We start from the raw sequence: 72,089 nt of genomic DNA, 5'->3' as shown, positions 1-72,089 counted from the left end.
TAAATGTGACCATCGATTTTTGTCCCCATTCAACTACAGACTAGAGATCTTCCTCTTGGGTTTCCGCCATTGCCTTGGATACATGTTCATTTGTTTTCCCCTCAAGCCTGTTATAGAGCATGATGTCATCAGCAAATATACCCATCACAGAGACCATTTTATCCTTGGATTTGATGATACTTGGACCTTTTTGATTCCTGATATTCATAAGTCACCTCCATTTATGAATATCAAGAATAATAAAAGTTCAAGAATCGACCCCTGAGGTACACCTACATTTATATCATTATATATTTTATATTGTTTGGACAACCATCGAGGACAACCTGAATTCTTCTCTTATTTAAGAAGGATTTAATTATGTTAAAGTATTTGTCCAGTAATACCATAGGATCTGATTTTCATGTGACATACCCTGTCAAAAAAAAGAAAAGAAAAAAAGGGCACATGAAATTTTCATCATTCGAATGCTAATTTTATTTTATTTCCATCTGCTTAAAAGTCGTTTTAAAAATTGGCCCACAAATAAGATGTTGCTTGTTTAATCACATAAGTGTGAAATTTTAATGCTAGTCTAACCTTCTGCAGAGGGGGGTAAATAAAAACTAACCTATTTCTGGACAGGTCTTTATTTATCCTTCTTTCTCTCAAGTCTATTCCTTCCAGGTTTTCATGACCTTCCCCATGTGAACTGACTCCGATATCTGTTCTACATCTGCTAACCCAAGAATTAGCATCCATTCTTTCAACATGGCCATAATATTGAAGTCTTCTGTTCTGCTACACACGTCTCCTTACACTGTCCAAATTTAATCATCCTCTGTGCTTATTTAAAAAAAAATACAAATTATTGTGAAGTTTTATCACTATGTTCTCATGCAAGACTCTAAAACTTCTTGGCCCTTTTTTTCTCATCCAATCTCTCTTGCAGTTCATAAATTACATCCATTGCTCTTTCTGCTTCTCGTAAACTCTGTTTTTTATCTCTTTAAACACTTGCTCACACTTTTGGCCATTCTTCTGTCTCTACAAATCTATTATTAGAAATGGTGTATTATTGTTAGAGAAACTCATAAAACAGTATTAACATAGACATGAAACCTGGCCGGGATTGAGAATGTGTTGCATGGAGAGAAGCAACACGATGGGTCTGTGATTGTAGTAGAATTTACTGTAATGTGAGTCTTAAAAACAAGCTTAGATCTGGTAATTTCGGGGAGCGAATAAATCTGGACAGTACAAGGAAATATGTGCAGAATAGGAAACTGCATTAGTTTAGTTACATTGAAAATGCTTGGGTTTAGATGTTGAGGTAGTAGGGTTAGTAGGCAAGGGATGGCCAAACAAAACAAGCTACATTCTCTTTCCATAATTTTTTAAAAAAGTAACAACCATTTTTCTGACTTTTTGAGATGAGGATTGATGATTGATATTATTTGGATTATCCGGACTACTGCTCTCACCTTGAATTTTATTTTCAAAACATTTCAGCTGATGTAACTTTCAATCTTCTGCAGGTGTATCTTGTCAAACCAAGAATATTTCTGTTGGACTCTGAAATCTATACGGAATTTTCAACGGAACCCTTAATTTGATCCACGGGGATAGCATGCTCTTGTTCTTTCAGCCATGACTAGATAATTCACAATTGTATTCTGAGTATTGTTCACACTGAGGATTGAACCTTCAACCTCCAGAATAGTGTCACTTACAACTAAATTTTACCAAGTACTTTATCCATTACACCATGAGTCCTTGTGGACTTCTAGGTTTTCTACTCAGTCATGGCTGACAGAACAAAAGCATGCTACCCTTGTTGATTAAATAAAAGGTTTAGTTAAAAATTCTGTGCAGATTACCTAGTTCAACAAAAATATTTCCACATTTGACAAGCTACACCTGAAGAAGGTTGGATGTTACATTGATTGAAACGTGAAAATTACATTAAACATAAGAACAGTAGTCCGAAGAATCTGTACGTGATGTTGCCAAGCTAATCAAGAACCTTGATTCCAGTAAAACAACCGGCCCTGGCGGTATTCCAATTATAGTACTCAAAAGACTTCAACCAGAACTAGCATCCATCCTTACAAAACTGTTTAAATGTTATCTTAAGGAGAATTGCTTCCCATCACCCTGGAAAATCTCATCAGTATGCCCTGTATTTAAGAATTCAGGTGTTTGCTCATCTCCCTCTCAGTACAGGCCAATAAGTCTCCTGTGCATCATGAGTAAGTTGCTGGAATCTATGTTAAATAGAGAAGTAATCAACCATCTCGGCAAAAATAACCTTCTTAGTGACACGTAATATGGTTTCTGTTCTGCTAGATCTACAGCTGATGTACTTACAGTTATATCTCATAGGATTAGCAAATCTCGACGGAGGCTACCTTTCTAGGGCAATTGCTCTTGACATATCAAAGGCCTTTGATAGAGTATGGCATAAAGGTTTACTTCACAAAATCTCCAGCTACGGTATAGCTGGAAATGTCTTCTCAATTATTAAATCATTTCTCTCTGATAGGTTCATAAGAGTAGTGGTTAATGGGCAGAAATTAGAAGCTCTCAGTATTAATGCTGGAGTCCCCCAGGGGTCCATCCTGGACCCAACTTTCTTCCTGATCTACATTAATGATCTTCCAAATCACATCCTTACATCATTCGTAGACATTTATGCTGATGACACAACTATCTATGGTAGCACATCTAAGACAGTAAACGACCAAGTTCTCTCTGATTCTCTCTCCTCTGATCTTGAGCAAGTGGTACAATGGGGAAACAGGTGGCTTGTTACTTTTAATGCATCTAAAACCAAGCTCTGATCCCCATCTTGCATCAATTGAAATGAATGGCTCTCGTCTTGGGGAAGCCTCATGTTTTAACAAGCTTCTGGGCTTGGCCTTTACTCCTGATCTTAAATAGAACACATACATTAAATCCCTTGCCAAGGCCGCTGGAAAAATGGTTGGATCTTTCTATCGATCCAGTAGATATCTCACTGCTGATATATAAGAGCTAGGTACGTCCTAGGATGGAGTACTGTTGCCAGATTTGGGTAAGAGCTGCTAGAAAGGACTTATCCTGCCTTGGTAGAGTTCAAAATAGACTTTGTAGCCTCGTAGGGGATGTTCTTTTCTCTTCCCTGCAACCTCTTTCTCAAAGAAGAGCTGTTGCAAGTTTATCTCTGCTTTATCGTTATTTTCATGACAAGTGCTCGGCTGAACTCCAATCTATGGTCCCCCCCTCGCCAAACTTTCACAAGAAACACCCGTCTAGCATAAAACACTATAACTAGTTTCCCCTCACTCTTTACCTGTGCCTAAACCTAAACGTAGATTCAATGAGCAAAGCTTCTTTCTTAGAACTGCATGCCTGTGGAATTGTCTTCCGTTCTCCTGCTTTCCAGCTGACTACAATATGGTTGTCTTCAAATCTAACGTAAACAAGTTTTTGATGAGCCATTCCATATAAGTTAACAAATTTACCGAATCTCCATTACTAACGATTACTATATTGTCCAATTTCTACTGTACACTCTTTAACCCTTATCCTTGAGTGGCCTCTTGGCCTTGATAAGTGGTGATGCCTATGTAAAAAAAAAAAAAAAAATTTTTTAATCCAAAAAATAAAAACTAATAATCATTCAAACCCTTTTTTTAAAAACTGGATTTTGTTTTCTAATTTCATTTCAGATTAATGATGATTTATCGAGCCTCGTAGTTGCACAATTGCTTTTCCTTCAGTCTGAAAGCAGCAAGAAAGCGATTCATATGTACATCAACAGTCCTGGTGAGTTGCTGTGTTTTTCTCTTAGAATCAATCTCTCCTTTATATAAGTGAAAGAAAATTAAAACTGTAAGTTCAACTTTACAATCAAAATTTATTGTTCGACTGTATACTCCAAAAAACAATTTACAAAGTCCTTATTCTGTGGAGTTTCAAAGAATGCTATTCTTGTTATTCTTCTCTGATTTCTTTATGTCCTCTGATGAGAAGAATAACAAGAATAGCATTCTTTGAAACTCCACAGAATAAGGACTTTGTAAATTGTTTTTTGGAGTATTCAGTCGAACAATAAATTTTGATTTTTAAAATTCAACTTAGAGTTTTAATTTTCTTTCTCTTATAATAAGCTCTACTTTCTATTGTGTGTTGAGCTTTTTTATTTGGTTGGGATTAAATATCTATATATGAATACTGGTATTTATATTAGTTTGAAGTTTACCAATGCATATATCAGGTAAACACTATAACCCTTTGATTTCTTTACTATATATATATATATATATATATATATATATAAATTTCATACCTTACATTAAAATCCACTTAAAATTATTAGGGGGGTAAATTTGATTGGATATTCTTGGGATTTCACAGGCAATTTAAACCCAAATAACCAATTCTAGTGTCATGTGATTTGTGTTTCTAGAACTGAAAATATATCTGATTAAATTTACAAAGAATATTTCAAAATTGATAAGGTATATCTATGTACATCATTAAGTTTCAGAATTGATTTTATGTAAATTATTGATAATTCTTAATTATACATTAATTTCTTTAAAACCTTAAGTTTTGTTGAATTTAGCAACTTAATTTTGCCACATAGCAAGTCGGCATTCCCTTCACAAAAATAGAAACACTTTCATATTAATGTTTTGTGAGATATTCTGAGTTTGACACTTTAAAAAATAATTTTTCTTTAAGTTTTTAAAATTGTTTGTAAAAAAAAACAAAAAACAATAATTCATTTTTTTAATTTTTTTTAAATATTTAAATTCTCATATGATTACATACAACACAAAAAGTATTATCTACAAAGGCTTTAAAAAATGTATCTACTATATTTATTTGTTCACTTAAAGGTCAACTCTTACCTAACCATGACCTTATCAAAGGAATGTATACAGATTTTGCATAACTTCTCTACTGACCTCCTTCACATGTTTCCATTTCCATCATGAAAATATGTGTCCACGGATAACTATTTTAAATAAATGAATAAATAAACTGCACATGTATTTATTCATTTATTTGTTGATTGGTGCTGTACATGTATATGTGCAGTTTATTTATTTATTTGTTGATTCATGCTGCACATGTATATGTGCAGCACCTATCAACCTTAAGCATCTAAACCAAAATTATTCAAACCAGTAAACTGCAAAGTGTCGCTGCTGCTGTTTCTACAAGATACTATGAAAGGTAAGGCTAGAAGAACAACCATAAAGCCGGGGGGGGGGGGTAGAAAAGTCGGGACTAGCTGGTCACATAGGAAAAGAAAAAGGAACACGCTTCCCTTTGTAGAACGAGGTCAATTGAGTCAGACGACTCAAAGAAGCGGCACATATAGTTAAAAATCAAAAATTACTAAGCAAACCAAGATTAGAAATTCATAGCATTTGAGGGTCTCTAAATGTAGGAAAAATAAAAATTGTACAACTTTAAAATTTTGGGGGTAGAAGGGAGATAATCCCTTCTCGATCTTTATTAGAGTTGCCTCCCCCTTTGTCAACCAATTTTTTTTTTACATATACGAACCCGTTGTCATAAAATAGAGACTAACTCAAAGAATACAAAAATATCTAGAGCCAGTAACTTTTCTCCTTTCTTTTCCTAGACAACAATCAATATGTCTGACGATGGTCGAAGTCCAAACCGACCGAAACATTTCACAAATAAAACTCAAGGTGAGAACAATAGTCTGATCAAAACAAGTAATATAAATAATCAACCCTCATCTCAAAAAAGTTCAGGATTCATTTGTTCATTTTTATAATTTACAATAATTTGATGGTGTTGTTCTGAGTATTCACTGCTTTTGAAACTAGCCTCCCAGAAAGCTTCCAGGGACTTTTCTTTTTAATTGGGAGTCGCCACCTAGCAAGGTCCGAATGCCACTCGAGGATGAAGGTTAACAACAGTAAGGTAGTAGTGTAGTAATCGTTAATGGTGTAAATTAGATAGAATTTGATTATTCGTGGGGACAGCTCAACAAGAACTTGTTTACATTGGATCTGAAGGTTACCATGCTGTATTCAACCAGGAAACAGACCAGCAGAACAGTGTTCCATAGGCGGGCAGTTTTGGGAAAGAAGCATTGTTCATAGTCTGCATTTAGATTAAGGCACAGATAAAGAGTGGGGGAAATCATATAGTGGTTGTAGCTAATTGAGTTTTTTTTTTTTTTTTTTTTTTTTTTTTGTGAAAGTTTAGCCAGGGCTGACTATAGATTGGAACTCGTCAAGCACTTACCATGAAAATAATGATAGACCAGAGTCAGGCTTGCAACTCCTCTTCTGACGTTGCAGGGAAGAGAAAAGGGCATCACCTACTAGGTTTTAAAGCCGGTTTTGAACTCTATCAAGGTTGGATTGGGCACACCAAGCAGCGCCTGACCAGATTGGTAACAATTGTCTATTTTAGGGTGTACCTGGCTATAATACAGATATAGAGGATTGCATCTATAGTGAGATACCTACTGGAGCAGTAGAGTGATCCAACCATTTTTCCAGTTAGATTACATCAGATAAATACTTTTGTTTTGTTTTTTATTCATTCTTTTATTCATATTTTTCGTTCATTTCTTACATTCATTTTTTTTTCATTCATTTTGTCCTTCAATTTTTTCATTCAGTTTTTTATTCATTTTCCTTCATTTTACATCCATATTTCTTTCATCCATATTTCTTTCATTAATTATTTTCATTTGTTTTCCTTTATTTTGAATTGACTCTAGTAAAAAAATAAAATAAAAAATTTAATATATGATTTTGTGGTATTTTTACTTTTTATTTCTTTTTAAAGGTGGTTCTGTGACAGCTGGCCTTGGTATCTATGACACAATGCAATATGTCCAGCCTCCTGTGGCCACTTGGTGTGTCGGTCAAGCATGTAGCATGGCCTCTCTCTTGTTGTGTGCTGGAAGCCCAGGCATGAGACACTCGCTTCCAAATTCTAGAATCATGATTCATCAACCATCAGGACAAGTTGGTGTAAGCAGCCAAGATTTTCTTTTCATCATCGTTTTTATTTTTAAGAAATTTTGTTGCCTTATAAAAAAATAATAATCAAAACACGTTTTAAGATTTCTTATAATTGAAAGAAATTCTGTAAATAATTAATTAATGGCAAGAAATAGTTTTCTAAAAATGTTTGAGATTTGGAGTATTTAGTATGCAACTAAGTTCTTACAATTTTTTTTTTAAGGTTTAATTGTAATATCTTTGTCAACGTATAAAATTTGTTCATCTCAGTTGCATAATTTTGGGGTTATTTTTTTTTTTTTTTTTTTTTTCGCTTTTCATAATTTAATACAACAATTTTCAGAATTTTTTTTTTTTTTTTTTTTTTTTTGTAGGGTCAAGCAACTGATATTATGATTCATGCAGAAGAAATTGTTAAATTAAAAAAACAGATCAACTCTTTGTATCAAAAGCATACAAATCAACCATTGGAAAGCATTGGTGAGTTTCTAAATATTTTTTTCTTTAGATTTCATCCATAGATGTTTTCAAAAACTTGCATTTTTATTAAACGCAGAATATTATTTTTCTGAACTTTTGAGATGAGGATTAATAATTTGTATTCTTCAGACTACTATTCTCATCCAAACAAGCAAGCTTTAAGGTTTAAGACTTCCAAAAATTTATACTAGAATTTTTCACAAATGTGCTATTCTCCTCAACTGTTAGGAAATAGGAGAGAAAAGTAAAAAAGATATATAACAAAAGAAAAGTAAGTTTATTGAGTTACAAAAGAAATAGAAAATAGAGTTTAAAATTAGACTGTGGATAGTAATTTGTTCCTTAACGCAGACAAAAGAGAGCTAATGTGGGGTTCTAATTAAAGTGTAGCAATGACTAACAAAAGAATCAAACAATGGATGCAGATATATTTAGATTTGGTTTGCAGGCACTTTAAGGTTGACAATGGGTTTTATAATGCGGTGGAGCGGTTTGCAGAGGTTTGTGTTTTGCAACATTTTTATGACAATGCCCGGTTGACAATAATTGGGAACGTTTTAGCAATTTGATGACAGTTGAATCGTGAGTTGGACACAGTCGAGGGCAGTTTATTGCTCAGAGGTTCCCAAGAAAGATTGGATTCTAAGTTAAGTGAAAGTAGATCGGGCCAAAAAGAAAATCACTCAAGACTAACACAACCAGACAACTATTAACGGGCAACGTTAAGGTTCTACGTTACACGACAGTATCACGCACACACATATATACATTAATTTACATCAAATACTTGTCTTATATTGTTTATCATGGCGTAATCACAAAGGTGATTTGGCTACTCAAGGACCCATAGCGTAATAAAGTACTAGGTAAAATTCACTTCTAAGTGATGCTCTTCTGGAAGGTGACGGTTCAATCTTCAATGTGGACAATACTAAAACTAGAACTGCAGATTACTTTAAACTTCTACCCAGTCATGGTTGATGGAATGAGAGCATGCTGTCCCAATAAAGGGTTCCATACAAAATTTCTTGCAGATTCAGAAGTTTAACAGAAAATTTCTCAAGTTTGATAAGATACACCTAAATAAGATCAGAGGTTACATCAGTCGAAACATTGTGAGAATAACTCTAAAAATGAGAACAGTAGTTGGAATAACCAAAATAATGTTGAATAGTCGTTCAAATTCTGTAATTGTAATCGTGGTAATTCTTTAAAAAAAAATTACCCAAACATTTTTTTTAACCTTTCTAACATTATTAGAAAAATTAATCAAGTATGTCCCCAATCAATCCAATTCTTTCGGAATTATTTTTGATTTTTTTTTTTTTTTTTTTTTTTTTTTTTTTCGGTACTTATGCAAAATACGGACCCTGCTGAAATAAAAACCTTATTATTTAAAAACTAGTCTTAACATAAGAGGGAGTACTTTTTAACTGGTCTGTACTTTCATTTGAAAAACCTATCTAAAAATAATAGCATGATTCGTATTCTACACAAGTACCTATTCCTTTTTTATGAACAAGGGAAATAACTCTTGAATAAACAATTCTAGAGTTACTTCCCTTGACAAATGTTTTCCAACAAAATGTATTTGGCTTGAATCTTTAAAAAAAAAAAAAATGCACACATGGTTGAGGTGTGTTTTTTATAATTTATATTTTTATTCACTGTTTATATTTGCAGAAGAAAGGATGGAACGTGATTTGTTCATGAGTCCTACCGATGCTCGTAATTTTGGCTTAATAGATACGATATTAGAACATCCACCGAGCCTGGAAGAAGAAAAAAATCAGAAAACTTCTTAACAAAGAGTAAAAAAAAAAAAACTAGCGAAAAACTGTTATTCAAGTGAAATTGCAGAATAATTAAAACTGAGAATAAGTTTCATAATAAAATTATATCCAAAAGAATAAATTGCTTTTTTGTTTGTTTCTTTCTTTTTTCTTTTTTTTTTTTTGTTTTGTTTTGTCTATTTTTGTTAGGAAATAAATGTTTCATAATAAAATTACATCAAAAAGAATAAAGTGTTTGTATTTTGTTACTTTTTTTTATTTTGTAATAAACTATAACTTTTACATATAATATATTTGAGCCATAACAAAAAACGAATTTAAAATTTTACCATGAAAATTATTTTTTTCTGTTCAAATGTTCAACTTTTATAATGTTATAGTTTACACAGAAAAAAAATGTTTTGGTTCGTTTATTTATTTATTTTTTTTTTTAAGGGGGATGCTACTGTAGATTACTACCCTCAGCTAAAGAATCCTTGGAAAATGAGATTCTACTTTTCTTTCTTTTTGTTCATTTTCGATTACATGTGAACTGAAAAACTTGACAGTTTTATGCTGAAGTTTCATGATAATATCTAAATTCACAAGCGATCCCTAGTCACTTGTATTTCTCTGTCATGGAAATGTCAATGTCCTCTGACATACAGCACTTGGTATTTCTAAATGGTCACTCAGGTTCAACGTTGCTTAACTTCCACAATCTAACAAGAACTAGTGAGTCACATTGATTAAGGTTGTGAGTGAATTATTTCTACAATCAAACAACTGATAGCTCTCTGTAGATATCTCTTTGCCGATACAATACTCTATCTGTATAAGAGCCAAGTATGTCCGAGGATAGGGCAGGAGCTTCTCGGAGAACTCTATCCTGCTCTGACAGAGTTCAAAGTCAGCTTCAAAATCTAATAATGATTCTCTTTTCTCTTCTCTGCGACTTCTTTACCACAGAAGAGACACTGCACACCTATATTTGTTCTATCTTTATTTTCATGGTAAGTGCTCGTCTGAGCTTCAGCCTATGATTTCCCCCCCCCCCGCTTGCCAAACTGTCACCAAACAAGCACTCATCTAGCTACAACCACTATCAACAATTTCACCCACTTTCTATCTGTGCCTAACTCTAAATGCAGATCCGATGAACAAAACTTTTCCTAAAGCTACTTGCCTGTGTAACTCTGTTACACTGGCCTGCTTTCCAGCTGACTACAATAGTCATCTGCAAGTCCAATGTAAACAAGTTCTTGTTGAGCCGTCCCCTTAAATAATCAAATTATAATAAACGTCCACCACTTACAATTACTATGTTGTTGTTCCGATGATCACCATACACTTATTTACCCTTATCCTCGAGTTGCCTTCGGGTCTTGATAAATGGTGACTCCCTTGTAAAAAAAATTAAAAAAAAAAAAAAAAAAAACTAAGTAATAAGATTTTAAAAATGGCTGAATATCTAGAATACACTTATTATAAATTCTTTTCCATAATCCACATGTTCTGTTTAGCGGAAAAAAAAACTTTGTATATCTGAGTCTTGATCCTTCAGTATGTTGCAAAATAGGTCAAAAAATTCAAAATGGCTTGCAAAATTAAATAAAACTTTTTAAAAAAAAAAAAAAAAGTCTACCTTTAATTTTGATTATTATAATGTTCACTCCAAAGTCGAAGCGATAGCAAGTTGAGCGTTTCCTAATCATTTAATACCATTTGTTTTCCAAATCTGCTCAGCTATGAATACTGTTTTTTTATTTTGCTTAAAATTGATATTACAAGTTAATTTATACATTTTTATCTATTTTTAATGTCATTACATATTTTTTAATTTATTTCTTAAAGAAGCTGGAATAAATTTAGGACAAAATTAACTTAAATTGTAAGTTCAAATTTTTGCCAAACATTATTTGGATTATTTGAACACATCTTAAGTGTTAACATTTTGGCTGATATAATTTACAACCTTCTTCAGCTGTATTTTGTCGAACTCTGGAATCCTTAATTTATTGCAGACTATTATCCTCATCTTAGTTGTTGTTTCACAAAGTTTCGGCCAACTATTACTCTGACCTTTGTCAGGTGGTAACCACAATGGGATAGGAACTCTGAATCTCCTAACTGCATTCTCAGCAATTACTGCCATCCATAGTTGTTGTCGTCTCACCACATTTTCTGGCCGGCTTTGGGTAGGATTGAAACCGCTATCTTCAGACAATTCTCACCTGGAACCATAGAGAGTCAACGTCCCAATCCACTGTGCCATGGGTCCCGAAGGGCGATCAAAGTTGGATTTTTGAGTGTTATAAATCCACTTTTATTCATTATCTGATCTTCCATGGTCGGGTCCGTACCGAATGGTATATATATTATTTAATTAGAATTCATTATTGAGATGAGTATTTATTTATTTATTTATTGCGGACTTTTATCCTAATCTTTTTTAGTTGTTTCACAACGTTTCGGACCAACTATTCCTCTGGCCTTCGTTAGGTGGTAACCGCCGAAACATTGTGAAATCTTTACGGCTGACGGAATGAGAATATACTGTCTCTGTGGATTAAACAAAGAGTTCCATTCAAAATTCTCTACAGTTTGGTAGAAATATTCTCGAGTTCGACAAGATACATCTGAAGAAGGTTGGAGGTTACATCGGCCGAAACGTTGTGAAAATCATACTTAAGATGTGAACAGTAATCCAAAAAATACAAATCAATCTTCATCTCAAAAATTCAGAAACACATTAGAGACTTAATTTCATATTTCCATTCTAATCCTCAAGCTTATCCAAACCCTAAGATTAAACTAAACCTGAGTATGCGAACAAAATTTTTTTTACTTGATGATTCACCATTTATCAAGGCCTAAAGGCCTCTCGAGGGTAAGTGTTAATGAGGTTTGTTAGATGGATAGTGAGACATCAAAGGGAATTTGTAATGATGGTTGAAACTGGTCAAAATTTGATTATTTAAGAGAGCAGCTAACAAAGTGGTTAAAAGTCTGCCTACTTAAATACATCTCTCCCTCCAATTAATTCCAACTGAATTTTTCTCTCTCTCTTTCGTACACATGTAAAAGAATGCAGGCATACATATGGCAGCAACATCAGCAGCAGTTGTATGACAGCCACCAACATATGCAAATGACCGAGCCGTGTGTGAGGTGATGTTACAGGAGGAAGAAGGAAAGAAAAAGATTATGAAAAAAGAAAAATGTGGCCTAAAAAAGATAGAAATAAACGTGTTATACATGTGGCATGAGAGCGACAGGGAAAGATGTGACCTAGACAGTATACCACACATTTGATACGGCAGAATCTTGTTAAGCACATTGGAATATAGGAAGACTTTTGAACAAGGCATTATTCTGGAAGTACATGTAAATAAATGTCTGTTGTTTCAACTAAAAACACTGAGTCAAATTCTTTCCTTATCTTTGTTTTCTTGAGACTTTCACATACAACACGTGGGTCCCGAGTGTTGACATCTAACAGCTATGTTACACACATGCATTTGTTTCCCGTCTTTGTTCTGTCATAAATATAACTCTTTAAAACCAAACTAGCATCCAATATCCGAATTCAACAACATTGACGAAACCTGTGTTACAACCAAAGATGCACCAGTGTGTAATGTTTATGCACTCACGATTGTAAGCAGGTATGCAACCGTTCAAACTATCCATTGTTTTTCGTCAGCAAGATTTATTTTTTATGTAGGATGCATTTGTTCGTTTTTTGTTGTTTTTTTTTAAACGTTTTAATAAAATTATTAAAATTTGTTTATTTTATACAACTCATTTTTTACTTCTGTTATTATTTTTTTATTTTACTTTTTTTTCGTCTTATCTATTTTTGTTCTAAGTTTTATCTTGACTAGTTTTCCAGGTGTCCATCTTAGAAATGCGTCAACATGTCGGCTAATTTATTAGTTTTAAAAGTGTTTTTGTTTCTTTCTTCCTATTTCATACATAATACCAAATTGATTTTAACGTCAATTTGTCCAGCATGTCATAGTCTTTGTTTTTGAATACAAATTTTGAAGTACACATATCGTCTCTCTAATAAAATTACATGGATCGGGAAACGATATAATGCTCGTACAATCGATTTTTATTTAATATGTCCTTTTAAACAAAATCAATATTACTTATTTATCATGTCGAAAATAGTTACATATCCAAAAATTACGAAAATTTATCGAGTAGAACAACTACTGTTGTGTTTTTAGTAAAATAAAAATAGCCTAAACATGTTGGCCGCCATTATGATGTAATCTAAAATATGTTTCTGAGTTATGTCCCCTGTTTCTGCAATCTTCACAGGCTACTTCAAAATATCTATGAAAGATTGTGCTGTCACTCATGCACACACACGCTCGTGCGCAAATAAACAAACGTTTATTAATTTCAATTTTCCCAAGTATTTGCACAAAAATAAGTTCTTCCAGTCACGGCATAATTTCAAATACGCCCACACGCTTTTCTCACAACAACAAAAGTAAAATGGACATATTTTTAGCGGACATAGTTGAAGACAGTACCACATGACACAAGTGACCAATGAAAAAATTTAGAAGATTGTTTTTTTAACGCTTTTCCAAAAACCAAATATCAGGAGCAGCAATCTTATGCTGGAGCCAGTTCAAAAAGTATTTAAACGCATCAAACATTCTTTCTTCCCTTTCCCCCCCCCTTCTTTCTTCTTCTCTTCTCGCTCCGACATGACACGAGAACATGCCTCGTTTTCCTCTCATCGTCACTTTCAAATCAGTCAAACCGATAATTACACATGCCACGCAGGCACTCAAAAATCACACTTATGCACACATGCACCCATTCCATACATTTTCTATAAGAATTAATAACAACGGACTACTTTCCTCATAGGACTTTTGAATAAGGTGAACTTTGCCAGTTAAAACACAAACCTTGAAATAAGGGCATTATTTTCACACAAGACTTTCACCTTCTAATCTTATTAATTCAACGAAGGACTTTCATCTAACATGATCTTTTAATTTTAATAATTCCACAAAGGATTTTTCACCTACTTTGAACATTCTAATCATAATGATTTCTCAAGAACTCTTGCCGTTCATCTTGTTATTCTTGTTGAAAAATAAATGCGGTGCATTTTAAACGAGAAGAAGGTGTCATTTTGTTTTATTCCTTTTTTTTATTATTTTGTTTGGGACAGAGAAAATTAATTTCACTTAAACTTCTTTCCCCCTCCCCCCCTACAAAATGCAATTTTCCCAGTTTCCTGTAAAAAAAATTTTTTATAACTATAAATGCCTTTCTACTCGATTAATTTTGGTAATTTTTGAATATATTACTATTTTCGACATGACAATTAAGTAATATTGTTTTTGCTTAAAAGGACATACTTTAAAACATTGATCTGTCGTTTGTCTTTATACAAGCACCTACGATACGTTTACTCATAATGTGAAATTTTAGTTTCTTTTATTTATTTATTTATTTTTAAATTGAAATTAACTAGTTTCCTTCGTTGGAAGGTTAAAATCACCATAAAATTCTTAACTCGAGCAAATGTGGTCCAAATAAACGTGGGGGCTTAGTTTAGTTCGCACCGTGTTTTAATTTGAATTATCTCCCCTTCGCAAAGCCGGTGTTTATTATAGTTCTTTTCACGTGTTATTATTTTCTTGTGTTTATTTACAACAAAAATTAATCAAATGCTCCAAGAAACATGAAATATTCAGCCGAATATGCAGTTTTTCATGCTGCCTTTCAGCTTTTTGAAAAAGAAGTGAGTTATGTTTTTTTTTTCTTCGGTACTTGTACAGTTTAATCAAGACATTAAAAAATGAAAAAAATCGAAAAAAATGTAAATTGTATGTATCCGTTATGGAAATGTCCTGTGTTGGAGCGGACATGTCTCCTGGTGTACTGTCATCTGTTGTCATCAGTTCGATATCTTCATTGTTAGTGTTGCTGTTGTTATTGGCATTTACTGAACTTGACTGGTTAGTCTTTCTACTGAGACTGTTTGTATATCTCCCGATGGCAGTTCGATTTGAAAGTGCTTGTTTTGCCTTTGGATGACCCTATGTGGTCCAGAGTATGGAGCTTCCAGTGGTTTTCGAATCCTATCCCTTCGAAGCCACACATGGGTCGCTGATTTTAGCTCTTCCGGTATGAATGCTTTTTGTGTTGTATGTAGCTGTCCTTCTGAGAGGAGCTTTTACATCTCTTTGGCCATTTTTCTTATGTCTTCCCCATGTAGATCTGGATTTTCTTGGTTCATTATTAGTTTTGGCAATAATAGTTGGGTCCCTGTAACTGCGGCAGCTGGGGAAAATCCTTGCTCGTTAGGCATGTTTCTAATGCCAAGCAGTACGATGGGTAGTGCATAGCCAGTGCCAGCTCTGCTGTCGTGTCATGATTGCAGTCTTTAGGGTCCGGTGTAGCCTTTCATCATTCCGTTCCCTCAAATACCCTCGTTTTTATAGTCGCAAACTGGCTCCCAGTGACTGTGATATTTGAGGTGTTTTTTAGGCGCGAAGCTGAGCTTCGCCGAAGCTCTGCCTCTGCCATTGGTCGATAATTATTTTGTGGTTATCTTATTTTTTTTCTTCCCAAGAGGAAGCTATGTGTGGAGCCATGTGCAAAAGACGATTTTTCATTTTGTCTCTCCGGTTGGCTGCCAATTCTCATCATGTTCCCAGTTCTCCGAAAAAAAAAATTCACTTAATTTCATCAAGTAGTTTTTTTTTGTTTGTTTTTTGTTTTATTTTTTTACAGCGAAAAAACAATTTGTTATGATACCGAGCAAAATGTTCGATTTTTAGGAAGAAAAGCTAGTATTAAAGATGGGAAGGGGTGTCAGCGCTTTAACTGGAGTTATCTCCCTTTGGCATTTCTAAAATTAAAACAATTTTTTTTTTAAATCCAAGATGGCTGCCTTCAAAATAAACCGTGTTTTTCTGCTGTAAAAAAAAAAACTACTTGATGAAATTAAGTGAAATTTTTTTTTTCGGAGAACTTTGTTCTATAACGAATACATACAATTTAAACTTTTTTCGGTATTTTCATTTTTTAATGTCTTGACTAAACTGTACAAGTACCTTTTCTTCTTTTATATAAGCGTTTACTATTGGCGACATTACTTATTTTGGTGCTTATGTTTTGGTGTGGTTTTTGTGGCAAGAGGATGTGTAATAATGATAATGCAAAAGAGTGTGAGGTATGCTTGCTTTGGTTTCATGCTAAGAGCCAAAAAATATCGCCAAACTGTATAGAGTCATCTCTGGGTATTCTGATAATGTTTCATAGTATTGCACAAGCACCTCCTGCAGGAGGGAGGCAAAAACTGCACCTGCAAGTCGTGACTATACAGAGAGACCAGCTAGAAATGCAGAAAACATTGGATTCTTTGATCACAGCCAACACCGAGACAAAAGCAACTCTAAAGTCTTTGGTCTCGGCCAATATGGAGACTATAACAATTCTATCAAAGCTACAAGCCGGCATGAAATTGCCTGACCGGAACTTGGGTAATCTAAAAAGTAGTTTGGATGATAAACTAGCTCGGATTGAGAAACAACAAGCTCATATTTTGACCCAGAAACCCACCAGTATTCAAGACATAACAGACATAGAGCAAGGACTGGTCGATGCCAATGCAGAATTATTAGCTACTAATAAGAATATAGAGGAAAGGGTGTCTGAACTGGCTAAATCACACGCCTATCCACCAACCCCAGGCACAAGGAGCCTTTGGGAGGTGAATTGGAAAAGTCTAAGTTGCACGACAATATTCACTCTACACAGATCTGAACGCTTCTTTCTTAGAACTGCCCGACTATGGAACACTGTTCTACTGGCTTGCTCCTTGACCGACTACAATATTGTTGCCTTCAAGTCCAATGTAAACAAGTTTGAAAAAGTCTGCCGATGTTCACTCTACACAGGTCTGAAAGCTTCTGCCCACTCCCTCCAGCAACCTGCTTTTATGGTGCTCGGGCGCACCTTAAAATCATGTGAGACGCAATTTTTTTAGAACTGTTCAAGATCATGGGCATTAAAAAACCACAGTCGCTATCTCGGATTTTTTCTGTTTTTCCTTCTCAGCCGCACAACAGACAGACACGAGCATATTTTTGTGGTAAGCCTTCTCTATTTTCCCCACGGAGGGGAGACTAAAAGAGCTTGAAGATATAGAACAAAGGAAACTGTACCTGATTATTTTTAACTTTCCCGAATCAGACACACCCAAGCTGTCCAAGAAATGATCGAGAAGGAATTAAAATTCACAGTGAAAATAAACAAGGGTACCCACCTAGGATCTCTCAACAGGAGAAATAGTAGACTACTAAAAGTGGAGCTGGATTCTCTTGGTGAAAAGAAACAAATATTAGTCAGGGCCAAGGAATTACATAACAGCACCAACAAGATCCACAGCAGAGTCTACATAAGACCTGACCTGACTAAGAAACAACAGATTGCCTTAAAAAACTGACCTGACTAAGATTGCCTAAAAAAACTTGCAGGCTAAGCTCCGAAAAGTCTGAAAAGCAGATCCCATCAAAAATTGGATCATCAAATGGAGAAGAATCATTGAGCAGGCACCCAATCCTGATCCCACAGCAGAACAGCAAACACAAAGGATATAAAGGTACCTTCAAGGCCACAAGCTCGGACTACAGAATGGAAGAACCACAGAAACTTATATCAATACCAATTTTTCTACTGAGCCAGTGACCCTACCCTCATATTTTTCATGTGAACTACTAGTGTTACTTGACACTCTTCAACAGAAGAGGATTAATATCTTAACTTATGGTCTTAATACCTTAGTCGAGTAATCAATGACCTATACTTATGATATGTGTCTTCAGAATGGCACTTATGGCAGCAATTAAAAGCAAAGAAAATACAAAAATGTCTGCATGATCTCCATACGATGAATTTTTACATGAACTCACAATTCACATTCAAAATGTCGATTTTTTTTTATAGGGTTTCGGGTAAGCTTACAACGAATATCATAGTTAAATTTGGGGCTGATAAGTCGTTTACCAGATATAAAAACATTTGTTATCCAACATAAAAGCTAATGTAATACGTGGCAGCCATTTTTTTCACAACCAAGGAATTAGTCATGTGCATGCGTGTGAAGCAAAACGATTGCGACTTTTTTCACTTCCTGCGACTGAAGCAGACAACAAAGCAAATATTTTGTTTCACTCACCCACCGCCAAAAATGGTCTTTATTCTGAAAGGCATTTTTAACATGGGGAGGTTGGGGGTTCTTATTCTGAAAGTCGTTCTTAACATGAAATTCAAGGAAATGAAAAAACCATAAAAACATACCCTCATTACGGAACAAAGATGAAATATTCCAAAAATCACGCAGTTTAATCAAGTAATTTTTTTTTTATTCAAGAAAATGAAATTTTATGACTAAGTGAGTGGGAATGTTTTTGTCAGCCATGATTACATCTGATGAAATAAAAAAGGGGGGGGGCAACTTAAATCATTACATTCAATGTAGTTTAATAGTAAAATCGCTAAAAATCGTAAATTTTGATTTTCTTAGTTTTAAAAAGAAACTACTTGATAGATTTATGCGATTTTTGGAATATGACGTCTTCATTCTGTAACAAGTATGTACATAATACAGTATTTTCTGTATTTTCTTTATTTTTAATTGCCACCATAAGTGCCAATCTGAATAAGAACCATTATTTTAAACAAAAAAAGTTGGAAAAAATTAGTCAAAAGCAATGGGTTTGTATGACTGTACAGTTGTCAAAAAACAAATATCTAACAATGTCACCATGACATTTATTGGGTTTCTACCACCATTTTGTTTTACTTCTTGTTGTGAACATTTAACATTTAGATATGAAATGAGGAGCAATAGGATAATATGGTAAGAAATAATTAAAAAATATTAAAAGTAGATACAATATATGAGTAAATTAAAAGGTCGGTAATAGTAAAAAGAAAAATATGAGTCACTATGAAATAATGGTGATCATTAAAGAAAAGCAAATCTATATATATATATATATATATATATATAAAAGTGTGTGTGTCTGTCTGTGTACATTTCCCTACACAATAACTCTGCCAATTTTCAGTCTACAGACTCGAAATTTTATATGCAGGGTATGGAGATTTGGGAAAATCTTTGTAATCCGTTTTCGGACTGAAATTTGGCTGTTAAGGGGTCAAAGTTCAACGATTTGACCTTTGAGTACTCTACCAAACTCCTCCACCAATTTTCAGTATAAACACTTGAAATTTTAGATATAGGTTCCTTGGACATGGGTCTAACTTAATAACTTGATTTGAGCCCAAAACAATAAATGTTAAGGGGTCAGAATAGGGGTCAAAGTTAAAAAAAAAAAAAAAAAAAAATTGACCTCTGCGATCTCTACCAAATTACTCAGACAATTTCTGGTTTAAACATATGAAATTTTACATAAAGGGTATTCAGAGATAGGGCAAGCTTTTTAATCGGTTTGGGTCGAAAATTTGAGCTACAAATATATAAATCTATGTATGTTTGCATGTCTGCCTAAAGCTTTCGATAGAGGTGACGGATTTTCACAAGATCAGTATTGTTTTGAACCTCGAAGCTTCAGACGACAAATACCAAAAAATTGGCTAAAAACATTCATTTCTTCACCAACATAAAAGCTAACTGGGCACTTTTCTACAGGGAGGGGTTGCTTTTTTTGCCGATATTTTCGAAAGTCATCCCCTCTTTTCAATTGTCTAGTCTTAATTTATCCTACGTCATTTCCGGTTTAGCAGTGGTCGTAACAGCAAAGACGTCAGGTTTTTTTCCTGTTCTTTTCCTCCCTTGTAGTACGGGTTTGAGCCTGCCTTCCTACTACCACTTTTTTTCTTTGCTCAACATACACCTCCAAACACCCCGAGCTGAAATGCTTGTAATATAAGAAAGGTAGATGAGAAAGAAAGAAAGAAAGAAAGAAAAAGCAAATAAAGGATACAGAAATACGTTTATAAATAAAACAATCTGAAAGTAAAGAAAATAGAATCCAAGAACTTTCTAAAAAATCCAGATTAAAAAAAAAAAAAGGTCAAAAATAAAAATAAAACATATTTATACAAGCTCAAGTGAAAACTTTAGGGTTCCAGATTTTTTTGCTCGTCCTTATAGTGTTGAGCTTTTTTATTTTGATAAGTTTTGCTTTGTTAAAGATACCGTTAGATGGGATGACTCTGACCACCCGGGATGACTTTGAGCCATTAAAATAAAAAAATAAATGTGTAAATAACTCTGCAGCAAATATTTGCTGCTGCACCACAACGTGTCAGTAAAATTATGAAATCTTATAGGACCTGGAAATTATATTTAAAATTCAGAGATCATATATTACTTAATCATTATTATTTCAATTTACATTTATTTTAAATGATCAAAGTCACCCAGGGTGGCCAGTGTCACCCCAGTTTACGGTATATTCTTTGATAACATAATTGTATTAAATATCAAGTTATATTCAACCAATGAACAGAGATATTTCTTAAATAATGCATAGATAGAGGGTGACAGTAGATTAGTGATTAACAACACAAACTGAAAACCTGGGCATGCCAAGTTCAAATCCAGTTCATTCCATGGAAACACTTTCATCTAACTCAAACTTAACTAGAGAGGTGGTAAATAAAATAACAAATAGATAATCTTACAATCTGTTAGCTCATAAGAAGGAGATGGGCTCTCTCTACCATGCTAGAAAGCTACTTATGTCTGAAAGTATCCTGTACCTCTATAAGGCCACCATTCGCCCATGTATGGAGTACTGTTGTCACATTTGGGACAGAGGCTGCAGCCTAGATGACAGTTCAAGACGTATCACTCCTGTACAGGGTTCAAAAGAGATTCACCAACCTGATAGGTCCTGAACTGTCATCTAGGCTTCAGCCTCTGTCCCATTGACAAAATGCTGCATCCCTCTGCCTGTTCTAATGGTGAAGGCTCTGACAAACTGCAAGCATTTGTACCCCCTTAACGTAAATACCCCCAACAAACCCGACAAGCAGCTAAATCCCACCCCTTCACAATAGAGATCCCTAGATGTAAGAAAGCCTTCTTCTCCAATACTTTCTTCCCCAGAACTGCTAGACTTTGGAACTCCCTTCCGGGATTCTGCTTTCCCAACTGTACTGACATGCAGAAGTTCAAGTGTAATGTGAACAGACATCTTGCTGCTTATCCAACTTGTGTCCCCGAGAGTAGCCCCCTACTTCAAAGTTGCACTGTGCCTTGTTTGGGGTAAAAATGGAAAAAAAAAAAAAAATTGTTAGCCATATTGCATGATCGCCAAAAGTAAAATAATCATTTGCTGTTATAAATTTTCGTTTTCTCTTTTCAGGTCTTATCGGCTAATTTAGATCTGGAAAACCTGTCTAAGAATGACTGTCGTCGCTTTATCCATATCATCAGTGCAGCTGTTGAAGAAATCAGCCAAGGACTTGAGAAAAAGAATTATTCTTTCACACAACAACATTGGCATTTCAACTTGCATCTGGTTGTCTTTCTTAAACTCTTCAGCCAAGAAAACCTTGAGAATACGATAGATAAACTCTCCAGTAAATTGTCATGTCCCGATGATTTATTGGTTATTGTTGCACCACTTCCACATGTGTCTCACACTTTCTACTTTGAACTTTTAAAGACTTGTTCATGGAATTTGCTTTTTATCGAGGTAAGATTATCATCGTATTCTGCTTAACATCCAGTTTACATGCTGGCATGTGTTTGACAGCTTTCAGAAATTGACTTCTAAACTAACCTATCTCTGGCAAGGTCTTTATTTATCCTTCTTTCTTTTCAAGTCCATCCTTATCACTTCCTCTTATGTTTTTCTTGGCTTTCCCTTGCCAACTGACTCTGATAACGCAACTGTTCTACACTTACTAACCAAAGAAATCTCATCCAATCTTTCAATGTGACAAACTTAAATAAAATAGTATGTTAAAAAGAAAGAAAACAACGAAGATAATTTCCAGAATATAAATATGGCCCCCTTACCCCGCAGATCCATCTACTACATTACTGTGTGAACTGACCCTGTTATCTCAACTGTACTACATTTATTAACCCAGGCACTCTCATTCATTCTGTTAGGGTGACTATACCATTGAAGTCTCCTGTTCTTCATATATCTATACTCATCATCCATTTTACATGCTGGCATGTTTTGGACAGCTTTTAGAAATTGACTTCCAAACTAACCTATCTCTGGCCAGGTATTTATCCTTCTTTCTCTCAAGTCCATTCTTATCACTTTCTTCCATGTGTTATCACATCAGGCTGTCTGAAGATATCGGCTTCTTGCCCAAAATGCACCAAACGTTGATGTTTTTGTCCTTTCCCTTTGCAAAACTCAATCATGTTTTGCAAAAACAAAAACAAGAATTTTCCTCTACAAAACAACCAAACTAAACACCATGAATAAATATTTGAAGATATAAAGAAACTTTTAACAAAATGACCTGATTTGGCATTAAATAACATGAAAAGGATTGATATGCCATAAAACAAACAACCAAGATTTAAAGATTTGTTCATAGAATTTGCTTTTTATTCAGATGAGGGTATCATGGTACTCTGGTTAACATCCATTTTATATTATGCCATATGTTGGATGGCTTTTAAAAATTGGGTACTTCTTCAGAATTTCAACCAAACTATTTCTATTTTAACATTTATCTAACACTAACAGTTTTAGGTTTAGTTTGGCAAAAATTATGATATTAGCGCCCCCCCCCCTCATCCCCCCCCCCAAATTGTTAGGAAGTGAAAAAAAATTTTATCAACAGAACTAAAATATAGCGAGTAAAGTTAGTAGGAAATATAATGGATCAGGAAGTTGTTTAGCAAGGCACACAAAGGCAGCTAAAACAGGATTGTTAATCAAAGTGTGTTAGGTGACTGGGACAAAAGGTTAGACATACAGGTTGATATATTTAGAGTTCGTTTTGCAACAGTTATGATAGGGACAGTTTTGAGTTTACGACAGTTGAACGCAGTTTCTAGTGAGGGCCAATTGAATGCAAGTTGTGGTTCTGAACAGATTGAGATGAGCTGATGTCAATTGACGATCAATGTCTCGATAGAATACCAAGATGCGGATGTTAGCGTTTAGAAGGTCAATGGTGTCACACACACCCTAATTACAATTCGTATGTACAGAATATGTCGAAATTTGTGTTTTCGGTACTTTTGCATTTAACGAACCAGACGTAACTCAGTATTTGCTCGGCTTTGTCCGACGCATGACGTCAACAGCTGGATAAAACCGAGCGTTGCCGATAAAATAAAAACAACGCTACAACAAAATAACTGTAAAATGAAATTGTAAAATGTAGAAACATCCAAAAATAAATAAGTAAAAAACAAAAACCTACCGTTCATTTATGTTTTTTTTTATTATTAGTATTATTGTTTGTAATTGTTTTGTTTGCAAAATAAATACATATAAAACATTTTATGTAAACAAATAATAGTAATTTTTTTTTTTTAATGAAACGTTTTTTTTTTTTTTTTTCAAATATTTACGTAAAATGACCAACAAAAATGATATTTGTAGGATCAATTTTTTTTAACAAACAATAGTGAGTAATTGTTTTTATGAAACGTTTTTTTTTCAACTATTTACGTACAAAAAAAGAAAAAAATCATAAGAAAAAGGAAAGGAACAAAACTTTTTTTTTCACGGGATCTACAAAATTAAGGCTGTGGTGGTTCACCGTTAAATAGTGATACCCCTCTCCTCCCACTTTTCTTCAACAGTCTGATACGACTGTGCATGGTCCTGGCAGAATGTATTTTCTTATTAGTGGAAGGAGGGTTTCGGCATTCCTATTTGCTACGTTAACAAAACCAAAAAAAAAAAAAAAACTCCTTTTCGGGGGGGGGGGGGGGGTCGGCGTATCCACCGTCCACCGAGGATCCAGACCGGTGTTAGACATCTGCCAACGTTGTGTTTCCGGTGGTTGAAGAAGACAGATTCGTCGATTTCGACCGTATGGCCTGCTGGGCCTTGTATCTGCCGGGGATTCCTGAGAAAGTAATATCAGCATATTATATCTCGCAGGAATTTCTTCCAGTCCACAATTGTGTGGCGTGACCGCAACCTACATTCACGCTGGAGATTCCTAGTCGCCGCCATCTCGAACGCCCATATTGGAATACTCGTCTGCTGCTAGACGCGTGCGCACATGCTCGAGTTGAAACTAAGCGCGCAGCATTTTGATTGGCTGATGACCATATTTCGTCAGACAGCAGCAAAACCCGAGTTGTTGACGTCATGCGTCGGACAAAGCCGAGTAAATGCTAAGTTACGTCTGGTTCGTTAAATGCACAAGTACCATGTTTTCTATATTTTCTCTTGCATTGCTTATTTTTTTATACTTGTGAACCCATGTTCACTTTCTCGGCAGTCACCAATATGAGACGATGACATGGCCAGAAGAGAAGATGAAAGAGAAAGAAATCACACCACACAGCTCTGACATCATTCATTTTTGTTGAACGGAGGAACATGTAGTTGCACAGTTTGGTTCGGTCCAAATTCTGTTCAAGCACCAAAAATTGACTTCTAAACTAATCTATCTCTGGCCATGTCTGTATTTATTCTTCTTTCGCTCAAATCCATTTTTATCAATTTCTCCCATATTTTCCTAGGCCATCCCCAATGAACCGATCCTTTTACATCCAATAGGAGGGAATATTTTTCATTATCATCAAAAATATACCCGACTTTCAACAGAAACTGTGAGTGAATGAAATGAGAACTTTTAACCATTTTTGGTCCAGAGACAATTTATTCTGTCTAGAAAAAATATATGAAAAAAGTAATGCATTACCATGCCAGCCACACCCTTTTTTTATTGGATTGGAAAAATCCAAAAACCCTTAATATCTCTATAAGTCTTCATTTTTGAGAAAATATGATGCCATTTTTTGATTCCTTGGGTCAAAAAACTTACCTGGATGAATTTTTAAGGCCATACGATCTTTCAATCAGAAAATATTCAAAGAAATGACATCAGAAAATTGTCGCCCGGGCATCACATTATGTGACTAATGCCAAAACAAAAAATTCTCTAAATCGGGAACTGCCTGGAATTATGTGCTCAATTTTTCAGGATTTCTTAGTTCCTCCATTGTCTATCTGCAGTGCAAACTATACCCAGATCTGGGGATATGGGTGTCAAGCCCTGGATGATTTGACACTGAATAAACCTTTGGAATTCTCTTCCTGCTCCCTGACCTGCAGAAATTTAGATGTAATGTGAACATTTTACTGCACAGCTCCCCACTTAGAATGTCTCTATAAATCTAACACACAGTAACTATATGCCTTGTTTGAAGGTGAATAAAATTAGTTAATTAGAATGTGGGTTTTATTATTTTTGTATGACAAATTATTAAGGCAAGACAAATGGCTCCAACTGATTCTCTATTCATGTTATATCTAAGCACATCATTGGAGCAACCTAGGATCCTCATGTCAAGAACAAGAAACAACGGATTTTAATTTAGACAGACTGATGTGCGGGGGGTGGGGTTTTTTTTTTTGGGGGGGGGGGGTCACTTAAAATCTTTGTAACACCGACTTTGTTTTTCAGACTGGCACACCAAGATTTGAGAGAATTAAATAATTTGTTGATATATTTTCTTTTCATTGTTGTTTTTTTATTCATCTTTTTTTTTTGTAAACATTTACCATTTAAAAAAAAACGCTATAAAAAAATATTTATGATTTTAAAAAATGAATTTTTTTCTTTTAACGGAAATTATATTTTCTTTTTAATTTGTCTTGTATTTTTTTTTTTTTACATATTTTACATTTTAAAGTTTGAAAAAAAAATAAATAGTGGGAGGCATTTGTGCCTACATAGTAAAACCAAAAAAAAATGTCCTTTTTATTTCTCGAATAATAATAATCAGTTTTTGTTTCTTGTAATTTCAGTGTCTAAGTGCATTAAACCCAGAGGAAATTACCAAATTATTTGTTCCTGCCATCCGACATTGTGAAGAATCTCCACAATCGGCAGACGATTTGTTTCTCCTTGCCTCACTTATTCAAATGATAAACATAACTTGTTTCCCGCAAAAAATCCAAGAATTTTGTCTAAAACAAAGAAAAATAACCGAAATTCATATGCATGTGACTGGCCGACCTTTCTGCATAAACAACATCCGCCAAATGCTTAATGATGACAATCAAATATTATCTGATCTTTTGGATGGGATGGAGCGATTGCTGAATTCAGCCATTGAGGAAGCTGAAATTATGAATTCCTCATTCTGGAACTGCGAGAAAAAAATATCCCGTTTTCCTGAGATCTGCGTGGGTTTGACACTTTTAGGAATTACACTTTATAAAAATCCACTCGACATTGCTGTCACTTTCAAGCACCTCTGTGTGACGGAAGTTTTGCAGATTTTAGACAAAGGACAATTATCAAATGTTGATAAAAATATGAAAAAATGGTTGCAAGACGGCAAAGATGTTGATAGCCTGAAGCGTCTCCATGCTATGTTGACAAAATATGTGATGTTCGAAGATGAATTGTGTCAGCTCAGAGAAGATCATTTTCAAAATTTTGATCTGAAATATCTGCCCCGGATTATTTCCAGTCTGTTCCTTTCCTGCAAAGTTTTGTCCATTTCATGTCGAAAGACGATCCTGGAAAATCGGACCTTTTTATCAACTCTGAAATTTTTTATCCTTTGTGAAATGTTCCTGAATGAGTCACATTTGTATTTGTTCAACAGAAAGTCCTCCTCCTGCTGGTCAGATACTGTGGAGGGTCCCGAGAAAGATTTTATCGATCAGATGGATTTTATTTTGGATCGAATAAAAATGTGTTTTGAGACTTCTCTTGAAGAACCTTTTGATCGTCCGTCAGACGAAGAAAACATTTTACCTGAAGATAAGTTAGCAAGTAAGTATTAAATTCATAATAATTAGCAGAACCTGTGGAAACTCCACAGACAAATAACCATTTTAGCAAATTCTTTTTTAACCGTTTAAAGCTAAAAAGAATTGATTAAAAAATTTTTTAGATTTTTTTCAATGAAAATTCAGCGCATAACACTTTTTTTTTCTGAATAATTTTTTATATAAATTATAAAGGAACAGATGTCAATTCACTTGCACATTTTTTTTAATTTTAAAAAGAAACTATAAAAAAAACTTACAGTCTCTTCTCAACATGACTTTTTTTAATGTATTCATTTCTGATTAATTAATGTTTGCGATGATGATGAGTTTTGTGACACTGGACGTACTGACAAGTAAAATAATATTTAGATTCTTCACCCAAAAGATCTTCTTTGGCATACTGGTAACCATGTTCGCTAATGGACCAGGAGACTGGTGTACAATTCTTTGATTTGAAATATCTGCCCCGGATTATTTCCAGTCCGTTCCTTTCCTGCTTAAGTCATACCAACAACTTAAAAAATGGTACTTGATGTTCTCTTGCTAAATACTCAACATTATAAAGAGAGGATCAAGAGCAAGTGGAGCAGTCTTGGGAATGGAGTGGCACTCTTCCTTACATCTTGGTGAAGCAGCTAATGAAAAGGGAACCTTTAGGTTGCTCTTGACTTGGGTTTTTAATATAATGGTAAGAGTATTCACTAATGGACCAGGAGACCTGCTCTCCTTTAACAATTACAAGATGCCTCTCCAATCACCGATGTCTATGACAAATAACTCTTTACCTAAGAATTCTTCCTTCAAACACCTCAGCTTAACATTCACAGGCAATATAAACTGGAACAAATACATTGAGGACATTGCAAAAGCTGCTGCAAAGAAGGTGGGTTCCCTCTATCGAGCTAGAAGATTATTCACACCTGAGAATATCCTGTACTGCTACAAAGCCACCATTTGCCCATGCATGGAGTATTGTTGCCACATCTGGGCTAGTGCATCTACCACTAGTCTCTCCCTCTTGGATAGGATCCAAAAAAGGGTCTGCAATCTAATAGGTCCCACTTTGTCAACTAAGCTCCAGCCCCTGTCCCATTGCCACAATGTTGCATCTCTGTGCCTGTTTTAAAAATATTTTAATGGAATATGCTCTCATGAACTCGTTGCACTTGTGCCCCCTCGATGTACATATTCCCGAAAAACCCACTTAGCAACAAAATCTCGCCCTTTCACTGTTAAAGTCCCTAAATGCCAGAAAGCTTTCTACTCTAATAGTTTCTTCCCTCGAACAGCTAGATTTTAGAATTCTTTTCCTGCTACCTACTTCTCTTACTGTACTGATATGCAAAAGTTCAAATGTAATGTAAACTAACATTTTGTTAATCTTTCCTAGACATGGTTCCAAATAGTAGCCCCTTATGTCCAAGTGGCAATATGCCTTATTAGGAGTGAATGTGAGTAAAAAACTAACTTTCATATAACTCAATTGAGGATTCAGTCCTCAGTTGAGTTATATCAAAGACAAAAAATAGCATTTGCTGCTCCTTTACTAAACACAGGGAAGATCAAGGGTAAGTGGAGCAATACTGAGAATGGAGTATTGACCTTCCCTGAACCTCAGTGTAGCAGCTAATTAAAAGGGAGTCTTCATGTTGTCTTCGACTATAGTTGGCCACTTAGCTTTAGCTTCTTCTATATTAATATCATATACAGGCAACTGGGAACCACCAGTAAATTTAATATTACCTTGACACTTCATCCTTTGGAGGAAGCTGGTTCAATTCGCCAAAAATGAATACAACAACAAAAAAAAAAATTTATTGTCAATTTTCTCTTCTTCAGGGATCAGACGTTATCTGATATTACGTAAGCTTACTCTCGAGTTCTCATGTTTCAACGGGTCAGCAGTCTTCAAATTATGAAGTCTTGTCTGATCACATGCTTCCAAGTTTTCATTGACCAGCTAAGCTTCCTTACAATTTAGGACATTCATGATTCTGTAATGGTTTATCCAGGAGGATGAACATTCCATATGACCAAATCAATGTAATCGATTTATACTTAGGATAACCTCCATGTTGTGCAAGTGTAGTGTTTTCAGCAAATCCTCTGATCTGATGTGTTGGGGTTTCGTCGAATTTCATATTGCAGATTTATCTGATCACGGATGTGTTATTAGTGGGATGAGAGGATTTACTGTCGTATATCGTGATGCCCCTGACACGGCTTCTATGCAATTAGCCCTGTTTGTAGAAAGGGGCAGCACATAATGTTATTTATTTATACACATTTACCTCTGTTGAGGTGGTTATGTTTTGGGTACAATTTGTTTGCTGATTTTACAGTATGTTTGTTTGTGTCACCATCACTTGACCAATTGTCACTGAACTTGGTTAAAATATCTGTTGTGGTCTAACTTAGAGCTGATTTCATTTTGAGATATCAATCTGAAAGGTAACAAGAAAGGTAAAAGTCACACTTTTGGTGATAATTTCTGTTTTGCTAATCATAGAGATTCATTACTTGGCCCATATTATAGCCAATAAAGGTCCTCATCTTATATGTCTTCGACCTTAAAAAATTTGGTAATGGTTGAAATTTTGATGGGATTTCAATTTCTGACTTTTTACGAATTTACAATTCAATTACCATTTTTTATATTAATCTTGTGAAATCAAACTTAAACATTCTCATTGAAATCAAAATGGAATCGGTGTCCTGATCAAGTTTCAACTCTTTTATTCATAATTAACTATATATTTGGGAGGTACAGATGAAATATAACAGTTTAAGATAAATTAACAGGAAAACTATTATTTATCAATTAACAGTAGATATCTACACCAAAAATTATGGAAAATTTATGAGTAGAATTTTGATTAAAAATATAAATTAGTTTTATCATATACTAGCTGGCCACCCAACATTGCCCAGTCGATAATACGTTTAAATATGATATTTTAATTTATGTGGCTTTCATATTTATTATTATAGAGCCAATACTCTATTGATTATTATATTGTGTTGCATATCGGGGGTTTCATTTTAAGAGTCTTAGGAAGAGTTATTAAGAGTCTTTGTCCTAGGAGAGATGCTTTTTCTTAGTGAGAGTTCTAGAAGGAGAAGTTGTAAGAGACTTATTAGAGAGAGTAAGAGTCTTATTACAGTGAGGGATGTTGAAAGACTCAGAGAGAGAGATTTTTGTTGTAAGAGACTTAGTGTAGAAGAGAGATTGTTCCTGTTATAAGAGATTCTTATATTTTAAAATGTTCATTCCTTTCTTGTGTAGAATGGAAGAGAAGGAGAAAGCTCTTAAAGTGAAGGGATATAGTGTTCAGACAGTTCGGACATTGTGTAGACATGATGATGTTGAGACGTGTATGTAAAAACATATAACACAAATATATAATACAATTGGACTTTACCTTTGTATAAGAAACATAAGACACAAGACGAGCTTTACAAAAACACTTGATGGTTTATTCTTCACACGGCCATGATTCCATCATCAAGAATTCAAAGTCTCACATTTTTCCTTGAAGTGGCGTCTCGCTCCCAGACGAATGCCTCCCTCTGAGTTTTCTTACTGACTGTTTTCTAACTAAAGTTTTTCTCTATTCCTAGAACTTTCTATTTTTCCGTGACGTCATACACATGTTAAAACATGTGCATTCTTTCATGTGTCCTGGACATACGTGTCCAAACTTTTCCTATTTCTACAAAAGGAATTTTAACCTATATTCAATATGTTAAAACATTATCTTATAAGCTGCATTCTTTCAATTTAAAATCTCATAATAAACTTGACAGCTCACATTCTTTTCTTGAAATATTTATCTATTTCTAAACAAATGTTTTGTTTTACATTTTTAAATTCTCACACGTAATCTATTTCTAAACTAGATTACGAGGTTCGAATTCCGGCTATGCTTTTTCATTTTCATTTTAAACTAAATTCTCCATTTTTATACTTACATGAAAAGGGGACAGCCCTTATCATGTAACAATTGTACCCAATGTATAGTAGTGATTTCAAATTTTTTTTTAAAAAAACATGACATGGGTGCCATCAGCTAGAATTGAAACTAAAACAGTCTAAGTTGCTACTGTTTAAACTTATGTCAAACAGATCATTGTTAAAATGAACTAACTGACATATAAATGTATCTTTGTGTATGCTTACAAGAGCATTTTGTTAACTTATGCTTGCCAAGTTCTAATTTTTTTCAATTTTGACCCCTTAGCAGACAGACAAGACACTTTTATATATGTAAAACAACAGTTCACAAAAATTCAATCATTTAACCTGCTTTGCACCACTCTGTAGCCTTGCATTTTAGAGGAGATGCACCTTGAAAAAATGGAAACAGGCAGATAGACAGGCATAGTGAGTTTTATAAATTAGATTTCTGATTCTCCATTGGCGTGAATACATTTCATGTCTTTAATTTAGAAGAGTTAGAGAAAAAGAATAGGGGAGATAAGTCATCAAAATGTTAGTTTAATTTAATGATTATTTTGCTTACATTATGATTAAGTATTATTTATTACAAGACAACATATTTGTGAAGATTTTCATTTTTTTTTTTTTCAGCCTGCATTTTTTAGTTATACACTGAAAATTGGCTTTTAAACTAGTAGTACACAAGACAGCAAATTTTCTAATTTCCAAAAATTTTGAACAGTCAGGAGTCGTTATCTAATTGTGCTACCATTGTTTATATATTGAAAAGGTCTATGTGTCCACATTAAAAGTTTTTAGATATTATGAAAATAACAATTTGGTTTGCAATTTAAGCTAAAATTTCACATTTTATGCCGTTCCATTTTTGTTGCTTAAAATTCAATTATTTTTCAGTCTCTGATGATGATTTTTTTTTTTTTTTTTTTTTTTTTTTGCAGAAATGTTAAAAGATGAAAATTTAGGATCCTGGAAAGATTACAGGTATTTTTTCAAAAAATTTGTTTTACAATTTTAGTTTATAAATATAATAAATTTTGTGACATTTCATGCTTTTTTTATGTTCTGATAAAATATACATTTTTAACGATTTTTTAATTTTTTACCTTTTGAGATTTTAGAGTTCAGTATTTGTATGCAATCTATGTTTTATGAAGAAGTTGTGGTGCTTTTAGTGTTTGATTGTACGCAAATATAAATATGTGATTGCTTGACAAAAAAAGGAATAGGTAGAGTACATATAACTAAGGCAGAAGTTTTTATGATGTTATTTTTTAACTCCATTCTTGATAAAGTCTTTGTAACAGTTGGACAAAACGTTGACATGTACTCTGGAAGTTTTAAATGTTTGTTTTTTTTTTTATTTAATTTTATCTTGCACATATTATAGCTTGCTAGAAGAACCAACAAAAGTAAAAATTTAATAAGTTCTTCTCGTCTTGTATTTATCCTGGCATTATCATATTTCGAATCAAAATTGGGAATTTAGAACAGAATCAGTAATTGTCTTCGAATCGGGGGTGGGGGGAGTTTAGAGAGGCAATGAGTAAAATGAATATCCTGTCTTGAGAGAATGGTTATAAGAAAGTCTGTACATATATGCATGTGTTAAAGTCTGGTTGTGTCCATGTGCGTGGGAGGGGGAGGGGGTATTACATTTTTCACCCCAAACAAGGCACATTGCCACTTTAATGTAGGGGGCTACTATCAGGGACCTAAGCTATGTACTATGTAGGGAGTTAGGTAGCAAGATGTCTGTTCACATTACACTTGAACTTCTGCATGTCAGTACAGTTGGGGAAGCAGGGACCTGGAAGGGAATTCCAAAGTCTAGCAGTTCTGGGGAAGAAACTACTGGAGTAGAAAGCTCTCTTACACTTAGGGATCTCTACTGTGTAGGGGTGGGATTTAGCTGTTTGTCAGGGGTATTTATGTCGAGGGGTACAAGTGCTGCAGTTCATCAGAGCATTCACCATTAAAATACTTATAGAACAGGCAGAGGGATGCAACATTTCGTCAATGGAGCAGAGGCTGAAGCTTAGATGACAGTTCAGGTTGGCGACTCTCTTTTGAACCATGTCTAGGAGCGAGGGATTAGTAGCAGATGCACTAGCCCAAATATGACAACAATACTCCATACACGTGCGAATGGTGGCCTTATAGATGTACAGTATACTTTCAGGCGTTAGTAGCTTTCTAGCATGGTAGAGAGAGTCTACTTTCTTCGCAGTGGTCCTGGCAATGCTCTCAATGTAATTGTTCCAGCTCATGTTTCTGTGAACGTTAGGCCGAGGGGTTTGAAAGAAGTACTTTCAGATAATGAGTCTTTGGCCATTGCTATTGGTAGTAGAGAAGGATTCTTGTAATTATTGAAGGAAACAAGTTTAGTCTTGGCACATTGAATGTGACCATCCATTTTTGTTTTACATTGTTAAGCTCATGTGGTGGTGATGGGGGGGGTACATTAAGTCTGTGAGTGGGTGTCGCTATATTTGATCCTTGGAACTCGGGGCCAGATGGCCTGGTGGAGTTTTGGTTTGCATCCCAGGAGAGAAGTTTAGGAGTTGAAAGAAGCGCTGTGGATCAGTCGGATAATTTGCCATCCCATGGCTGAAAAGAGGAAGAAAATAGTGAGCGCTCCTTTTTACTAATTCCGGGTGAGGTGTTCTGCTCGCATAAGAGATTGTTTCTGATTGGGCAAACCAAAAACGAAGTTAAATGTTTAAATCAATTGTGGCACAATTATAGGTGCTCTGGTAAAGGAGCGGGAGCTCTCCAGATTTAAAAGCTTTTTGCCTGCCTTTCTCTATATTCATGGGGAGAAAAGTAAAATCGAAACTGCATTAAAAAATTGCATCAGTCAACTCCAATTCAAGATTGTTATAATGTTGTGAGTTGAAACTTAAGTTGCCAGGTTAAAGGTCAGATCAACCGTTTCCTGTGAATCAAGTTTTTTTTTGTTTTTTTCTCGTTGATATGTATTCATGTTTCCATCTCTCTTTTTTTTTCACTTTTTTTTGTGAAGGAGAAGATTTTGCGGTTGCAATTTCAACTCCATTTGTGGCGGTCATGCAAGACGCAGCTCGACTGACTTTCAAATATTTAATAATGTTTCTTCTGAAGCTGTTGTATCACTAGGGGTGGCTGGTCATGCCGTACCAAGACATAACAGCCTTTCCAGAAATGTTTCCATGATGCAGAGACAAGAGTTACATTCCTAACGACAATCAGTGTTTAGCTTAGAAGTTAAACTGATATTCAAAACAACGCTAACAACACTAACTCGTCAGTTACATTCTTCTGGAGGTTGGAGAATCAATCCTCAATGTATGCGACACTCAAAATACAATTGCGAATTACTGAAGACTTTTATCTGGTCATAAGTGATGTTAAGCAATGTTAAGCCTGGCCAATACTAAAATGGGTGACCATTTGGTAATACCTGGTGCTGTATGTGCTCTGAACCTGGAGCAGGATGAGCATTGCCAGGCTATTCTTGACCCAGACACACTGCATGAAATAATGCAGCACCCCCATGATCCCAAAGGATTAAAGGACTCATCCATTCATCATCCAACTGACAGAATGAGAATGTGCTATTCCCATAGATTAAATAAACGTTTCTGTTCAAAATACCGTGCAGATTCAGGAGTTTGACAGAACTGCAATCTCTTTCCCAAAGAAGAGACGTTGCAAGCCTGTCTGCCCTATTATTATTTTTTATTGTAAGTGCTCATCTGAGCTCCAATATGCCCCCCTTGTCAAACTTTCACAAAAAAAAAACACTCAACTAGCTACAACCACTATCAACAATTTTCCCCCCTCTATATCTATACCTAAATCTAAACGCAGATTCTATGAACAAAGTTTATTTTCTAGAATTGCCCACCTGTGGAACACTGTTCCATTGGCCTGCTTCACAACGAATTACAACCTTCAAATCCAATGTAAACAAGTTCTTTAAATAATCAAATTCTACCCAATCTACACGATTACTAAACTACCACTTTACATTGAGTAACTTTTATCCTTGAGTGGCCTTCAAGCCTTGATAAGTGGTGACTCCCTTGTAAAATATAAGTTACAAGTTCAGCAAAATACACCCAAAGAAGGTCAGATGTCAGATCAATCAAAACATTGCAAAATAACAATCAAGATGTTTTCATTTTAAGATTTTTGTACATTATTTAGAATAAGGAATTGTATTCCATGCAGATCATATCGATAAAAGCAAGAATGTGTGTGTGTGTGTGTGTGTGTGTGTGTGTGTGTGTGTGTGTGTGTGTGTGTGTGTGTGTGTGTGTGTGTGTGAGGACACTTCTCAACCTATATACTCAACAAACTTTTGATCTACAGACTTGAAATTCAGTTTAAAGGGTATTCGGACATTTAGAAAACTTTTTAATCTGTTTTCATCTGGAAAAATGGCTGCTAAGGGGTCAAAATTGAAAAATTAGTACTTGAGGGTCATCTGATTTTTATGTTTCACGACTGCACTTGCGTATCGTTCACATTATGTTAAGAATAAGTAGATTTGAAAACACTTTTTAAAGATTGTGTCAAGCTGGCCTAATGGTTATTATCATACTTGACTCACTGTTTTTAGGTTCTCAGCTCAAGTACTTTTTTTTTTTACTTACAAAAAGTGAATTGTTTAGAAAAAAAACAATACTCACATGCACATGTCTCAATTTCTTTCATTTTTTTTTTTTTTAATTCACTTATTTTTAATGAATTTAATGTTACATTTAATACCGAGCAACACCAGGTACATCCTCTAGTTTATCATAAAATTGAAGCACAGGAAGGTGCTGATGTGATTACAAGAATTTCGAGTGAATGGAATAAGTTCAGGGAATTTCGGCCATTACTAACTAGCAGAGCAGTTACCATTGTCGACTCAAGGAAGAGTCTATCAGGCATGTGTATGCAGTGTAATGATGTGTGAAAGTGTAATCTGGCCAGTGAAGGTTGAGGACATTCGTTGCATGGTGAGAAAAGATGCAAATGACACAATAGATGTGTAATGTGAGTATTAAAAACTGGCTTAGATATGTAACCTCAGAGGGATAGTAAATCTCGACAGTATAGAAGGATATGTGTAAAACAGGAGACTTTGTTGGTATGGTCACATTTAAATAATGGATGAGAATTCTTAGATTAGTTGATATAGAACAGTTGAGGTAGCAGGGTAGTTTACTCTTATCCTTGAGTGGTCTCCAGGCCTTGATAAGTGGTTACTCCTATGTAATAAAAAAAAAAAAAAAACAGGAAGAAATGATAAGAATGGATTTAATAAAAAGTGAAATAGGCTAGTTTGGAAATCAATTTTTTAAAAGCCACCCAACATATGCCAGTATGTAAAACGGACATTAAACTGAATACGATGCATGGTGGCAATTCATGAATTTTATGAAAATATAATCAGTTTATTGAATTCTATCATTTTCTTTTTTTTAATGTAGTAATGATTTTAAAATGTTAATATGCCAATCTTTTCCCAAAATATTTCAGACTCAAAATATTTAAAAACAAAAATCTTTCATTTTTTTTTTTTTTTTTTAAATTTAGGTTTCTCTTATTTCTGAAAGATCACCAAAGAGAACTATCAAATTCTGATTTATTTCCTTGTTTTTGGGAACGAATTAATTGGTTAGCCCAAATTCCAGGAGAAAAAGATCTGGCTGAGGAATACCTCAAGGTTTGTTTTTATTTTATTTATTTTTGGAGGGGGAGCTGTTAAGATGATTAATTTCCAAAGAAGCTGCGATATTTTATCAACTAGTTTTGTCTTTTGGGTTTTTTTTTTGTTTTTTATTATTATTATTATTATTATTATTATTATTTGATTATTTTTATTTTTATTATTATTTTATTTTTATTATTTTTATTGTAATTATTATTATTTTTATTATTTATATCATTTTTATTATTATTTTTATTATTATTTTATTATTTTTATTTTTATTATTTTATTATTATTTTTATTATTTATATCATTCTTATCATCATTTTTATTTTATCTTCCTTTTTTATTTTATTTTTACCCCAAACAAAGCATATTGTCACTTGGACATAAGAGACTACTATTTGGGATCATGTCTAACAGTGGACTGTGGGGAATTGAGCAGTAAAATGTCTATTCACATTACATTTAAACTTCTGTCGGTTAATATTATCAGGGAAGCATGAAACAAGGAGAGAATTCTAGCAGACTGAGGAAAGAAATTATTAGAGTAGAAGGCTTTCCAGCATCTACGGGTCTCAACAGTGAAGAGGTGAGATTTTGCTGCTTGTCAGGTTAGTCAGTAGTATGTTCATCAAAAGGCATATGAGCTAATCAGAGCACATTCCATTAAAGTATTTGTAAAACAGGCATAGGGATGCAACATTGTGATGATGGGACAGGGGTTGGAGCTTGGTTGATAGTGCAGATCTATTAGATTTGAGACTCTCTTTGGGATCCTGTGTAAGAGATGTACCACCTCAGACGGACAAATCGTGGCTTTGTAAAGATATTGGATACTATCTGGTGTGAGTAATTTTCTAGCCTTGTAGAGGGAGCCCACCTTCTTTGCAGTAGTCTTACACCATACAGTGATGCTATTGTTTTTATTTCTTTTTCTTTGCAAAACTCAACCATGTTCTACAATTTAAAAAAAGAACAATTTTCCTCTACAAAACAGTCAAACCAAACTCTATAAATAAATATTTGAAGCTATAAAGAAATTGAAGCATAAAATTTTTTTTCAAAATTATTGGATTTCATATTAAATAATCCAGAAAAGGGTTGATATGCCGTAAAACAAAGTAATAATGAATAAATATTTGAAGATATAAAGAACTAGAAACCTTAGCTTTAATCTTTTCAACATAAGACAATAGTCAATAGGCATGTCCTGTCTTTGTGTCAATCATCTTTTGTTTCTTTTATCGCCTTACATGAAGTGATTCCCATTAAAAAAAAAATAGTATTTGCAAAATTATCTGCAAATATCAGGGAAAAAAATTTTTTTTTAAAAGTACAAATTTGCAGTGGACTAATTTACTCTGTCACTGCTGTGAAAAACGAACAAAACTACAAAATATGGCAATGTCTTTGGAAGCTAACCGTTTCAATATATAGTTTTGTTTATTTGAAATTTCCAAATTTGGATTTAGCATCTAACAATTGTTTTGGATTTAAAAAGAAAAAAAAAAGCAAACAAAAAAACTATTTTCTTGTTTTCTTTTATTCTTTTATGTTTATTGATTTTTTCTGCTTCAGATTTTGCTCAATTCTTATTCCTTGTTGGATCCATTTCTACAAGACTATCTCATCCGTGATTTTTACCTCCCTATCAAATGTGAAGAAAACCGACCTTGGTGGAGACAGAGTAGTCGCTTCCAACAAAAATTGGCTGTTTCCTTAAACAAATTGACTGAAAAAAATTTTTCAAAGGTGAGATGAATTCACTCCCATAATTATAGACTTTAATCTCTTTCTCTAATCTTCTCTCCTCTCTCTGTAGGTCTCCAGCATGTGTGGTTTGCACAGGTACTATCTATGACAAACACTCCTCTCCATGTCAGTTGTATTACCAGCCTTAAGTTCGTGTACCAAGTTTGAATCCAGTTCATTCCAAACGAACATTTTTACTTAGGGATGTTGGCAACCTTCATCTGGTCCTTCCCATGCCTGATGAATGCTAAACAACAATACTTGTAACCTGAGTGTGTAATACCGTCATGTGTTACCAGATGCAATGACAAGACAAATCAATTCCTTCACTGTTATTGTTCTTCCATATTTCTATTGTGAAATGATTTATTGAAATAAAAGAAAAGGACATTATTGAAAAGTATACAATAAAAATTAACAAAATTATACAGATAAAGATAACACAATTAGTCTTTATTTGTATATTAAATAACTAAATTGAAAAAATAAAAGGTCTTATTTTATTTGAAATTTTTATAAGAAATATGTTTATGAAATTATAAAAAAAAAAATTTTTTATTTTAGAAATAAAAGTTTATTATTTGCATTTATATAATAAAAATATGTTTATGAAATTATTGAAATCAAAATAACAAAATTTCAAACCTCATAGAAAAAACAAATCTAACACATAATATTCCCAAAATTATTAAAAGATGAAAATTTGATTCTTCTTGCTGATGACGTTCAAAAAAAATTAATAGAGAGAGAGTTTCTCATTCAATATAGACGGGTACTTCATCTAGTATATTAATAAAAAAAATTAGTGTAACATAGTCACATCAGCATGGTAGGGCGTGGTATGAACATGACATCACAGACTCAAATGCATATATAGGGATTAAGATTGGAAGGAAGAGAGGAAGAAAAGAAGAAAAAGTGTATAGGAATTTACGTTCGGCAAACACACAATAGCTCTTCCTCTTATCCCGTCGATTGAAAGTTGTGTCTGGTGCTGTGTAATGACAGTCAGACATGTCTGCTGCCATGTATTGACAGCTGGCCAACATAGCAGTCAGAAAGAGAGAACATACTGGTGTTAAATATGTGTAGGTGACTAGTATGGTAAACGAAGAAAATAAATAATTTTTTCTTGCATCTGGAAAGTTTGTGTCAAAGTTCTCATTTCCATTTGTAACTCTTTCTCTATACAACGCTTGATTCCGTTAGAGATAACATTACAAATGTCCCATGTAATGAATTTTGTAAAGTTATATTGAATCAACAATGAAATCAAAATGTTTCATTTCAAGTTAAGTTAATTTTACACATTAGAATAGACGCACAATCTTTATACTGCTTATGTGAATGAAATATAAGTTCTAAGGTTAACTAATTTGCATATTGGTTTTGAAAAGGGACATTGTATTAAATAAATGTTAATTTTTATTTTTTAATGATTGTTTTGATTAACAGTTTAGTTTCACAATATTGTTTTATGTGCTGAACAAGTAAATAAGTCTTAGAAAGAACAATAATAATACATTAGGAAAATTAAGTTTTATTTAAAATATAAAAAAATCAAATTTTATGGCTAAACAACGATCTCTCAATGCCATTTTGCAGGACAAAGGAGATAATTTTAAATAAGTCAAACTTTTGCATTCTTAACATGGGGAGTGGGCATTAAAAAAAACTCAAATTCGCTTAAAAATTTGTTTTTTTATAAAAATAAAACTGCTTGTTAAGGTAGTTGACAGATGGATTTTTTAAATATGTCGTTTTAAGCCAAAACAATAACTTTATAGTCATGTCGAAAATAGTAATATATCCAAAAATTATGAAAATTCATCGAGTAGAACAACTGCTATTGTGTTTTAGTAAAAGTAAAGTCTATCACTCTTGGCTAAAACAAAACGTCAGCCATTACATTAACAAAAAGGTATGTCCCCTGTATTCACAAAGGTGTTCACATCTAGGGAAAATGCAATTTCCCCCAATTTTCCATAAAAATTACTTTTAACTATAAATAATTTTCGACTTGATGAATTTTCATAATTTTTGGATATATCACTATTTTCGACATGTTAATTAAGTAAGTACTGTTGTTTTAAGCAAAAACAACATATTTTTAAAAATCGATCTGTCGACTGTATCTTAACAAGCACCAATAAAACTAATTGCAAACTTTCGATGAATTGCTTTATAAATGTGTTTTCTTTTTTGTTTGTTTTATTTTCAGATTCCCAAAGATATATCCCAGTATGCATTGCTTGACTTTGAGACCGTGTTAAGAACATCAGTTTTTCTCGCAATCAATAATGCATGTCAAGTGGATGTTATTGTCCAGGTAAAGTACTTTTTGATGATTTTTATAATGAAAGGTCAGTAAGTTGTGAATTAGTTTTCTCCCTTCTACGACTGGATGATGTGACACAAGGGTCAGAAAGTGTGATTAAAGAGCCAGCACCATAGAGGAACAGCACTCTGGTCTGCAAAATATGCCTGAGAAACCCTGTCAGCATTCCCTAGTAGGGTTGCTTCATGCAATTAGCAATAAACTAACCCCTTCTCAAAGGGAGAAGTAAAATCTGAGAGTGTAGACTTCTTAAAACTGCACAGGACCAGCAACTTGCTGCAGTTAACAAGGAAAAAGACATTTCAGTGATGGCCACTACTTTGTTGACTTTGAAATACTTATTTACACAAAATATAAAATTACATTATGGACAAATTAGGTGCACGGCCATTCAAAAGTGTGGAGATAATGGGTGTCGTTGGTCATCCTTGGTCTCAAATGCTTAAAATTGACAATCCTACTCTTAATTAGAAATAACTCATTTACCACAATACCACATTCACAACTTAAGATAAACCCAAATTTGAAAAAGTTTTATTGAATTATTTACAGTAATGACATTTCATTGGCGTACTTTGTTGACTTTGATACCAATGCAAAAGCCCCCTTGTGAAACAAGTATCAATTATAGAATTAGAATATGCAAAAAATTACCCATAGACAAGAGAAATGAATTAATGCCTTTCCCAAAGGCTATCATCATAATATCACGATATTCAGTTGAACATCCATTTTACATGCTAGCATGCAATGGACAGCTTTAAAAAATTGACTTCCTATTGCAGACCAGTAATAATCAAGATAAACACAGTGGTATAATAAACGGAAAATGTATTAGCAAAAGTATGTTAGAAATGTACACCTCATAATTCTGGGGATTATAACTGCCACAAACCACGACCAAATGATGAGTTAGATGTAACTATGCTTGTGGTCTCTGAGTTTGTTTTTTTTTTACACAGGCATCACCACATTATGAAGGCCAAGAGGCCACTCGAGTATAAGGGTTAAAGAGTATACAGTAAAAATTGGACAATATAGTAATCATTAGTAATGGAAATTCGGTAAATTTGTTAACTTATATGGAATGGCTTATCAAGAACTTGTTTACGTTAGACTTGAAGACAACCATATTGTAGTCAGCCGGAAAGCAGGAAAACGGAGACAATTCCACAGGTGTGCAGTTCTAAGAAAGAAGCTTTGTTCATGGAATCTACGTTTAGGTTTAGGCACAGATAAAGAGTAGGGGTAATTATTGATAGTGTTTTCAGCTAGACGAGTGTTTCTTGTGAAAGTTTGGCGAGGGGGGACCATAGACTGAAGCTCAGTCAAACACTTTCCATGAAAATAACGATAGGTATATCAGATTACTTTATAACACTTCCAAAGTAATATATCTCTGGCTAGATGTTTATTTATCTCTATTTCCTTCAGTTCCATTTTTATTACTTCCTCACATGCTTTCCTTGGTCTTCCCCAACAAACTGAAACTGCTACCTCAACTGTTCTACATCTCTTAACCTAAGAATTTTCATCCATCCTTTCAATGTGGCCATACCATCAAAGTCTACTCTTCTGCACACATTTCCCTGTACTGTCCAAACTTAATCTTCCTCTGAGGTCATCAGAACTAAGCCTGTTTTTAAGACTTACGCATGAATCGTATCATTCTCATATTTCTCTCCATGCAACATATGTCCTCAACCCTCACTGGCCAGGTTTCACCTTTATACATTATCACACTGCATGCACATACCTGATAGACTCTTCTCTTGGTCGACAAGAGTATTAGTTAAAATGATGCATTAGAAGATTGTAACCTTTGGCAACCAACAGAAGAATCTATCAGGCACATAAGATAGATCGATATGGCTTTCTCTTTTTTTTTTTTGTTCATGTTAAAATTTTTTCAGAAAAGTTGAAATAATGTTCAAAAGAAATTCTGGCTATGCTCCAGTGATTGGTGATGATTGTTTTAATTGATAATTGATTTGCATGAAAATTGTATTTATTCATTTGTATTATTAAGATTATTTAGATTACTCTTCTCACATTAGATATTATTCTCACAATCTTCTTCAGGTGTGTCTTGTCAAAATAGGGAATATTTATATCAAACTAGCAGGAGGGGGGGCAGTTTTGCGTGGTTGTAAAATATGCTTAAATATATTTTAATTTGTCCAGATTTTGTATATATTAAAGTCTATATTTCAAAAGAAAAGAAAGTATTTGGATGCCATCAGCTAGAATCGAAACCGAAAGCAAAACTGTAGCATTCAAAGCTGGTGACGTTACCACTGTACCAACGTGAAACGCATATGAACTGATTAAAAATAAACTAAGATGAATGTACAAAATGCATAATGATTTTTTCAATATTGACCCATTAAAAATTTTTTTAACCTGTTAAAAACCCATGAAAGAACAGTCTATAAAAAATCCAGTCATTTGAGGCTCTGCAACTTTTAGTTTCGGAAGAGATAGTTTGAAAATATAGAGACAGACAGACAGACAGACAGTCATAATGATTATGAGACAATAGTGATTATAAAAAAAAAACACTGTTGGGTATCTAAAGTGGTTAAATAAAGGCAACCAATTTTTTGCTCGAGTTCTGTTTTGAATGTCACATTGTTCGCATGTTTTTTATATTGCTTGTCTCATGTTATCGGTGAAGAAGAAACAAGGACTACTGCTACTGCCGATATTATAAACAAACATCGTCACTGTTATTTTCAGGTTTAGGATAAGGACTATTGCTACTGCTAATATTATGCATGAACATCGTCACTGCTGTTCCCAGTTTTTCAGAATCATAGCCAAACACATCTTTCATAATATGCACAAAATTTAGATTAGAACCTTTTATTTAATCTCAAGAATTAGCTTTTATTCTGTCAGTCAACAAAAACCTTCAGTAATTCATAATTGTATTCTTAGTATTGTCTGTAGTTTGTATTGAACCATCAAATTTCAGAAAATTGACACTTAGAACTGATTATTACTTAGTACTTTTATTTATTACCAACTAGCAGGAGGCGCCCGACTTTGCTCGGTTGTAAAGTACTCTTAATATATTTTAATACATGCAGATTTCGTTTTTATTATTACAGAGACAATTCTCTATTGAATATTATACCTAATATAAAGTACTGATAGTAATTGTCTGTATTTTTGAGATGAGGTGTTTTCATTGATTGAGATTGTCAGACTGACTTCCTCATCTTGGTTGTTATTGTCACAATGTTTCAGCCGTTTTGCCCTCCGGCCTTCATCAGGTGTTTTGTATCGAACTGGGGAACCGTTTTTTAGGAGTCTCGAACCCAACCCTTTATTATTATTACGGGGGTACCGTGTTCGGACTCCAGCTAGGCTTTGGGACATAGTTGCTGATTCTCTGTTTTGAATGTTACTTTTCACTGCCTTCGTTCAGGATTGAACTCAGTACCTTTGGGTAACTGTAAACTTTGATATGTCACTAGTCCTAGTGACATATGGCCGAGTGGTCCTAAACGTTGTATCAAAGTTTACAGTTACCCAAAGGTGCTGAGTTCAATCCTGAACGAAGGCAGTGAAAAGTAACATTCAAAACAGAGAATCAGCAAATAAGCAACTATGTCCCAAAGCCTAGTTGGAGTCCGAACACGGTACCCCCGTAATAATAATAAAGGGTTGGGTTCGAGACTCCTAACAAATGGTTCCCCAGTTCGATACAAAACACCTGATGAAGGCCGGAGGGTAAAACGGCCGAAACGTTGTGACTATAACAACCAAGATGAGGAAGTCAGTCCGACAATCTCAATCAATAAAGTACTGATTTTAAAAGTTATAAAACAAACAACTTGGGTGCAATCAACAAGAATCAAAACCAAAACAATTAGCTCTCAAGCCGCGTTTCCTTATGTAAATCTCAAGCCTTGTTCACTATCGCTTGTGCTATAATGACAGACAGCTAAAAAACTTTTATTTAATTTTACTCCTTATAAACCATCCTTGGTATATGATTATTATTTTCTGTTAATTTCTAGTGTTATGTGACCAATAGTTTAATAGTTTAGCTGTTAAATATTTACACACAAACATACAGATACTATTTTATTTATATAGATTTCTGAGTTCAACAAGATATAGCTAAAGAAAGTCAGAAGTTCAAAACATTGAGAATAACATCACAGATGAGAACTGTAGTCCAAATAATACAAATTATTAATCCTTATCTCAAAATTTTTGAAACATGATGTATTTATTTAACATTAAAATTTTTAAAAGATTTTTTACCATTTTTTTTTTTTTTCTATGTTCAGCTGTTGATGTTCCTGCCTGTTTCCTGTCAGATTACTTGTCCACAAAATGGCACGGATCATGAAGAAACAAGAGATGGAAGAAAACTTACTCTTCTTGCGGAAGTAATGGAGTCTGTCTTGAATTCAGGCAAATTAAATGCAAATCAAGAAAATGCCTTTCTTGATCTGATGACCCACCTTATCAAAGTAAGACTTTTTAATATTTTGTTTTAATGACATTAATTTTGATTACCCCACCCCCACTCTTCTTCTCTGCAACTTATTAAAAAAGAAAATCTATTTAAAATAATTAATTTTGTTTTTTTATCTTCTAATACATTTCAGTTATTTTATGGATCTGAAACTTCTTGGTCTTTCTTTCTCATCAAATCTTGTTCAGTATTTTGTTTGATTTTCAATTTTTGAGCAATTATCAAGATTCCCCAGATGATTTTCTAATGTCAGTTACTTTTTGTTCTAACTTAAGACTTGATACTACTTGTGTTTCCAACTAAATAAATGCTTTAAAATAAGTCACTTATAAAATAAACTTTATCCCTGAGTGGCTTCTGGGCCTTGATAAGTGGTGACCACCTTGTAAAAAAAAAATAAGTTAAAACACAAAAAAAAAAACTTATCTAGGTAGGTAGAAGAGTAAGCTATCTTGCCTATCGTAATATTTATTTTATTATATTTTTGTTTTTTGACCACTTTCTCATTTTGTTGTCTATACTGCAAAATACCCCTAATTTCTCTGGAGCTATCATTGCATTTTCTTTCTTTGTAAGGTTAAAGTCATTAGTATTTCTTAATAATTTGATAGACTTTGTTGCATTAAAAAAAAACTAACAAAAATCAAGGCGCAGTTTTCTTTATTAATAGAAGGGATAATGTCTTTTTTCTGTCAGATCGATGGGTGAAGACGAATCATCAACGCATATGAAATGTTGACTTTTTTCATTTTCGTTTTGTTGTCTACGCTACAAAATGCCCTAAAATTCATATATTAAATCAATTTCTGCTTTGCTTCTTAGTTGTTGTTGTTGTTGTTGTTGTTTCAACAACAACAACAACTAAGATGAGAATAACAGTGCGCAAATAAATATAAAAATTACTCATTTCAAAGAATTCCAATAAAAAAAAATATGAATTTACTTGACTTTTTAGCTTGTTAACAAATACCCTAGAGTTCATATATTAAATTTGTTGCTCTTTCTGCTTTGCTTCTACGTTGTTGCTTTTTCACCATGTGATGAAACAACAACAACTAAGATAATGAGAATAATTGCGCAAATAGATAACTATATAAATTAGATAGATAAATATATAAATATAAATAGATAACTATATAAATTAGATAGATAAATATAAATAGATAAATATATAAATTAGATAGATAAATATATAAATATAAATAGATAAATATATAAATTAGATAGATAAATATATAAATATATAAATTAGATAGATAAATATATAAATTAGATAGATAAATATATAAATATATAAATTAGATAGATAAATATATAAATATAAATAGATAAATATATAAATATAAATAGATAACTATATAAATTAGATAGATAAATATATAAATATAAATAGATAAATATATAAATTAGATAGATAAATATATAAATATATAAATTAGATAGATAAATATATAAATTAGATAGATAAATATATAAATATATAAATTAGATAGATAAATATATAAATTAGATAGATAAATATATAAATATATAAATTAGATAGATAAATATATAAATATAAATAGATAAATATATAAATATAAATAGATAACTATATAAATTAGATAGATAAATATATAAATATAAATAGATAAATATATAAATATAAATAGATAAATATATAAATATAAATAGATAAATATATAAATATAAATAGATAAATATATAAATATAAATAGATAACTATATAAATTAGATAGATAAATATATAAATATAAATAGATAAATATATAAATTAGATAGATAACTACATAAATTAGATAGATAAATATATAAATATAAATAGATAAATATATAAATTAGATAGATAAATATATAAATATAAATAGATAACTATATAAATTAGATAAATATATAAATATAAATAGATAAATATATAAATTAGATAGATAAATATATAAATATAAATAAATATAAATAGATAACTGTATAAATTAGATAAATATAAATAGATAACTGTATAAATTAGATAGATAAATATAAATAGATAACTATATAAATTAGATAGATGAATATATAAATATATAAATTAGATATATAAATATAAATAGATAACTATATAAATTAGACAGATAGTTATATAAATATAAATATATAAATAGATAAATATAAATAGATATATAAATATAAATAGATAACTATATAAATTAGATAGATAAATATAAATAGATAAATAGATGACTATATAAATAGATAACTATATAAATTAGATAGATAAATATATAAATATAAATAGATAAATATGTAAATAAATATAAAAATTACTCATCTCCAAGAATTCCAATAAAAAAACTATGAATTTACTTGACTTTTTAGCTTGTTAACAAACAAGCAAAAGTTATAAGCCTGTTGTTTTAGAATGATCTATGTTAGGAACATCATTACTTTGTTTCAATTTTTTACAGCCGGTGTTCACAGGTGTCCGAAAGCAGTTTGGCGTGAAGAAATATTCGATACACTGGCACAGCATCTTCTCTTTCCATATTTTGCCTCGTCTACATTTGATCTTGACTAAGGAGGGCGACCAATCAGACACGATGTTTATTGTTCGACTTTTACTTGTGGTTCTCGAGAGTGAACAAATGCACAAATCTAGTTGCACGGGAGAGATTAATTTGCACGTCGTTCTCATCCAGATTTGTCACGCTTTAAATGATTCCGTAGAAAATTGGGAAAATGGGAAAAAGAGGAGAGAAATTTCATGGAAACTGAAGCCCTTGCTTATTTCAGCTGCAAATCTTTTGGAAGAAATCCTATTGAAAAATCTTCCTCCTGATCCAGGTAAGGAATTTTGCAAAATGTTTGTCTCGTTTTACTTGCATTAAAATATTTAAATATTCAAAATTGTTTAGTGTGTGTACATAAAGTTAATTTGTTGAAGGCAAGATAATTCATTGGTGTAACAGATCAGCACAAACTGAAGCAAATTAAGATACATAACAGTGGAATAACTTATGCAAATTTACCTTTTATTAATACATATGTATATGTTTTATTTTTACAAAATAATTGAGCAGCAAAATTTCCACACATGTATGCCGAGTTTTAAACACATTAGACATGGTAAAATAGATTTTTTTTTCCTCTAAAATTAAAAAAGTTCTTAAACTTTTTAAAAATTTTTAAAATTTTTCTTGTCTGATGAGATCAATGATGATCAAAACAGTCTGCACTTCGTAGCAAGATATGACTATATTTACATAAAGAAAAAAAAAATTATATATATTTATATTGAAAAGCAAAAAAAATATATATTTTATATTGAAGAACAAAAAACAAAAAAAAAAAAAATATATATATATATATATATAATAAAGACAATTAAGCTACACAGAATCTTCCGTATTTCATCTCCACAGGAAATTGTTAAGCTAGAATGCATTCTAACCTGATGATATGTGGAAGATTCTGTATAGCTTAATTGCCATATATTTTCATAACTTGTTACTTAGCTCTACTCACGTATTGCACAGTAAATCTGATAGCAGTGAAACAGTCAGAGAGTGTCCTAATATCCGGAAATCGTGAATGTTGCAATATCTCTAGTTGATTTCTTTTTGTTTTATTTCTCAGATTTCTGTGAGGGTGTAGGCTTGGTTTTTCAGTCATTTTAATCAGCCAGCAGCCAGTTTATTGACTAAAGGGATTTGAAATGCCAATGAATTCTCATCCATTCTTTCATTGTGGCCATACCATCCAAATCTCCTGTTCTGCACACATCTCTTTATACCATCCAGATTTAATATTCCTCTGAGATCATCAGATTCAGACCTGTCTTTAAGATTCACATTACAAATCTTCCAGTTTATTTACTATAGGGAAGTAACTCTGATTTTTTTATCAAGGAATTACTTCCCTTATACCGACTCATCTATCGAGGAATCTATATAAAACAGAGTTATGTGCATGCATGTCCAACTACGGAATAATGGGCTGGGAAACTGGAGAGGGGGATAAAAACAGATAAAGAAGAGTTGAGAGATAGAAGTCTTAATAGAAATATGTTACACTTTTGCCCCTGGCAATGCCAAGTAACCCTACTAGTTCAGATACAAAAAAAAAATCCTTTCATGCTGTTGTGAATTTATTCCTGTAGATTAGAAAAGGGGATCTTAGGTTTACTAATTCTTGTTACTCTCGCTTTCCTTATTTTATCTTTTAGTTCTTACGTTCCATAAGCAATGTTTCTGACAAAGGAGGAAGAATTGCTGTTTTCTGGTTCAGAATTGATTCCATCTAATACTTATTGGCTTTTTTTTTACTACATGAAACAATTTTCATTTTAAAAAATCCAAAATAATCACTTTCTATTTTTAGGATTAATAAAATTGCTAAAGAAAGTCATATTACCATAAAAATGTTTTTATTTGAAATGGATAACTGAGAAGAAATCTTTTGTTTACATTAAACATTATTTTATTTCTTTACTAGGGGGAGGGGGGCTTTGCAAAATATGCTTAAATATGATATGTTAATTGGTCTAGATTTTGTATATATTATTATAGCGTTGTGATTTTAAAAGTTAAAAAAAAAGTATTTGGGTGCTATCAGCTAGAATCAAAACCAAAAACGAAACTGCAACATTCAAAGCTGGTGACTTTACCACTGTACCAATGTGACACGCATATGAACTGGTTAAAAATAAACTAAGATGAATGAACAAAATGTTAATGATTTTTTTTTTTATTTTCACCTCTTAAAAACTATTGGTACTTGTACAGTTTAATGAAGACATTAAAAAAATGAAAATATCGAAAAATAAAAGGTTATATTGCATGTATCCATTATGGAACGAAGTTCTCCGAAAAAAAATTTTACTTAATTTCATCAAGTATGTTTTTTATTTTTTTGTTTTTTTTACAGCGAAAAAAAAAATTTGTTATGATACCTAGCAAAAGGTTCGATTTTTAGCAAGAAAAATCTAGTATTAAAGATGGGGAAGGAGTGTCGGCACTTTAACTGGAGTTATCTCCCCGTGGCGTTTCTAACAAATTCCATAATGGCTAACTTCAACGCGCTCTCATAAGAATGTGTTTTTCCGCTGTAAAAAAAAAAAACTACTCAATCAAATTAAATGAAATTTTTTTTCGGAGATCTTCAGTCCAAAACGGATATGTACAATATAACCTTTTTTCGATATATTCATTTTTTAATGTCTTTATTAAACTCTACAAGTACCAAACTATTTTAACCGGCTAAAAGAATGGTCCATAAAAAATTTGATCATTTGAGGCCTCTAGCGCTGTTCTGCGTCTTTTAGCTTTGGAGAGATAGAGTTTGAAAATATGGAGACAAAAAAAATTTTTTTTCTTATATATTAGATTGCATTAAATCATTATCGCCATCATATTTGGTTTAACATCTATCTTTACATACTGACAGCTTTTAGAAACTGATTTCTTAACCAACACACCTTTTCTCTCAAGTTCATCCTCATTACTTTCTCCCATGTTTTCTTTTCTCTATTGCTGCCAACTGACCCTGCTATCTCAACTGTTCTATGTTGAACATTGCAATATCTGTAGTTGATTACCTTTTTGTTTTATTTCTCAGGTTTCTGTGGGGGTGTGGGCTTGTTTTTTTTTAGTTCTTTTAATCAGCCAGTTTATTTGCTAAAGCCAATGAACTCTCATATCAATTCTTTCCATTCAGTGCTAGACTGTCTTCCTCACTTAAATGCACCAAACGTTGATGCCATTGTTTTTTTTTTTTTTGTTTGTTTTTGCTTTTTTTCATTTCCCTTTGCAAAACTTAATCGTTTTCTGCAAAGCTAAAAATAAAAGCAACACTTTCTCTCTACAAAACAACCACAAACTAAATAAATATTTGAAGATATAAAGAACTTGAAGCATAAAAGCTTTTCTCCAAAATTATCAGATTCGGAATTAAATAACCCAAAAAAGATTGATATGCCATAAAACAAAGCAACCAAACTATTTTCATTTAATGCACATCCTCAATCCTCACTGACCAGGCTTCATTTCCATGCACCATCACACTTTGTATGTATGCCGGGTAGATTCTTCAGTTGATTAGAGTTTGAAATTTCTCTTAAATTTTAAGGCTTTTCATCATTTTGTAATTTAAATTTTTTTTTTTTTTTTTTTTTTTTTTTAAAGGATTAAATATTAAAATGAATCCTTTTTGCTTTCAATTTTATTTTTCAGATAAAATTCTAAAATGGCTGACAGTTAAGCTGTCCATTTTAGATTGGACTGTGCAGCTGCGTTTGAGAAAGTCTTTGTTTTTCATTTCCCAGAATCCTCAGACAAATCTTCAGGTGATTTTAATGTTCATTGAATTTTTCTTTTCTTTTTTTTTTTTTAATCCAAAAATCACGGAAATGAATCACATACTTTTAACTAAGAAAATCAAATTTTTTTAGTACCTGAGAAGTAAATGTATTGCTCGCCATTATGAAAAAAAATGTGAAAAACAAAAAGAGATAACCCAACGATAATTCATACTTACTGGATTTACGTTGTTATGTCATTGAACTCCAATTATTATTTATTTATTTGCAGACTGTTATCCTCATCTTCATAGTTGTCGTTGTTTCATGACGTTTAAATAAATAAATAAACAAATTACTCTTCTTTAAAGGATTCCAATAACAAAACAATAAATAAATAAATAATAAATTCCAATTAATCAGTTAAAAACGATTTTCTTTATAAAACAAATTTATTTAATCAATTTACATGATTTTTGGCATATGATATTTTCATTCTGTGATGGGTATGTGCATCATAAAGATTTATCTGTATTTTTTTTTTTTTTAATTAAGTTGAATCTTAAATATGAACCAACGTTTTTATACTAATATTAATTACTTCTTTCAGCAGTGATAAGAGACTGCATACTGAATCACCTAATGTTTGTTCTCTCTGTTTTCTTATCTCTTTCTCTCCCACCCACCCCAAGCTGAGAAACAATATTTAAAAAAATATTATTCAATTTGGTTTTATTTTATTGTAAAACAAATGATATAGTTTTAAGATTACATAAGACTTTAGAAAATAATTTTTTTTATCAATAATTTTTTTTTTTTTGCATTTCTAATTTTACTCATTCTATTTGTAAATTTTTTCTTTTCACTTTATTTCAGCTTAACCATGAAATTGTCTCAACTTTCTTAAAATCCCATGAAATAACTCAAACATGTGGTAAGTTGATTTAAATTTGCAAAATACAATAACAGAACTTAAACAATCTTTTAATCAATTTTCAACAATTTTTTTTTAATCTTCCCCCCCCCCGCTTTATTCTTATTCATCCAAAACAAGCCATATTGTCACTTGGACATAAGGGCTACTATTTGGGACTATATCTACAGGGGGCACTATGTAGGGAGTTGAGCAGCGAGATGTTTTTAAATTTTTGCATGTTAGTATAATCAGGAAAGAAAGAGGGAATTCCAAAGATTAGCAGTTTGAGGGGGAACAAAAACTTTTGGCATTTAGGGATCTCTACAGTGAGGAAGTGGGATTTTGCGCTCTTTCAGGTTAATCAGGAGTATTCATGTCAAAGGGACACAAGTGCTGCAAGTTCATCAGAGCACATTCCATTAAAGTACTTGTAAACGCAACTCAGAGATGCAACATTTCGGCAATGAGAAGGAGGTTGGAACTTGGTCAATAGTGCGGGACCTATTAGATTTGAGAATCTTTTTTGGACTGTCTAAAAGTGAGAGACTAGTTGTAGATGTATTAGCCATGATGTGGCAACACTCAAAGCGATATAAAATGGCAGCAAAAGTTGGAAACCCTAATCTCTTAAACTAATTGACATTTGAGAATTTTAATGGCTCTTTTGGTCTATGTCATACTTAAATCATGATATGTGATAGGTAATCATGAAATACATTCTTCAGGTGCCTCAAAGGAAATCTTCAGTGATACACTATCCTCATTGTCAATTTCAGGTTTCATAGTCATAGACAATCTTCAGCCTCTTTTTTTTAACAAAACTTCAGCAGGTATCAGCCAATGAATTTAAGTGTGTAGTCACAAAGGATACAAAAAAATTCAAAGTTACTTTTGGGGCCCTGATTTTTTTAAACCAAATTGTAAATGGAATCCCAAAGCTTACAGCAATTTGATACTATCTTCAGATGAAACTATAATATGGCTGTTCTTGAAATTTTCAGAATTCTAATGCATCCTTGTTCATACTTAAATTGGGATATATGATAGTTATATTGAAAGCTAAAACATAAAAACAATGTGAATTAGTTTTATATATATGGATAATTGATTGACAGTGATAAGTGAAATCTCAATGCTTCCAGCGATTCAACTGACGGAACTGTACAGAAAGGGTTTGCAAAATTTAGAGCTGCTCTAGATATGACAAACAAATGAACATTTATTGAGAATGACACAACCCAAGAATGGGCAGAAAGGCTTTATATATGAAAATCCATCACCATTAGTACTTTTTTTTTTTTACAAAGGAGTCACCACTTATCAAGGCCCAGAGGTCACTCAAGGATAAGGGTTAATAAGCGTACAGTGTTAGCAGTGAAAATTTGGTAAATTGGATTACTTAAGGGGAACGGCTCATCAAGAACTCTACGTTGGATTTGAAGACGACCATATTATAGTCAGCTGGAAAGCAGGCAAAAGGAAGAGAGTTCCACAGGTGTGCAGTTCTAAGAAAGAAACTTTGTTCATGGAATCTACGATTAGGTTTAGGCAGAGATAAAGAGTGGGGAAAATTATTGATAGTGTTTTCAGCTAGACGAGTGTTTCTCGTGAAAGTTTGGTGAGGGGGACCATAGATAGGAGCTCAGACGAGCACTTGCCATGAAAATAACGATAAAGCAGAGACAGGCTCGCAACATCTCTTCTGTGAATGGCATATGGTAAAGCATCATTAAATCAGTCTCAATCACTACTTCGATACGGGTCTGGAACGGGGAGCATGCCTTTTCCACAAGTGCCAGCAAAAGCTTGGCGAATACTTGGCAGATGGCGGTGATCAGGCTGGCTTTGGTGTTATGGGAGGTCATGTTGGTGATGTTCTTGACATATGAACAAACGAAGTAGACCAGCGGGTTCAAGTCGGTGAAGGATGGGGCCAGTGAGAGAAGGGTACAAAGTCCTAGCATTCCTTCTGAACTCAAGCCTGAGTCTCTTTGAAATTGTGGGCCGGCACTGAATCCTGTTGCCACAGCCATGGTCTACCCATAGCCACCTGATTGCACCAGGGGATCACCACATTCTTCAGCACATCCAGGTACATTTTGGTGTTGACTTTCAAGCCGACTTTGAAGATGTGAGGTAGCGTGATGTCCAAGTATTTGCCCCAAGTTCAACCTTGATACATGTTGTCAGCATACCTATCCTCAAAGATATAAACCAAAAAAAAAAAATTGGTTGGAGATGGCAGTGTCATGCGGAGAGAAGTACACTTTTTTATCACGTGTGCATAGAACAGTGAATTGGTGGTAAGGTAAAAAAAAGTACCTTAAAAAAAAAAGAAAGTTAATGTCTGAGCAGTGTAGAAAAGGAGTCCTGAAAATAGAATTAAACAACAACTATAGTAAAAAAAAAAAGCCAATATATAAACAAATAAGTATATCCGTAGGCAATGTAATAAAGGGGAAATTTGTAATTTAGTGGCGTAAATTATTTGACAGACAAAGGAAGTAAAAAAAATTGGCATAAAAGTAGTCAAATACAAACTGAGTGAAAAGTAATGAAAATGATAATTTATCTGGACGTAATTCAGGCTTAGAGTGAAAATGTGTTTTATTTAAAAGGTAATAGTTTTTATGATTTCGAAAATGAAAAATAATTTTTCTTTTTTTTTTTTTGCCTAATCACCCCAATCTAGGCTCAGTGCCACCTTAATGTAAGGGGCTTCAACAACTCTCTTTTATTAAAAGATTCAACAGACATTTATGAACCCCCCCCCCTGTAAATTCCACAATTTACATTTTTTTTTTTTCTTTTTTCATGTTAATCTCATCGATAAAAAAATTTTTTACGACTTTTATTGTTGGGATTAGTTTTCAATTATAACGTTCTACTGAACCATTACCAAGAAAAATATTGTCGCAATATTTTTCTTGGTGATGGTAACAAACTACGTGTTCAATTTAGTAGAACGTTAATGTGTAAATAATGTTAATCGAAATAATGTGTAATGGCATGTGTAACTTTTAAGTAAATGTTATGGTTAATTTTTTTAAACATCAGGAAAACGACGATGGTAAAGTATAAATGATTTAAAAAGAGATCAGTTTATTCTAGCATCGGTTAATTTAGGACGCGGAAACCGGGTATGATATAAAGAAAACTGCAAGGTTTTTGTTTTTTTGTTGTAACAATGTGCACCCCTAATATTGTGTAATGGCATGTGTAACTTGTAAGTAAATGTAAAAATCAGTCTGTAAAGTAAAGTAAGATAACGATAGCAGAGTATAAATGGTTTAAAACAATGTCTGGCGATTGATCGACCATATTAATGAAGAGCTGTGGTGGTTGTTTTTTGTATGTTTGTGTACAATCCAGAATAATAGTTTCATGATCATAGCCAATGATAATAGGCGGAATGCTATTGGGGAGAAATCATTATTTTCAAATAGTGAAGTGCAATGGTACTTGTAGGTATCTTATTGTTTAATCCAGTTAATAGGGATGTCAGGTCAATATAGTTATAATGGTTATATATTTACTTGGCCCTTACCCAGAGAGTGAGAAGACTTTTCAGGTAGAGCAGAAAATACAAACTACTTCATCTATAGATCTTGGCAATCATGATGATGTCGCTCATAGAAAGTAAGATAGGATTTTATTTTAACGAATAAATGTGTCTGTAATGGCGTTCAAAAGTTACGTAAGATGGTGGGTAAAAGGTTAGATATAATAAATTTGTATGTGGCATCTGTTATTGCAAACCTACTGTAATTTGGTCCAGAGGGGAATTTTTGCAATCAAATTATTATATATAGGAGATTAATGGTTCCCATATTGTGTTAAATTTTATACTTGGGGTTACTTAGTAAATAAAGGGTTCTGTTTGAAATTCCTTGCAGATTTCTGAGTTCAACAAAATACACCTGAAGATAGTCGGAGGTTCCATCAACCAAAACATTCCAAAAATGACACTTAAAATGAGAACAGTAGTTCAATGAATCCAAATAATACCTTTTTTTTTTTTTTCATTTCCTTTAAAAATTTGACACTAATTTTCCAGACAACCTAATAAAAAATATACGCAAAATATGCTTCGTGTTTGATTAGCCATAATTTGTATTTTCTATTTTAGACGTTCAGCAAACAATTCATTTGCTCCAATTGACAAGTATCGATGAGGAACTTTGCTCAAGTGTCATTGAGGTTTTACCTTCTTATATCCTCTTCAGTCGCGATTGTGTTACGGTGGCCTTTTCACAGGTAAGTCTATGTCACACCTAGTATCCATCAATCAGTTCGTTGAGACAGCTTCAAAATGTGAGTACAAAACTTTTTTCATGATTTTACCATGTACACTCACTAATGCTGCCAGATCAGGCTGTCTAAAGGTACCGGCTTCTTGACCTAAAATGTACCAAACATTGATGTTTTTGTATCTTTCCCTTTGCAAAACTCAATCTTGTTCTCTGCAAATCAATTTTTTTAGGTTACAATGTGGAATACAATGTTTTTCCAGCCCCTGGTTATATTTGCCCAGCCTTACTATGTTATTTATAATGTTATTTGATTATATACTGTATTTTGTTATAAATTTTTAATGCCGTATCCCAGGGTTCTATTGTACCATAAATAAATATGTGAAGATATAAAAAACTCAAAACAAAATAACTAAATTCTGTACTAAATAACCCAAAAAGGATTGATATGCCATAAAAATACAAAAACCAAACCATGAATGTGAAGATATAAGGAACTTGAAACATACAAGCTGCTACTAAAATGACCTTATTTGGTATTAAAAAAAGACTCAAAACAGTTGATATGCATTACCATGAAGTTGCTTTAAGACACGCATTACACATCCATTCGTGCTTATTTTTATTGATGCTCAAATGAAATATGGCTTTCAAAAGTAAAATAATAGCAAAATTTCTGATATATAGTTATTTATCAGTGAAAAATATTAATGTACACCAAAAATTAATCTACTATTCAGAGTTCACTTATTCCAAACGACAAGCCAGCACACTATCTTTATTTTAGAAGAAAGGGGATAATCTTCTACGACACGTAAACTTGACGCAAATGTCATTTGGAGTTTATGCCAGAGTTTTGTTTAGTTTTAGCTTGAGATGTCGTCGTATAGTTTTGTTGTCATTTTGTTTTTTGTTTTTTTTTTTGTTTTTGTTTTTTTTTACACAGTGATCACCACTTATCAAGGCCCGGAAGCCACTCAGGGATAAGGGTTATTGCAAGTACATTACGTTAGTGAGGAGATTTGCTGATATGTTTACTTAAGGGGGCGGTTCCGTTGATCTTTTGACCATGTTTTCACTTCTGTTTTTCCAGCTTCTTCCAAATCTTTTATCAACTGAAGGAATTTTTATCTGTCGGTTTCTGATGCACCTCCTTGAAAATAATCAACTCATTGTGCCGTGCCATACAGGTTTTCTTCCATCTATACCGTTCCTCAATTTGTCTGGTTAGTATACAATAATTGATTTTTGCTTAATATCTGATATTATGGATTTCTCCCTCCCCCAGCCACGATTCCTAGAGAAGAATGTAAGGAAATGATTAACCAAAAGAGCAAAAGTTATTCAAAAATGAAATGAATAAAACTACGAGTCTACCAAATTATTTTTTAACTCTCAAGACAGAATAGCACCTCATAGTTGGTAGACAGATAAGAGGGTGAACGCGAAAGTTAGTCAGTTTCTGTTGATTAGGAGGTGCAATGATTAAGACAAAAGACCAGTCATTTGATTTCTGATCGTAAGTTAAGATATTTTAGTAGTAAGTGTCGTTCAAGGCAGTTAATGGTTCAGTTTATGCTCTTGGCAGTCATCAGTGCGAGAGATGACATGGCCAGAATGAGCGATGAAGGTGAATAGGAAACATCGGCACATGAACAGTGGGGTCATGGAGATCATCATGTAGTTGTACTGTAACATTCCATGTGGGGGGGGGGGTATTATTATTATTAATATGTGTGTCTTATTACATGTCTATGTATGTGATTGTGATACATGTAGTGTGTGTGCATGTACATACTAAAATTCACCATACCTTTTTTCTGTTATCTTGGTCTTCTTTGGGATGTGATTCTTCCCGTCACTGGTCAATTCTGCAATGAATATCTCAGACGAAAAAATAACTCTGATTTTCTGGCATAAATTATTTTATTTCATTTACAAGTGAACTGGAGGGAAATCATCGCATTGTTGACTCAAGCTTTCTTGTGTTTTGCCAAAAATCAGCGAACGAAAAGATATCTTTCTCTGTTTCTTTTTTTCCATGTTTTATTTCGCACAAACTAAATGACCTATTTCAGGTGCTATTGTTGATTCTAGCTACAGCATTTGAAATATGTCACAACTTAACCCTTTGAACTGTTTTTGCACTAACTAACCTGCACAGCAAAATCACAATTTTCAACATGCCCGCATAACCCAGGATAGATTACATATCAGTACAAATGAACTGGGAATTAATTTCTCAGTTTTGTTGTAAATTCTGTTGATTCTCTATTAGGTATGTTTATTCATGCATTTGTATATAGAGAATTAATTTCTAAACTAATTAACCAATCATTATGAATTTTGGAACACGCCCATGAGACATAAGAGTGGATAATGTGAACTATATTTACATTAATTTAATTGTTTGTTGAAATGAGTTAAAGATATTAATAAAAATTCAGATAGCGTCAATTTTTATGAAATTTTAACAATAGGTATTCGACATCAGTAAACATGCCTCAAATTTCAATTTGGAGTATTCAAAGGATTTTATAGGACAAAATAGGAACATAATATCCCATTTGAAATAGTGTATATAGTTGCTTAGCTCGTCATTTTTTGTCATCGATTTTTTTCACATTGTATTGAATGATGAGCTCAGAAAAGATTCAATTTGGATAGTGTAGGGAGACTTTGATAGTATGGCCACATTGAAAGAATGGATGAAAGTTCTTAAGTTAGTAGACACAGTTAAACTAGCTGGATTAGCTCATAGGGGAAGGCCAAAGAAACATGGATGGCAGTGATAAGGATGGACTTGAGAAAAAGATAAATAAAAATCTGTCCTCCCACTTTTCACCAAAATATTTGAGTCCATCATCTTACAGCTGCTTAACTTCTAATCGACCAACAATATGGATTTAGGCCAGCCCATTCCACAGCAGATATCTGAACTGTAATCTTTGAACGTATATACCATTCACTAGACAAAGTAGGTTAGGGTAGAGCGGTAGCCTTAGATATATGTAAGGCTTTTGACAGGGTATGGCACGATGGTCTTCTCAGGAAAATCAGATCATATGGTATCACTGACAGAATACAGAACGTAATTAAATCCTTAAGTAAGAGAAGAATCCAGGTTGCCCTCAACGGTCATACATCTAAACAATATGATATAAATGCAGGTGTACCTCAGGGGTCTATACTTGGACCTTTATTCATATTTATTGGACCTAATATTCATAAATGATCTCCCTGATAAAATTGTCTCTGAGATGGGTATATTTGCTAATGACACCACTCTCTATAACAGGCACGAGAGGAAAACAAATGTACACATATCTAAGGAAATGGCAGAAACACTAGAGGAAGACCTCCAATCTGTAGTGGAATAGAGACAAAAATGGATGGTCACATTCAATGTTGCCAAGACTAAGCTTGTTTCCTTCAATAATTACAAGAAACCTTCTCTACCATCAATAGCAATGGTCAAAAACACATTACCTGAAAGTACTTCTTTTAAACTCCTCGGCTTAATGTTCACAGGGAGCATGAGTTGGAACAGATACATTGACGGCATTACTTAGGTTACTGTGAAGAAAGTAGGCTCTCTCTACCGTGCTAGAAAGCTACTTACGCCTGAAAGCATCCTATAAGGCCACCATTTGCCCATGTATGGCATACTGTTGTCATATTTTGGCTGGTCTATCTGCTACTTATTTTTCACTCCTAGACAGGGTTCAAAAGAGAGTTGCCAGCCTAATAGGTCCTGAACTAACTAAATACCCCCGACAAACCCAACCGAAGCAGCTACATTCCACTAGATGTAAGAAATCTAAAAAAAAAAAAAAAAAAAAAAAAAGCCTTCTACTCCAATAGTTTCTTCCCCAGAACTGCTAGACTTTGGAACTCCCTTCTGGGATTCTGCTTTCCCAACTGTACTGACATGCAGAAGTTCAAGTGTAATGTGAACAGATATCTTGCTGCTCAGCTCCCTTCATAATATCCTTGCAACTTATGTCTCCGATAGGAATCCCCTACTTCAAAGTGGCACTGTGCCTTGTTTGGGTTGAAAATTGAATTAAAAAAAAAAAAGATATAGGTTAGTTTTGAAGTCAATTTATAAAAGCCATCTAATGCATGTAAGTATTTAAAACAAACATTAAACAAAATATGATAACTATACATAGTGCTACGTATAATATAATGCTAAGGTATTTAATCAAAATATTACTTGTAGTCAAAAACTTAGAACTGATTTAATTTGGGAATATCTAAGTCAAGAACAAGGTGATGGAAAAGTTGAAAGTCACACTTTTCGTGTTAACTTTCGGTTCTATTCATTGTAGAGATTCACTACTTGACCCATATTGTAGCCAATGTATTTGCACATCTTATATACCCTTGATGAGGATGCGATAAAAAGAACATAACTTATGTTCTTGCTTTTACCTCCCTATGTCTGTACATTTTTACCTCCCTATTATATGTCTGTACATTTTTACCTCCCTATTATATGTCTGTACATTATTACCTCCCTATTATATGTCTTTAAATTATTACCTCCCTATTATATGTCTGTACATTTTTACCTCCCTATTATATGTCTGTACATTTTTACCTCCCTATGTCTGTACATTTTTACCTCCCTATGTCTGTACATTTTTACCTCCCTATTATATGTCTGTACATTTTTACCTCCCTATTATATGTCTGTACATTTTTTACCTCCCTATTATATGTCTGTACATTATTATCTCCCTATTATATGTCTGTACATTTTTACCTCCCTATTATATGTCTGTACATTATTACCTCCCTATTATATGTCTGTACATTTTTACCTCCCTATTATATGTCTGTACATTATTACCTCCCTATTATATGTCTGTACATTTTTACCTCCCTATTATATGTCTGTACATTTTTTACCTCCCTATTATATGTCTGTACATTATTACCTCCCTATTATATGTCTGTACATTATTACCTCCCTATTATATGTCTGTACATTATTACCTCCCTATTATATGTCTGTACATTTTTACCTCCCTATTATATGTCTGTACATTTTTTACCTCCCTATTATATGTCTGTACATTATTACCTCCCTATTATATGTCTGTACATTATTACCTCCCTATTATATGTCTGTACATTATTACCTCCCTATTATATGTCTGTACATTATTACCTCCCTATTATATGTCTGTACATGAATGAATTGATTTCAGTTTTGATTAAATCTTTTGTTGCTTGTCCAAAACTGTTCACATATAAAAAAAAAATGAAGAAAAAAAATGTATGTACCCATGACAGAAAGAAAATAGCATACATCAAAAATCACATAAATTGATCAAGTATTATTTTTCTAAAGAAAATCATTTTTAAGCAATTAATGGGAATACAAAGATGTATAAGGCTTATTCTGAAATAATCTGGGTTTTTTTTTGTTTTTTGTTTTTATGTTTGTTGCCTTTCAAATATTCTACCATAGTGTATGTATATATATATATATATATATATATATATAAGGTTGACAACTAAGTTCTTGCTGTTTTTAAATCTACATTTTTTAAAGTAAAATAAGAACTAAAAACTATTTAATCAATGATTTATTCTTCATTTGTTTTCATAACTTTTTCTCATTTTGATGATCTGAAAATAAATAAATTGAAATAACTTAAACCAAAATAAATAAAACATAATAATTAAATTTTCAAAACACAATATATTTAAAAAACGGTAAGAACTTAGTTGCCAACCCAATACATATATATATATACATATATATATATATATATATATATATATATATATATATATATATCACAAAGGTTTTAATCATTTTGAATAATGTTGTTATTCCAAAATTTTGTCATATTATTTAAAAAGAAAAAAAATCTTGCAAAAATTTATTCATTTGGAGTTATCTCCCTTGTTCCTTCACATTGTTTTGCAGCTAAAATGAAATTTTAGAGCTTAACTACAAATGATGAGCAAACGTTTAATCATCATTCGTAGTTAAGCCCTAAAATTTCATTTTTTTATATAAAAAGAAAACTACTTGATCAATTTACATGATTTTCAGTGCAAGATATTTTCTTTCCATCACGAGTATGTACATCGTACAGATCATTGTTTATATTTCTTTTATTCATGTAGGAGCAGTTTTGAACAAACACCAATATTTCTTGTATGTTTTAAAAAAGCTACGTTGGTTTATCACACTTATTTCATGATATGATTCTTTTGCAAGTTGGCTTTAATATCAATACATGTCTGTTTATAATTTTTCATTATTTCCATCACTATAATGTAACATTTTTAGACAATTGATATATATATATATAACTTTAATTTTAGACAATTAGACAATTGATATATATAACTAGCAGAAGGCGCTTGATCTTGCCGGGTCATAAAATATGCTTAAATATATTTTAATTCATGCAGATTTTGTATTCATTATTACAGAGCCAATTCTATATTGAATATTATATTGTACCTAATATACAGTACTAATTTTAAGTTTTAAAAATCAAAGAGCTTGAGTGTCATCAGTAAGAATCAAATCATTTAGCGCTCCAGCCGCGTCTCCTACCAATATAGCTATCGAAAGAAAGGTAAGAAAGATTTAATATTAAATTATTTGAAGAAATGAATTAAATTTGGGCGTGAAAAAAAGTAAATATATATCAGCAAGTTGAAATGAGCAGTTTGTATTTCAATTTTAAACCATGTATTGGATATGTTTTTTTTATGATGTACGTATAAACAATATGATATAAATGCGGGTGTACCTCAGAGGTCGATCCTTGGACCTTTAGTATTCCTAATATTCATAAATGACTTCCTTGATGAAATAGTCTCTGAGATGGGTATATTTGCTGACGACACCATGCTCTATAACAAGCATGAGGAGAAAATGAATGAACACATATCTAAGGAAGTTGTGGAAATCCTAGAGGAAGACCTCCAGTCTGTAGTGGAATGGGGTAAAAAATAGATGGTAACGTTCAATGCTGCCAAGACTAAGCTCGTTTCGTTTAATAATTACAAGAAACTTTCTCAGTTACCAATAGCTATGGCTAAAGATACATTACCTGAAAGTACTTTGTTCAAACTCCTCGTCTTAGTGTTCACAGGGAGCATGAGTTGGAACAGACACATCAAGAGCATTGTCAAGGCTTTTGCAAAGAAATAAAGTTACTTATGCCTGAAAGTATCCTATACCTTTACAAGGCCACCATTCGCCCATGTATGGAGTATTGTCACATTTGGGCTGGTGTATCTGCTGCTAGTCTTTCACTCCTGGACAGAGTTCAAAAGAGAGTCGCTAACCTGATAAGTCCTGAACTGTCATCTAAGCTTCAACCTCTGTCCCATCGACGAAATGTTGCATCCCTCTGCCTGTTTTACAAGTATTCTAATGGTGAATAGTTTCTTCCCCAGAACTGCTAGACTTTTCAAATAAAAACTAATTTTTTTTTATTTTGTATTTAAAAGTGCAAATAAAAACTAATTGTGTTATTTTTCTGTATAATTTTGTCAATTTTTATTGTATATTTTTCAATAATATCCTTTTCACATATTTTATGTCAATAAATCGTTTCACAACAGAAATACTGAAGAATAATAAAAGCGAAGGAACTGATTTGTTTTGTCACCGCTTCCGGTAGCACTCTGCAAAGAATTAGGAAGTATGTTAGCTGACTATAACCACTTATTTTCTTCAGTCATTTATTTTTTTATTTTAAAAAAGGAAAATATTTTTGTAAGGCAATGGAGATTGATGAGATTTTTGTTTTATTCATGTCAGAGCAATTTTCAACAAGCACCAAATATTTCTTGTATGTTTTTTTTTTTCTTCCAGTTTTAAAAAGCTACGTTGGTTTATTGCAATTGTTTCTTGATGTGGTTCTCTTGCAAGTTGGCTTAGAAACCAGCATCGCTCAATTTGTTTTTGATAATATTTTTGCGATGATTAAGGTGAGTTAAAGATTTAATTTTTATTGAAGAATTTTTTTTGGTTTGTTTTTTATTTCTTTGCTTTGTCGGCATTGAGGTTCTTGATCAGTGTGACAACATCCTAAACAGATATGTGGATGTCACTCAGATTATTTTCGATCTTTGGCAGAAATTCAAGAAGTAGGTGGTCCTGATCACATAGGGTTGAAAAAAAAGAAAAAAAAATCTTACAAAAATTTTAATCATTTGGAGTTATCGCCCTTGTTCCTTCAGATTATTTTCTAGATGGTGCCACGAGATTGTTGCTATAAAATTTGATTTTTTTAATATATATATATATATATATATATATATATATATATATAAAAATACAACTGCTTTATTAATTTACATGATTTTCAGTGTAAAATATTTTCTTTCCATCACGGGTATGTACATCATATAGATTCTTGATGAGTGTGGTAACATTACGAACAGATATGTGGATATCGCTTGGATTATTTTCGAGAAGAAATTCAGGAGGTTGATGGTCCTGATCCTATAGGCTTGAGTTTGATGCAAATTCCTTGGCAAAGAGTTTGGCTTTGTGAGATGCTTCTGTCAAACATAAACTTTTATCTAGAACTGATTTAAATGCTGGTAACTTCTTATTCTAATAGATTTTTTTCTTCGGGCTGCTTGCCTTCGGAATTCCCTTCCTGCTCCCTTGTTTCGTCATTTGTAGTCAAATGCAGAAACTCAAATGCATTGTGAACGAACATTTTGCGGCACAACTCCCCACTTAAGATGCCTCTTATAAATTTGGTCCCAAATCACTGTAGCCTCTTTTGCCTCAATAGTAATATGCCTGGTTTGGAGTAGAGAAGAGTAAAAAAAAAAAATAATAAAAGAAAAAAATACAGAGATGTGAATGGTTCAGTGAAGTTTTTTTTTTCTTTTAGGTAAGCGTTGTTTAAATTTGAATTGAACTTTGTAAAGCTTAGAAATCCAGTACAACGCAGATTTTAAAAAAAAAAATGAACAAAGATTTATCGTAAATATTATATTTCTAAGAACTTATAATTTGTTGTCGGACTTAATTAAAAATTTAATCATATGTTAAAAATTACATCCTTTAGGTTTCCCTGATCATTAAATTATCTTTATAATTCGTGTAAGCTTACTTCCAACTTGATCCAAAAATTCAAAACTTTATTGGGCAGAGCTACCCTCTTTTTTTTTTTTTTGGCAAAAAATGGCGACTTTAACACCTGACGAAGGTTGGAGGTTGCATCAACCGAAACGGTGTAGATAAAACTCAAGATGAAAATAATTGTTCAATTAAATATTTATTTGTTTAAAAAAAAAAACTTTTTTAAATTCTTTCTAAACTTAGAAATTTCAATTCTGTTTGCATTAAATAAAAAAAAACTTCATTAATTTATTTCATGCAATTCACACATTCGGCCTAGTTGGGAATGTTTGAAAATATCAAAGATTGAAGAAGAATCACAGACTGTACTTTTCTAATGAAGAAGAAAAAGAATTATTGTCAAAACTTTGTTGATTTTACACAAATAAATGTTTGTTTATTTATTTGGGGGGGGGAGGGGCTTGTTTAAATTGTTGTTCTAACTAACGCATTTCAGGTGAAAACATTATGTGCTTACATGTTATGGCAAAATTAGTATAAATTTTTAAATTTGCAAAAAATGATCCAGTAGAATATGTGCTAGATGTATTTTTTGATGAAAAATTATCTACAATTTCGTTTAGTTTGAAAATGTTGGACCATTAATTTAGTTAAATTTAAATTAAGGGTTATATCTCTTGTTTGCTATACTGAATTGGCTGCACAAGTCTTCCATATTAAAAGATATGATAAAACTTGATAATTCAATAAATTCTATTTTTACTTGTAATTATTTTTCTATGGGATCATCTTTCATTGTTTGGAATTTATACTATTTTCTTCATGACATGTAAGTATGTAATAATGTTTTCACCTGAAATGCGTTGATTTAAAAATTCACCAATGTAAACAAGCACTAAATTTTGTGTTGTATTAATTATTTAAATTTACAAATTACTAAGAGATGTGAATATTTCAAATTTTAATAATTTTCTATCTTTTTTTTTCTTTTCAGACATTCCTTTTGTCGTCGGAAGTTCTTTCCAAAATTCACCCAATGTTGGTCCTCCTGCTTATCCATCAAATATTCTCAGTGATGAACATCCTTTTAAATGTTGTCAGTTTCCTCAACATGGAAAAAATCCAGTTGTTTTTGGTTGAACTTATCAAGATTTTTAGTCAACATACTTTCACATTTCATCCAATGAAAAAGAAACGTAATAAAAATGACGAAATTGAAAATTCAGGTGACCAAACTGTTGAGTTCAATCTGAGTGAAAGAACCCTGGTAGCAGAAGTGGATCCTAGGAACATGACCTCGGAGAATGTGACGGTATCCTCGCCACCTGACAAATTTCATATTGCATTAGCACTTGAACTGTTAACTTCAATGACTGATCAGGTCAATCAACTTTCCAGCTGTGAAATCAAAAAATCAATTTTCCTGAAATTGGATGAAATGAAGCAACCATTTCTAAAACTTTGTAAAAAAATTCAATGAAATATTTTCTAAACTAAATTGAAAATATATTATTCTGACATTTTTATTTTTCTAGTATTTCAATAAAGACGCAATATCTTTGCAATGATTTTTTTATTTGATCAACATTTTTGTAAAAATAGAATGGGGATATTTATGAAGGTTGATAGCAATGCAGAAAAAAAATGAAATGGTGAAAAACTTACTGCTAAATAATTATAGGAATATCTAGCATGGTGTAAGATTTTGGGAAGTCCTCCCTTTCTCAAAAGGAATCCAAAAGTGAAGCCGTTAAAAAATATAAAAATACATGCAATCTTAATTTTGCAATTGCACCAAAAGCAGATAATTGAGAAACTAAGTAGATCATTGTTTCAAGGTGGTTCAAAATTTCTTGGTTAATCACAAATTCAAGAAACTGATTGGTCAGTACTGGAATGCAGAGGACAGATTACAAGTATTTTTAAAAGAGTAATGAAGAACGCAAGTGCAAAGTGACTGAGCAGTGGCTAGGTTCCCACCAGTTTTGGCAAATAGCAAACAGCATCCTGAACAAAAGCGTGTGCTCTATCCCAACTATTATTAATGGATCTGAGGTAATCTTGTCAGCATCAGACAAAGCCAAACTTTTTGCCAAGAACTTTGCAGCTAATTCTACCCAATACAACCAAGGCTGCCCCTCCTCCCATATTTCCTCCTGTATCAGAAAACATGCTATGCGACATACAAATATCTGTACTTCATGTTGCCAAGCTAATCAAAAACTGGCCCTGACGGCATTCCAATTATAATGCTGAAAAAGCTTCAACCAGACTTACAAAGCTGTTTAAGCATTGTCTTAAGGAGAATTGCTTCCCAATACCAGTTACTGGAATCAGTGTTAAATAGAGAAGTAGTCAACCACCTCAGCAAAAATAACCTTCTTAGTGACATGCAATATGGTTTCCGTTCTGCGAGACCTGCAGCAGATGTGCTTACGGTTATATCTTATAGGATTAGCAAATCTCTTGACAAAGGCTTCCTTTCTAGAGCAATTTTACATATCTATGGCATTTGATAAGGTATGGCATAATGGTCTACTTCACAAGATCTCCAGCTATGATATAGATAGAAATGTCTTTTCAATTATTAAATCATTTCTCTCTGATAGGTTCATGAGTAGTGGTTGATGGGCAGAAATCAGAAGCTCATAGTATTATTGCTGGAGTCCCTCAGGGGTCCATCCTGGGTCAAACTCTCTTCCTGATCTACATCAATGATCTTCCAAATCACATCCTTAGATCATTTGTAGACATTTATGCTGACGACATTTATGGCAGCACATAAAACGCCGTAAACCATCAAGTTCTCTCTGATTCTCTCTCCTCTGATTTTGACCATGTAGTGCAATAGGGGAAAAAGTGGCTGGTTACCTTTAATGCATCTAAAACCAAGCTTTTTTATTTACATCATTAATGTTCTGATCCCCATCTGGCATCAATTGAAATGAATGGCTCTCATCTTGGGGAGGCTCTATGTTTTGATAAGCTTCTGGGCTTGACCTTTACACCTAATTTAAAATGGAACATATACATCAAATCCATTGCCAAGGTCGCTGGAAAAATGGTGGGATCCTTCTATCGATCCAGTAGATATCTCACTGCTGATGCAATTCTCTATCTATATAAGAGCCAGGTACGTCTAAGGATGGAGCATTGTTTCCACATCTGGGCAGGGGCTGCTAGAAGGAGCTTATCTTGACTTGACAGAGTTCAAAAGAGATTTCGGAGCCTAGTTGAGGATGCCCTTTTCTCTTCCCTGTAACCTCTTTCTCACAGAAGAGTCATTGCGAGCCTGTCTCTGCTTTATCGTTATTTTCATCGTAAGTGCTTGTCTGAGCTCCAATCTATGTTCCCCTTTGCGAAACATTCATGAGAAACACTCGTTCAGCTGAAAACACTATCAATAATTCCCCCCACTCTTTATCTGTGCCTAAACCTAAACATAGATTCCATAAACAAAGCTTCTTTCTTAGAACTGTACGTCTGTGGAACTGTCTTCTGTTTTCCTGCTTTCCAGCTGACTACAATATGGTCGTCTTCAAGTCCAACTAAACAAGTTCTTGATGAGCCGTTCCACTTAAGTTAACAAATTTACTGAATTTCCACTACTAACGATTACTATATTGTCCCATTGACTACTGTACACACATTAACCCTTATCCTCTAGTGGTCTCTCGGCATTAATAAGTGATGACTTCTGTGTGTAAAAAAAAATAAAAATAAAAAAATACTGGGTAGACCAACAAAATTTTTTGAATAGATAAAAAGTATTTCTCCTTTAAGCAACAGTTGTATGATTTTGAAATGAGAGAATTTTCCAGCAGCAGATTTTTAAACGCAAGGCATCTGATCCTGACTTTTGTCAGGATCAGATGCCTTGCTGGCATCAAAGTTTCTGATGTTTAGCAATGTCCTTGATCGAAATAAATATATATATATATATATATATATATATTTATAATTATTTTTACTATAATAATTAAATACCTACAGACACTAGTGTTTCATCCTTTCGGGATTCTTCAGTACAGGGTGTCATGATTAACACAAGTCAAACGATTCAAACCCCGCACCACGAGACATCTCTGGCTCGATTAGCGGAGACCGTATCCATTCGGCTACCATTAACCACGTGAAATAGCATTGAATTTTTAAACATTTTAAATGTTCATTACGTCAGTCAGAGAGTGATCCTATCGTTATACGATGATCTATGCATAAGAGCTAAATTGACCGACTTTAATTCAACTGAAAGTGCTCAACGATAAGAAATGAATTTCTTAAAGGGGCTGTCATAATTATTTTTTACTATAATAATTAAATACCTACAGACCCTAGTGTTTCATCCTTTCGGGATTCTTCAGTACAGGGTGTCATGATTAACACAAGTCAAACGATTCAAACCCCGCACCACGAGACATTAGCGGAGACTGTATCCATTCGGCTACCATTAACCACGTGAAATAGCATTGAATTTTTAACTAGCCGAACGATTCGAACCCCGCAATCGCTGAGAGAGTTTTTGGTCAGGGAAAGGATTGTAAATAATGGAACTTATGTTTCTAAATTTTTTAGATGAGGATTGATAATTTGGGTTATTTGAACTACTGTTCTCATCTTGAGTGTTAATCGCATAATATTTTGGCCAATGTAACCTCTGACCTTCTTCAGGTGTACAATGTCAAACTTGGAAATATGCATAGAATGTCGAACAGACCCCTTTTTATTTAATCTACAGGGATACCTAGTATTTTTTCTCTTGTGAAATGACCCGTCGCATAATAAACATCAATTAAGCAAGATTCCCTGAATTTCAATTTCTTCTTAAGTTCTTTTAAATTTTAGCCTTCAATTTTAGACATTCTCTAGAATACAAATCATACAATGGATTTTGATCAAAATTAAAATAAGAATTCTAGACATAAGTTTTAGTATCATTGTGCCTTGCTTTTAATCTTCATAAGGAGCATCAGGAAATTTTAATCTTCATAAGGAGGCATAAAAGTGATACAAAAAGGTTCTTTCCATACAAATTAATTTTGCTCGTTTAAAGACGGATAGTCTTCTTGTGTGTATGTGTAGGTATCGAAATACTGTAGATATAAAATCATCTCAATGGCAGAAGTGCTAGGTCAACCAGAGCTATTATATTATTATATTATAGTTCAGGGGTTAAATAATGGAAGACACATTCATTTACAAGCGTTTCGATAGTTCAACATAAACAACAGCTTTGTGTACGATCGTTTCTGAGACGATATAGTTTTAATGAGAGCAAGTCTACACTAACACTGTATAGACACCACGTTCGAAATTAAAATGCATCATCAAGACTTGAGCATAGATAACTCAGTTATATATAGCACTTCGAGAAGACGAGGCAGTGTATTTTTTTTTTTTTTTTACATAGGCGTCACCACTTATCAAGGCCGAGAGGCCACTCAAGGATAAGGGTTAAAGAGTGAACGGTAGTCAAAAGGGCAACATAGTAATCGATAGTAATGGAAGTTCGGTAAATTTGTTAACTTAAGTGGAACGGCTCATCAGAAACTTGTTTACGTTCGACTTGAAGACAAATATATTATAGACAGCTGGAAAGCAGGAAAACACTTAATTAATTATTAAGGTTGATTTAGTTTCTTTCTTGTTCTATTTTATCATATCAGGTTTAATAGCCTTGTTTTCTAAGTACGTAGCTGTAGAAATTGCATTGTCATAGTGGATGGTATATGTCTTATTCCCAACTGTTTTCTATTTAGACATTCTTCCTAGTCTTGATGGAGCATTTGGCACATTTGTCCAAGCCTATCTTCATTCTAGTATTTGTGGAGAAGTTATGTACTACCTGCAAGTCTCGACTTATCTTCGCACCTGGGCTGATATATGCTTGAGGCTATCCATAAAGAGCAAGAAGTGGTTGACTCTTTTGTTCGAGTCTTGTTTTCGTGTCGTACCTGAGCTACCTGTAAGTATTCCAGCTTTCTTTGAGCAGGCAGAAGAGCAAAGGAGATAGGTTATCTTCTTAGAAGATTTCCCCTTTGAGTTTAATGTAATTTTTACAGTTTCGTTAGTGTGGTTTAATTTGTAGAGTAGTCAAAAGGACAATATAGTAA

At 33.1% G+C, this 72,089-nt stretch overlaps 2 protein-coding genes across 2 annotated transcripts in view; both read left to right on the top strand.

Moving 5' to 3' along the window:
* LOC145296706 (ATP-dependent Clp protease proteolytic subunit, mitochondrial-like) overlaps window positions 1-9,383 on the top strand; it is a 15,299-nt gene extending 5,916 nt beyond the window's left edge. The window contains exons 3-6 of the mRNA XM_080142682.1: window positions 3,693-3,789; window positions 6,811-6,998; window positions 7,364-7,469; window positions 9,153-9,383. Coding sequence (XP_079998808.1) covers window positions 3,693-3,789; window positions 6,811-6,998; window positions 7,364-7,469; window positions 9,153-9,274 — 513 coding nt within the window. The 3' untranslated portion in view covers window positions 9,275-9,383. The remainder of the gene's footprint in view (window positions 1-3,692; window positions 3,790-6,810; window positions 6,999-7,363; window positions 7,470-9,152) is intronic.
* Window positions 9,384-14,858: 5,475 nt separating this feature from the next.
* LOC145296705 (uncharacterized) lies at window positions 14,859-67,541 on the top strand. The gene is made up of 15 exons (XM_080142681.1): window positions 14,859-15,023; window positions 21,631-21,963; window positions 26,239-27,217; window positions 32,116-32,158; window positions 36,746-36,875; window positions 38,442-38,615; window positions 40,837-40,944; window positions 45,258-45,443; window positions 47,893-48,268; window positions 51,655-51,767; window positions 52,596-52,653; window positions 56,765-56,892; window positions 57,982-58,114; window positions 64,750-64,865; window positions 66,971-67,541. The coding sequence occupies exons 1-15, from the start codon at window positions 14,964-14,966 to the stop codon at window positions 67,454-67,456; spliced, it is 3,423 nt and encodes a 1,140-aa protein (XP_079998807.1). The 5' UTR covers window positions 14,859-14,963; the 3' UTR covers window positions 67,457-67,541.
* Window positions 67,542-72,089: the final 4,548 nt, after the last annotated feature.

The sequence above is a fragment of the Euprymna scolopes genome, chromosome 17, assembly GCF_053919585.1.
Source record: "Euprymna scolopes isolate OS-2025 chromosome 17, ASM5391958v1, whole genome shotgun sequence".
NCBI classification, from domain to species: Eukaryota; Metazoa; Mollusca; class Cephalopoda; order Sepiida; family Sepiolidae; genus Euprymna; species Euprymna scolopes.
This window is presented reverse-complemented; position numbering and strand designations above follow the sequence as displayed.

Bases quoted from the DNA above. Each gene is read 5' to 3' on its own strand.
- LOC145296705 (XM_080142681.1), top strand. From the start codon at position 14,964: ATGAAATATTCAGCCGAATATGCAGTTTTTCATGCTGCCTTTCAGCTT. The intron at 45,444-47,892 runs GTAAGACTTTTT...AATTTTTTACAG, and splicing joins TGATGACCCACCTTATCAAA to CCGGTGTTCACAGGTGTCCG. The intron at 48,269-51,654 runs GTAAGGAATTTT...TTTATTTTTCAG, and splicing joins AAATCTTCCTCCTGATCCAG to ATAAAATTCTAAAATGGCTG.